Here is a 72,089-nt window from a genome sequence, read left to right as displayed (position 1 = left end):
AGTGGGCCCCGAGATACCTCTCCGTCACACGGAGTGACAAATCCCAGTCTCGATCCATACTAACTCAACGAACAACTTTGGAGATACCTGTAGAGCATCTTTATAGTCACCCAGTTACGTTGCGATGTTTGATACACACAAAGTATTCCTTCGGTGTTAGTGAGTTATATGATCTCATGGTCATAGGAACAAATACTTGACACGCAGAAAATAGTAGCAACAAAATGACACGATCAACATGCTACGTCTATTAGTTTGGGTCTAGTCCATCACGTGATTCTCCTAATGACGTGATCCAGTTATCAAGCAACAACACCTTGTTCATAATCAGTAGACACTGACTATCTTTGATCAACTGGCTAGCCAACTAGAGGCTTGCTAGGGACAGTGTTTTGCCTATGTATCCACACATGTAGATGAGTCTTCATTCAATACAATTATAGCATGGATAATAAACGATTATCTTGATACAGGAATTATAATAATAACTATATTTATTATTGCCTCTAGGGCATAATTCCAACAGTCTCCCACTTACACTAGAGTCAATAATCTAGCCCTCACATCATCATGCGAATTACATTGTAATAAATCTAACACCCATACAGTTTCGTGTTGATCATGTTTTGCCCGTGGAAGAGGTTTAGTCAGGGGGTCTGCTACATTCAGATCCGTGTGCACTTTGCATATATTTACGTCCTCCCCTTCGACGTAGTCGCGGATGAGGTTGAAGCATCGTTTGATGTGTCTGGACGTCTTGTGAAACCGTGGTTCCTTTGCTAAGGCAATGGCACCCGTGTTGTCACAGAACAAGGTTATTGGATTCAGTGCGCTTGGCACCACTCCAAGATCCGTCATGAATTGCTTCATCCAGACACCCTCCTTAGCCGCCTCCGAGGCAGCCATGTACTCCGCTTCACATGTAGAATCTGCTACGACGCTTTGCTTGGAACTGCACCAGCTTACCGCACCCCCATTAAGAATAAATATGTATCCGGTTTGCGACTTAGAGTCGTCCGGATCTGTGTCAAAGCTTGCATCGACGTAACCTTTTATGGCGAGCTCTTCGTCACCTCCATACACGAGAAACATTTCCTTAGTCCTTTTCAGGTAATTCAGGATATTCTTGACCGCCGTCCAGTGATCCACTCCTGGATTACTCTGGAACCTACCTGCCATACTTACGGCCAGGCTAATGTCCGGTCTAGTGCACAGCATTGCATAAATGATAGAACCTATGGCTGAAGCATAGGGGACGGTGCGCATATGCTCTCTATCCTCATCAGTTGCTAGGCACTGAGTCTTACTCAATCTTGTACCTTGTAAAACTGGCAAGAACCCTTTCTTGGACTGTTCCATTTTGAACCTCTTCAAAACTTTATCAAGGTATGTGCTTTGTGAAAGTCCTATCAGGCGTTTTGATCTATCCCTGTAGATCTTAATGCCTAGAATGTAAGCAGCTTCTCCTAGGTCCTTCATAGAGAAACTTTTATTCAAGTAATCATTTATGCTCTCCAAAAACTCTACGTTGTTTCCAATCAGCAATATGTCATCCACATATAATATTAGAAACGCCACAGAGCTCCCACTCACTTTCTTGTAAATACAAGATTCTCCAACCACTTGTATAAACCCAAATGCTTTGATCACCTCATCAAAGCGTTTTTTCCAACTCCGAGATGCTTGCACCAGTCCATAAATGGATCGCTGGAGCTTGCACACCGTGTTAGCATTCTTAGGATCGACAAAACCCTCGGGTTGCATCATACACAACTCTTCCTTAAGGAAACCGTTAAGGAACGCCGTTTTGACATCCATCTGCCAGATTTCATAATCGAAAAATGCAGCTATTGCTAACATGATTCTGACGGACTTAAGCATCGCTACGGGTGAGAATGTCTCATCGGAGTCAACTCCTTGAACTTGTGAAAAACCCTTTGCCACAAGTCGAGCTTTATAAACGGTCACATTGCCGTCAGCGTCCGTCTTCCTCTTAAAGATCCATTTGTTCTGAATAGCCTTGCGGCCCTCAGGCAGTACTTCCAAAGTCCACACTCTGTTCTCATACATGGATCCTATCTCGGACTTCATGGCTTCTAGCCATTTGTTGGAATCTGGGCCCACCATTGCTTCTTCATAATTTGCAGGTTCATTGTTGTCCAACAACATGATTGACAAGACGGGATTACCGTACCACTCAGGAGCAGCACGTGGTCTCGTCGACCTGCGTGGTTCGACAGAAACTTGAACCGGAGTTTCTTGATCATCATCATTAACTTCCTCCTCAACCGGCATCGCAACGATAGAGGTTTCCCCTTGCCCTGCGCCACCATCCAGAGGGATGATAGGTTCAACAACCTCGTCAAGTTCTATCTTCCTCCCACTCAATTCTCTCGAGAGAAACTCCTTCTCGAGAAAAACTCCGTTTTTAGCAACAAACACTTTGCCCTCGGATTAGAGATAGAAGGTGTACCCAACTGTCTCTTTTGGGTAACCTATGAAGATGCACTTTTCCGCTTTGGGTTCCAGCTTTTCAGGCTGAAGCTTTTTGACATAAGCATCACATCCCCAAACTTTAAGAAACGACAACTTTGGCCTTTTGCCATACCACAGTTCGTATGGTGTCGTCTCAACGGATTTTGATGGTGCCCTATTTAAAGTGAATGCAGCTGTTTCTAATGCATAGCCCTAAAACGATAACGGCAAATCGGTAAGAGACATCATAGATCGCACCATCTCTAATAAAGTACGATTACAACATTCGGACACACCATTACGCAGTGGTGTTCGAGGCGGTGTCAACTGTGAAACAATTCCACATTGTCTTAAGTGAGCACCAAACTCGAAACTCAGATATTCACCCCCACGATCAGACCGTAGGAACTTGATCTTCTTGTTACGATGATTTTCAACTTCACTCTGAAATTGCTTGAACTTTTCAAATGTTTCAGACTTGTGCTTCATTAAGTCGACATAACCATATCTACTCAAATCTTTAGTGAAGGTGAGAAAATAACGATATCCGCCGCGTGCCTCTACGCTCATCGGACCACACACATCGGTATGTATGATTTCCAACAAGTCACTTGCACGTTCCATTGTTCCGGAGAACAGAGTTTTAGTCATCTTGCCCATGAGGCATGGTTCGCACGTGTCAAGTGAATCAAAGTCAAGTGACTCCAAAAGTCCATCGGCATGGAGTTTCTTCATGCGCTTTACACCAATATGACCTAAGCGGCAGTGCCACAAAAAAATGGCGCTATCATTGTTAACTCTAACTCTTTTGGTCTCAATGTTATGTATGTGTGTATCACTATCAAGATTCAATATGAACAATCCTCTCACATTGGGTGCATGACCATAAAAGATGTTACTCATAGAAATAGAACAACCATTATTCTCTGACTTAAAAGAGTAACCGTCTCGCAATAAACAAGATCCAGATATAATGTTCATGCTCAACGCAGGCACTAAATAACAATGATTCAAGTTCATAACTAATCCTGATGGTAACTGAAGTGAAACTGTGCCGACGGCGATTGCATCAACCTTGGAACCATTTCCTACGCGCATCGTCACTTCATCTTTCGCCAGCCTTCGTCTATTCCGCAGTTCCTGTTTCGAGTTGCAAATATGAGCAACAGAACCGGTATAGAATACCCAGGCACTACTACGAGAGCCGGTTAAGTACACACCAATAACATGTATATCAAATATACCTGATTTTTCTTTGGCCGCCTTCTTATCAGCCAGATACTTGGGGCAATTGCGCTTCCAGTGACCCATACCCTTGCAATAGTAACACTCTGTTTTAGGCTTAGGTACAGCTTTGGGTTTCTTCGTCAGATTGGCAACAGGCTTGCCACTCTTCTTTGAATTACCCTTCTTGCCTTTGCCGTTTCTCTTGAAACTAGTGGTCTTATTCACCATCAACACTTGATGCTCTTTACGGAGTTCAGACTCTGCGACTTTCAGCATCGCAAACAACTGGCCGGGAGACTTGTTCATCCCTTGCATGTTGTAGTTCAACATAAAGCCTTTATAGCTTGGCGGCAGTGATTGAAGGATTCTGTCAGTGATAGCCTCTTGCGGGAGTTCAATCCCCAGCTCAGCTAGACGGTTTGAGTACCCAGACATTTTGATCACATGTTCACTGACAGACGAGTTCTCCTCCATCTTGCAAGCATAGAATTTATCGGAGGTCTCATACCTCTCGATCCGGGCGTTCTTCTGAAAGATAAACTTCAACTCCTGGAACATCTCAAATGCTCCATGACGCTCAAAGCGACGTTGAAGTCCCGGTTCTAAGCCATACAAGACTGCACATTGAACTACTGAGTAGTCCTCCTTACGTGCTAACCAAGCGTTCTTAACATCCTGATCAGCCGTAGCGGGTGGTTCATCTCCTAGCGCAGCATTAAGGACATAATCCTTCTTCCCAGCTTGTAAGATTAGCTTAAGATTACGAGCCCAGTCTACAAAGTTGCTTCCATCATCTTTCAACTTAGCTTTCTCTAGGAACGTATTAAAATTCGGGGTGACTGTCGCGTGAGCCATGATCTACAACACAAATATATTCAAAGTGGACTTAGACTATGTTAAAGATAATTAGAGTTTAACTTAATCAAATTATTCGCTAAACTCCCACTCAAAAAGTACATCTCTCTAGTCATTTGAGTGGTTCATGATCCACTTACACTAGCTCAAGTCCGATCATCACGTGAGTTGAGCATAGTTTCAGTGGTAAGCATCCCCATGCTAATCATATCATCTATATGATTCATGATCGACCTTTCGGTCTCATGTGTTCCGAGGCCATGTCTGCACATGCTAGGCTCGTCAAGCTTAACCCGAGTGTTCCGCGTGCACAACTGTTTTGCACCCGTTGTATGTGAACGTTGAGTCTATCACACCCGATCATCACGTGGTGTCTCGAAACGACGAACTGTAGCAACGGTGCACAGTCGGGGAGAACACAATTTCGTCTTGAAATTTTAGTGAGAGACCACCTCATAATGCTACCGTCGTTCTAAGCAAAATAAGGTGCATAAAAGGATTAACATTACATGCAATTCGTAAGTGACATGATATGGCCATCATCACGTGCTCCTTGATCTCCATCACCAAAGCATCGGCACGATCTTCTTGTCACCGGCGCCACACCATGATCTCCATCAATGTGTCGCCATCGGGGTTGTCGTGCTACTCATGCTATTACTACTAAAGCTACATCCTAGCAAAATAGTAAACGCATCTGCAAGCACAAACATTAGTATAAAGACAACCCTATGGCTCCTGCCGGTTGCCGTACCATCGACGTGCCTACATCCAATATATCACATCACATCGTTGGCCATATCACATCACAAGCATACCCTGCAAAACCAAGTTAGACGTCCTCTAATTTTGTTGTTGCATGTTTTACGTGGTGACCATGGGTATCTAGTAGGATCGCATCTTACTTACGCAAACACCAGAATGGAGATATATGAGTTGCTATTTAACCTCATCCAAGGACCTCCTCGGTCAAATCCGATTCAACTAAAGTTGGAGAAACTGACACCCGCCAGTCATCTTTGAGCAACGGAGTTACTCGCAGCGATGAAACCAGTCTCTCATAAGCGTACGAGTAATGTCGGTCCGAGCCGCTTCGATCCAACAATACCGCGGAATCAAGAAAAGACTAAGGAGGGCAGAAAAACGCACATCACCGCCCACAAAAGCTTTTGTGTTCTACTCGAGAAGACATCTACGCATGAACCTAGCTCATGATGCCACTGTTGGGGAACGTCGCATGGGAAACAAAAAATTTCCTACGCGCACGAAGACCTATCATGGTCATGTACATCTACGAGAGGGGATGTGTGATCTACGTACCCTTGTAGACCGTACAGCAGAAGCGTTAGTAAACGCGGTTGATGTAGTGGAACGTCCTCACGTCCCTCGATCCGCCCCGCGAACCGTCCCGCGATCAGTCCCACGATCTAGTGCCGAACGGACGGCACCTCCGCGTTCAACACACGTACAGCTCGACGATGATCTCGGCCTTCTTGATCCAGCAAGAGAGACGGAGAGGTAGAAGAGTTCTCCGGCAGCGTGACGGCGCTCCGGAGGTTGGTGATGATCTCATCTCGGCAGGGCTCCGCCCGAGCTCCGCAGAAACGCGTTCTAGAGGTAAAACCGTGGAGATATGTGGTCAGGCTGCCGTGGCAAAGTTGTCTCAAATCAGCCCTAAAACCTCCGTATATATAGGGGGAAGAGGAGGAGCCTTGCCTTGGGGTCCAAGGACCCCTAAGGGCTTCGGCCGAGCCAAGGGGGGCAGCCCTCCCCTTCCAAACCGAGTCCAACTAGGTTTGGAAGGAGGAGTCCTTCCCCTTTTTCCCACCTCCTCTTTTTTTTTCTCTTTGATTTTTCTTCCTATGGCGCATAGGGCTCTTTTGGGCTGTCCCACCAGCCCACTAAGGGCTGGTGCGCCAACCCCAATGCCTATGGGCTTCCCCGGGGTGGGTCCCCCCCCCCCCCCCCGGTGAACTCCCGGAACCCATTCGTCATTCCCGGTACATTCCCGGTAACTCCGAAAACCTTCCGGTAATCAAATGAGGTCATCCTATATATCAATCTTCGTTTCTGGACCATTCCAGAAACCCTCGCGACGTCCGTGATCTCATCCGGGACTCCGAACAACATTCGGTAACCAACCATATAACTCAAATACGCATAAAACAACGTCGAACCTTAAGTGTGCAGACCCTGCGGGCTCGAGAACTATGTAGACATGACCCGAGAGACTCCTTGGTCAATACCCAATAGCGGGACCTGGATGCCCATATTGGATCCTACATATTCTACGAAGATCTTATCGTTTGAACCTCAGTGCCAAGGATTCATATAATCCCGTATGTCATTCCCTTTGTCCTTCGGTATGTTACTTGCCCGAGATTCGATCGTCAGTATCCGTATACCTGTTTCAATCTCGTTTACCGGCAAGTCTCTTTACTCGTTCCATAATACAAGATCCCGCAACTTACACTAAGTCACATTGCTTGCAAGGCTTGTGTGTGATGTTGTATTACCGAGTGGGCCCCGAGATACCTCTCCGTCACACGGAGTGACAAATCCCAGTCTCTGATTGAGCATTTCTACGCGGCTTGTGGTAATTTGTGATGGACTAGTTGGAGCACCCCTGCAGGGTTAAATCTTTCGGAAAGCTGTGCCCGTGGTTATGTGGCAACGTGGAAACTTTGTTTAACACTGGTTCTAGATAACTTGAAGTTAACTTAATTAAAATATGTCAACTGTGTGCGTAACCGTGACTGTCTCTTTCGTGAGTTCTTTCTCCGATCGAGGACACGGTGGGGTTATGTCTGACGTAGGTAGGTGTTCAGGATCATTCATTTGATCATCAGTAGTTCACGTCCGTTATGCGTAGATATTCCCCCTCTTGTTTCTTGTACTCGTAAGTTAGCCACCAAATATATGCTTAGCCGCTGCTGCAACCTCACCACTTAACCTGATCTCACCCATTAAGCTTTGCTAGTCTTGATACCTTTGGAAATGAGATTGCTGAGTCCCCTGTGGCTCACAGATCACTACAACACCAGTTGCAGGTACAGGTAAAGGTTACTTGACGCGAGCGCGTTGATTGTTCATTTGGAGTTGCTTCTTCTTCTTCTTCTTCATCGATCTAGGATGGGTTCCAGGTCGGCAGCCTGGGATAGCAAGGATGAACGTCGTTCTTATTTTTCTCGTTTGTTTTCGTCCGTAGTCGGACCCTGCTCTTACTCTTGATGATTATGTAATGTACTGATGTGACTCTAATGTAGCTTGTGGGGAGTGTAAGCCAATTCTATTATATATCTCTTCTTTTCAGTACATGTACTTGTAACGATATCCATTCTTGCGACACGACGAGATGCGCTTCTATCCTGACGAGGCCTTCGTGCCAAATTGAGGATAGGGTCGCATCTTGGGCGTGACAAGTTGGTATCAGAGCCGTATCGACCTAGGAGCCCCCTTGATTGATCGAACTTGGCCGAGTCGAGTCTAGTAAAAATACTTTGAGTCTAGTTATATATCGGAGAGTAGGATTCTTTTTTCTCCTCTTCTATGCTCTGGTGAGGAATCTTGACGTATTAATTTATTCTACTCCTCTTCTCACTCAAAAAAAATTAGGATCACACGGATATTTTTGGAATCTATATGATGCCGATGTGATGGAGTTCTGTCTTGGTGCCTCCTGTCTGACTTGATTTTCTTCCGGGGAGTTGAGCTCCACGGGATTCTTGAGAACATTGTTATCATTCAGATTTCTTAGTATCTCAGGACGAAGGATGTTCGTAATTGCTTCAATACTAGTAGTGGCGAGATAACCCCGATGTCCCCAGTACTGGTGCTGATTGTTCGGGAGTACTGCCATACTTTGTATCGTTGTGATCACGAGGGTCTGTTGTAGATGAAGGTCCGAGATTCAGGTCGTGTGTTGACAGATGTGATACAGGTGACGGGTTAGTATAGGAGTTGTGTGATATTGCTCCTTGTATCCGTGTACCAGATTGCATGACCAGATATTTCGGGAATTCATAGGTGGGAATTCAAGTAGTTACTTATAGGACATTCTTCCAACAAATGCATCATGTTAGGTTGGGGTTCGACATCTAGTGGATTCGTTTGTTCATGGTCGACTTACAGCGGTACACGTTGTGTCTTAAAGAGTCCTTGTAGCTTGCTACGACTCGGGGACGCTTCGTATGTCGGGTGCACTGCCTTGCACTTGATGGCTACTGTAAAATCGAGCCCGTGCGATCCTGTCCACGAAAATATCGGACGAAATCTTTCTCATAAGTTTGTTCTGGCTTGTTTCATAAGCCTCACCCTTTGTTTTGTTGGATTATGGTAATTCAAGTTGCTTCGATGTCAGATGGTGATTTCATATCTTTCCAAGAGCGGTTCTCATATTTCTATGAGAGTGATAATCCTTTTGCTTAATCATATCAATTGTCATATAAATTCTCGTCAACCGGAGTCATCGTATCAATTCCATTCAACTGGTGTGTTTCTCTCCAAGTGGATTCAATCCTCTCCAATTTTTGCAAGATCATTCTCTCATTTTATTCCGGAGTTCATCTCATCTAGCCCATGTTGTCTTTGTTTTTCCCCGCCCTCCCGCCCTTTTTCTTTAGTGATTGGATTTCATCCAACTGCATTTCATTTCAGTGATGCTTCCGCTAGCTCTTCTTTCTTTCGTAACCAGTGATTCATCGTGAAGATTCTCAGGAGCTTCGTGTTCATCTTTATTCATTCTTGTCATCTTTTCCGGTGAATTTAATTCAGTTATCCGTGTTCATTGTATCCTATTCATCCTTGTAATTTTTCCCATGTCGGAAATTCTCATCAGTCTCCTTATTGTCATTTCTCTTTATTCCATCTCGAGTGTTGAAGTTATCTAAGAGGTTTTTATTTCCAATTCTTTTAATTATTTCGGGGTGCTAACCTCATCTAGTCTTCAATTGTACCGGTGCAATATCAATCTTTCTAGCAATCTTTTCTACGGTGGTTTCTTTGAGTGGGCCCATAACCCACAGGTTTTTTCCCAGGATCTTACCTGGCTCTTTTAATCTTTTCCAGAGTCCTTTAATTCTTTTCAACTATGACGTAAGTATGATTTCCATCAGTCATATCCCTTCGGCAAGATCTATTTGAATTAATTCTCATATTGGCTCAACCTTTCATTCTTCTTATTCCGGAGTGTCCTAGTTAATTCTTGGTGGTGTTCTTCTCATCATTCTCTTCTTTCAAGACCGAAGAAGTGTTTCTCTTGAATCTTGGTTCATTCTCTTGGATATTCGTCATTTCAGCTTTATGCCATCATCTTAATTGTTGTCAATCATGAGTATCCATTTCTTGCTATCCGGTGCATTTCTGAATTGTTTCATTCTCGATTCTCCGAAGGCCATGATTTTAGAAGAATCTTCGTTCTCAGCTTTCAGCTTTCATCCTCAATTCTTCTCAATTGTTGTCTCTTCGTTCGTCTCTCGGTTATTACGGTGCCTTGTTCTAGTTTTCTCTCAAGTGGCTCGTGATCTCTTCCTTATCATGTATCTCCATTATTCATGGTTGCCTCGTTCATTTCAATTCTCACCAGTGCCTCTTTCAAGATTTCTTCTAGTTTGTGCTCATATCTCTCCTCAATCATTTCAAGATGAATAAGTGGTATGCTAAATCCGTTGCTTGTCATCAATTAAATTTGATGAAGGATAAGCATAACATAACTCTTATCCTTGTTCATAGTAATCTGAATCTTTCTTCCGGAGTGGCTCATGATATCAATTCCTTTTTTCTCAAGTGTTCTTATCTTTTCTTTCTGGAACGCCAAGTTTTCTCAAGTTTCTCTTCGTGAAGCTTCATCGAAGACTTTGCAAGGTCATAATCTTAGTCTTTTCTACCTTCATATCTTTGCATCATGCATTTGTATACGGAGGTCCTTCTTGGTGGTTTGTCAAGATTTCATTCATTCTGAAGTGTTCTTCAAGATTCTTGTTGGAGAACCTCAAGTATCATTCCTCTTGCATTTCTATGTGCAAGTGTTCTTCCTTTATCCTTTGCGGTGGTATTATAGCATTCTTGTTAGTGTAGGAGCCTCGAAGAGTTTTCCTTTCAAGAATGGGATAATTAAATCCATCGATTCTTTGATCATGAGATATTTTCAACCATGATTTCTTCATTGAGCTATCTTGGTTTGGACTTCACCTAAATATTTTCCTATGGATTGTGCTATCATGGTGCTTGTCATTAATCCCAGTTCTCAATGTATCCTCTTGGTGTAAGAATTGTTCATATCTTGTTTCTCCCAATCTTCCTTGTTTCTTTTGGTGGTTGGTTGTCACCTTATAAATGTGAGATGATTTCCTTAAGCCCACTACTATCTTGTTCTTTTCGTTGTTGGTTTTCCAACTACTATGTCAATTCTCTGTCCGGAAGCTCTTCAATTCTATTGTGATGATAGTTGTCATTCTTTCCTTCATTCTCTTCTTCCGCTTGAGCTAGTTCCTATTCTATTGTTCCGGAGGCCTTGTGTCATTGCTCTTTTGGGTCAATCTTGTTGTTCTACCAAGATCATGGTGTTCCCTTGCTCTATTTAGTTGTTTGTTATGAATATTGTCTATTTCTTCCACCTTTTTGAATTTTTTGTCCCATTTTCCTACCGAAGTGCTGCCCAAATTTTTCGTGAATTCTTGCTTCTATCTCATATCATTCCTCATCTCCTTGCAACCTTCAAAGATCGTTGGTTTCACTCGTTTGTCAAGAAGCGACTAAGTTTTAGCTTTTGCTTTTCTCATCCTCTCCCCCTTTCATTCTTGGATCTCGGGGCGAGATCCTTTTGTAGTGTAGGAGAGTTGTGACAGCCCGATGTCGACGTTCGAGAAGATTCCCTTTCCTTTCCGTTTTTGTCGTGTGTCTGTTTTATTTTGTCGCATCATCATCGCATCATTCGCATCATCTGCATTGCATCAGCATCTCCGTTGCCGCCAGTTTCCAAAACTTGCATCCGTTGTTAGTTGCCGGTTCTCGTCGTTGTCCGTCTCGAGTCCAACCGCACACGCACGCGCCCGCGGCACCGTCGAAACCCTGCTTTTAAAGCGTGTATAAAACTTTCTCCGATTGAGCTCGAATTTGTCGTGTGGTATTATTTTAATATAGGTAGGCCGCTTGTCAAGTTTCGTCGCGATCGGAGTCCGTCTAGTACCCGAACGGTCGACCATAGCGGCACCGTATTCGGGCTACCGTCGGACGTCTTTCGGTGTTCTAAAATTCGTGCCGCGCCGCCCGTTCTCCCTCTCGTCTCCGGATATCCACTCTACACGGCCACGTAACCGTTCCCGCGTTCGGAATCGTCCGAGTCCGACCCCGCGGTTGGATCCGGAATGAAATTCCGGCTAACCTAGCCCCCCCCCCCGTTTGTCTATATATAGACCCCCTCTTAATTTAGACAGCCCCCTCCTCGAATTCCGTGCGACCCTACCCTAACCCTAGCCAGATCCGCAGCCTCTCTCTCCCCAGCGCCGCGGACCCGCGAAGCCCATCGCTGGCCCGCCGGGCCCGAACCGCCGCCGCCGTCTCGCCCGTTCCTCCCGCGGCTTCCGAGCAGCCCGTGCTCCAGTGCCCGTGTGCTCGCCGCCCATGGCCATCTCGGCTTCGCCGGAGCCCCTCGTCGTGCCCCGCCACCGGCCAGAATCCCACCGGAGCCTCAGCCGCGACGCCCGGGGACCTCGCCGCGCCGTCCCTGGTCGATCCCGCCGCCGCTCGCGCGCGTTGCCTCGCCCGTTGCCGTGTCGCCGCCTCTTGCCGGCCTCCCAGCTCGCGCCGCCCTCTGGCCTCCCGGATCTTGCTCCTCTGGCCGCCTCCCGCCCGGATCCGACCCCGGCGCCCAGCCTGCAGCGCTGCCCCCTCCCTCCTGCGGTTCGTGCGCCATGAACGAGGTCGAAGACCCTCGCTCGCCTGGCAGCGCCCTCGCGTGGGCCGCCCGAGCGCGTGGAGGCGAGCTGCCGCGTGGATTCGGCCCAGGCCAGGCGCCGGCCTGCCTCGCCCCGCCGGCCCAGACTCGCAGCCTCGCCAGGCCGGCCTCGCCTCCCGGCCCAAGAAGCTCCTCCAAGGCCCATGGTAAGCTTCCTCAGCACTGTTCCGCCCGTGGCGAGATTTGCTACCTTGCGCCCACTAACTTTGGCCCGTGTAGGGTATTTGTGCGATTTAATAGTTTCAGGATTATATAGTTATTTCAAACGCCCGTAGAGTCTAGATCGTATGTTGGATCGAGGAGATCTATATATGTAACTTGTGTAGAATTTCACGTAGATTACGGATTTACAACTTGCATATTTGTTTGACGCCGTTTAGCGTGCCAAATGCATCGTTTGGCGTGCTGTCCCAATAGGTTTAGTCGCGCATTTAATTTTCCGCGCGTGTTCGAATTGCTCTTATGTCTTAGATTAAATGTCCATGTTTTAGGAATCATTTTGGCATGTATTTTAGAGCGGTCATTGGTATTTTTACGTGTAGGAATTGCCGGTAGTTTATTTTCCCGTATATAGGTTATTATCTCGCATTTTTGTGCGGCTTTATTTCGTGTTGCAAACCCCACATATTTTATATGTTTCCGGAGTAGAAAATTCCCATGGATTTTTCTGTGCAATTAGTTTTAGCATTAGAGCAAGTTAGTTCGTGCGATATTTTTGCCGTGATGCCCTTTTGTTTATTTCATAGGATTTATTCCGTGCTTCGTTTGACGGAGTCGTCAACTAGAGAGTTGATCTTGGATGTTTTTTTTAGCCCCTGGTATTTTTGGTTGCAATAGAAATGCATGTTTAGGTGTGGTTTGACTGCCCTCAAGTTGCTAGAAATAGTGCTGTTTTGGACGTGCTGAAATATTTCTAAGTCTGGAATCTGTTATATTTTGTTGCTGTCTTGTCTTGCTTACATCTTGTGATCTGTAGCTCTTTTGAGGTTGGTTCAATGGAGTTAGTTGTACCCCTTGTGTTTCTCTAGCATGCTGTGAATTTTCATGCCTTTTGGAGCCCTGTAGCTTATGGTTTTGCTGCTGTCAATATGCCTTCAGGCTGAAAACTGCACTTTCATGAGGTGTTATTTTCACTAAGTCTGAAATAGCGTGTGGGAAGCCATTTTGTGACTTCTTTCCCTAGTGTTCCTTGCTGCCATGCTAGTTGTTGTTAGTTGTTTGTAGTAGTGTTTCTTGCCCTCTTCCGTGCCATGCCTTGCTTGAGCATATCGGAGTTGTGTAGCCGTAGTTGTGGGGTGTAGAAAATGCTATGTGGCTGATTTTGGCAGATTGTAGTCATTTCTTGTTTTGCTCGTATCTTTTGAACCGTAGCTCCGTTTCGATCGTGTCCTACATGAAACTTGCTTAGAATCTCGTGTAGTTTCATTTTTTTCTTGCTGGTTGTATGTTTTGAAGTGCTCGTAGCCGTCGTTGTACACATCTGGCATTCATGCCATCATATCTTGCGGTGTCTGTATCTTTTGAACCGTAGCTCCGTTGGAGATGTTCTTTATGTGTAGATTGCTTGCCTTGACGTGTAGAACCACATGAACCTATTTATTTTGCTGTTTAACAACTAATTAAAGGTGTTAAATCAGATCTGGACAGAATTGAAAATTACCATGTGAGGTCGTTTCGGAGGTGCTATATGTCATTTAGCCGATCGTGCATCATTTGTGTTGTGCATCGTGTGGTGAATTCCGTGTGTTGATTTGTGTTTCCGATTTGCTTCGTCTCGATAGAGTTCCGCAAGCGTGTCGGAATGTGAGGACCCGTTCGACTACGTCGGTTCGTCTGCTTCACGGAGGCATTCTTCTTCCAAGCGGGATCTCAGGCAAGATGATCATTTCCCCAGATACCATTACTATCATTGCCATGCTAGTTTACCGCTTCTATCGATTATGTCTTGTTACCTACCACTTGTTAAATATCAGCCTCTCAACAATGCCATGATTACCTTCAACCTGTTCGACCTAGCAAACCACTGATTGGCTATGTTACCGCTTGCTTAACCCTGTGTTAGCGTTGCTAGTTGCAGGTGCAGTTGCTTCCATGTGATTACATGGGTTCCTTGTTATATCACCCTATTAAATGCTATTTAATTTAATGCACCTATATACTTGGTAAAAGGTGGAAGGCTCGACCTTTCTAGCCTGGTGTTTTGTTCCACCTTTTCCCCCTTAGTTTTCGGCTACCGGTGTTATGTTCCATAAATGAGCGCTCCTAACACGATCGGGGTTGTTATGGGGACCCCCTTGATAATTCGTTTTAGATTAAAGCTGGTCCAGCAAGGCCCAACATTGGTTCTATATTTGCCCAACATAATAATTTTGTTAATATTGAAATGCATAGGGCGTCATGAATCTGAGGAGTAATTTTACATAAATAGGGGGTCCAGTGCTGATGATGTTGGTCTCAAACGGTCTACCTGCGGGGCCACCACGGGGAAACTCGAGGTTTGGCACCCGTAGCTAGTTCCATCCGTCGTGTCCTAAGAACGAGATACGCGGCTCCTATCGGGATCGTCGACACGTCAGGCGGCCTTGCTGGATTACTTTTACCTTTGACGAGATATCTTGTGCATCGGGATTCCGGTGATGCTTTGGGTAATCTCAGAGTTGAGGTTTTCCACTAGGGAATCCGACGAGATCGCGAGCTTCGTGATTGAGGATTTCTATGCGGCTTGTGGTAATTTGTGATGAACTAGTTGGAGCACCCCTGCAGGGTTAAATATTTCGGAAAGCCGTGCCCGCGGTTATGTGGCAACGTGAAAACTTTGTTTAACACTGGTTCTAGATAACTTGAAGTTAACTTAATTAAAATATGTCAACTGTGTGCGTAACCGTGACTGTCTCTTTCATGAGTTCTTTCTCCGATCGAGGACACGGTGGGGTTATGTCTGACGTAGGTAGGTGTTCAGGATCATTCATTTGATCATGAGTAGTTCACGTCCGTTATGCGTAGATCTTCCCCCTCTTATTTCTTGTACTCGTAAGTTAGCCACCAAATATATGCTTAGCCGCTGCTGCAACCTCACCACTTAACCTGATCTCACCCATTAAGCTTTGCTAGTCTTGATACCTTTGGAAATGAGATTGTTGAGTCCCCTGTGGCTCACAGATCACTACAACACCAGTTGCAGGTACATGTAAAGGTTACTTGACGCGAGCGCTTTGATTGTTCATTTGGAGTTGCTTCTTCTTCTTCTTCTTCATCGATCTAGGATGGGTTCCAGGCTGGCAGCCTGGGATAGCAAGGATGGACGTCGTTCTTATTTTTCTCGTTTGTTTTCGTCTGTAGTCGGACCCTGCTCTTACTCTTGATGATTATGTAATGTACTGATGTGACTCCGATGTAGCTTGTGGCGAGTGTAAGCCAATTCTATTATATATCTCTTCTTTTCAGTACATGTACTTGTAACGATATCCATTCTTGCGACACGACGAGATGTGCTTCTATCCCTGACGAGGCCTTAGTGCCAAATTGAGGATAGGGTCGCATCTTGGGCGTGACACCTAGCCCCCACCCACCTCCTTTTCTCCCAGCCGCCACCACAGTCGCCGCCGCCAGCGCCAGAGGTGCTCGCCGGCGCCGCCACCAGGGGCCCTGCTCCGGGATCTGACTGATCTCCTCCACGGGATCTGATCTCCTCCACGGGATTCGTCTTCCCTTCCTCTCCTCTCTCGATCTGCAGGTATCCCCTCGGTCTCACTCACGTTTGGTTCCCCTTTCTCCCAAGATTCATGTGTTCGTTCATGTGGTTTGACCGTGACCGTTCCCCATTGGGTTTCCAACCGTGTAGGCCTTGTTCATCATGCCCAAGACTAAGCACACCGCCCGGAAGAACACTGTTGGCTCATCCGCTCGTGCCCCTACTGGCACGGGGTCGGATGACTCCGATGGGCAACGCCGTCCCTTCAAACAGCTTGCCCGATGTCCTCCTCCTCAACAGCTCCCCTCATCGTCTGATGGCCCTGACTTCGAGGATGAGCTTGCAGCTGAGGACCGTGCTGAACAGCCCGCCGTTCGGAAGTCTATGCCGAAGCCTGGGACTTGCAGGCCCTCCTATATGCCACCACCTCCTCCTGAACAGCCCGAAGGTGAAGCTCGTCGCATCTGTCTTGAACCTCCTGCTACTTTAGGTCATGAAGTCAAGAACTTCACCATGGTTGCTAAGTCTTCCTACCTCAGTTTCCGCCGCGACGTTGACCAATTCTCTGTTGTACGTGACTCTATGGACTCACGTTTCCGCACAAACGTCCAGTTAGACATCTTTACTACGGTCATTGTTCCTAAGGGTCTCTCTGTCCATCACTTTATTGATGTTGAGCATATTCGCACACACCCGGCGAAATACCCGGGTGCCATTGAGCTCATTGAGTCATCGGGGCTTGTTGCCCCTTTGCTTTTCGGTGCGATTTTAACGCTGCTGCTATTCACCAATTTTATGTCACATGTTTCTTTGGCCCAAACAACACTGTTAGCTGGATAACCTCTGATGTTCAGTTCACAGCCTCTTATGATAAGTTTGTTGCTGCACTCGGTTTCCCCGACTCCGGCTTCAAAATCCATAAGAATGATCCTAACCATGCACATAAGCCAATTGAGGCGTGTGGGTATCTCCTCAAACCACTCCGTGAACTTGATGCATACGAACGGATGAAGGATCTTAACCAAGTATCCATCTGGCGCTCTCCCTACTTTATCATCTTTCAGTGTCTTATCCGCACCATCTATTCAAAGATGGGTGATAAGGGATCCTGCAGTGGCTACTGTATTGACATCATGTCACGTTTGCACAAGAACCCCAAGGGCAAAATTATTGTGCCTCACTTTCTATGGCATGAGATTCGGCTCGCTAGTTTTCAATACAAGCGAGCCTTCCCTCAAGCCCCCTTTATCCAGGCTTTTATTAACCATGTGGCTGAATTCACTGTTGTTGTCACTCACATGCATCACAAGTGGGTCATTCCCGCTCACATGGCGGATAACTATGCTCCCAAGAAAACCCCACCATCCACCTCCACTCGCCGCACCGCTGCCCGGACAGCAACCCCTTCATCCAGCTCAGCTCCTCTCGGTCGCTTTGCCAAATTCATTGGCAAGGCACATTCTGCTATGATGAAGGCCTTCTCTTTCCAGTGCGGTCAAACCCATGATGAGGTTTCTCGTCTCATCTCCTCCAAGAATGCCCTCAAGGCTCGTCTGAGAGACTCGGGCGCTCTTGATGTGAGTGACGATGAGGCCCTTCCTGATGCTCCTCCTTCTGACTTTGGCTTCCCATCTGGTCCTGAGTGGGCTGATTTTCTTGACGAGGCTGGTGGCAGTGGTTTGCCTGACGATGAGGATGAGGATGATGAGGATGATGCCTAATTAATGATGATATTGATGAGGGTGATATTTGAGTATGTGATAGCATTGCCGGTTTTCCCTCCTTTTTGGTCCTTGATGCCAAAGGGGGAGAACATTATCTTATCTTAGTTTCGATTTTAGTTTCTCTCACAATGTATGATATGATGTATTATGTCGAACTTAATGATGTGCCATCATGTAACGATACTTATGGATGATGTGCTATGACATCACCTATGGATGATGTATTGTTGAACTATCATGTGGTGATGAGATATCATGATATTATCGTTGTGTCATATGATGATGAGTTTTATGCTATACTATTGATTCATATGATATGCTATGTATTGTTGAACTATTATGGTGTTATATCATGCTATTATCTTCAATGCACACATTAAGGGGGAGCTCCCGCACTTACCTATTTTACTATGCATATAATAAGGGGAGCTTCATAAGCGTCGTAACAAATCTCTCCTAAGCCACACATGTCTATTACTATTTTTGAGAGCTATATGTATGTTGTCATCAACTACCAAAAAGGGGGAGATTGAAAGTGCAGTCATGCCCTTAATCGTGTTTTGGTGTTGCTGACAACACACATATAGATAATTAATCACTAATCCCCTTTTAAGCTATTGTGAATGATCATGTGTTGATAAGGACAAGCTCATGTGCTAACAAGGACAAGATCAAGATAAGCATTCCTGAGCACTACATGCTTGATCCTTGTGGATGTTCACATGGTGGACAAATGAATATGAATATATAAGCTAGGCTTTCCACATTGTGTATGGGAGAGCTACTTGAAGACTTCATCATGTCTTGCTTTCAACATTGAGCCAAGAAGGAACAACAACATCAAGCTCGAGTGAAAGGGCTAACTCAAAGGTATCAGTTCCTTTGAAGTTAGCGGTGCGGAGTGATGATCAGCGAATAAAAGTATACACTCAAGTATGGATCATCGGTACCCCTTTTACAATTCTTGAGTCTTTAGGGATCCCGCACTATTAAGAGGGGATCACAGGTTTTGTGATGAACTTGCTCAAACTAGATATCCACTTTTCGGCTCATACCACATCTCCACTGCTCTGCTGTTATCAGAAAACAGGACCAGTGCCTCGGACATCCGAGGGTCGGACGACCGACTGCTTCGGAATCCTATACCAGAGAAATTAGAACCATATAACTCGGACTTCCAGCACCCTCCAGACGTCCGAGGCCCGGACGTCCGACCAGCTTCGGAAATCCGGAACTATGCACCAGAGAAACTTGAGCCATATAACTCGGATTTCCGGCTCCCTCCGGACGTCCGAGGGCCGGACGTCCGACCAGCTTCGGAAATCCGGAGCTTCGCACCAGAGAAACTTGAGCCATATAACTCGGACTTCCGGCTCCCTCCGGACGTCCGAGGGCCGGACGTCCGTCCACTTTCGGAAATCCGGAATCGTGCACAAGAGCAGTTTGAGTCGAATAACTCGGACTTTCGGCTTTCTCCGGATGTCCGGTCCCTGTTCAACTACCTAGTGGGTCCACATATATTTACATCCCTCGGACGACCGACCCGTGTCGGACGTCCGACTCCTTGTGGACGCCGGACATCCGTGAACTGCCGGATGTCCGACCCCTGTGTGACTTAAAGTGTCCCCAACGGCTGTTTTACTCTCCCCACTATATATACCCCCCCTCCCACTTCGTGAGAGGGTGCCCAACACAGCCATATCCTCATAATAACACATTTCTACCCCCACACACATTTGCTCACACCAAATCTTAGATCCCAAGAGCATTTGTGAGCCCCTTTGAGAGTTGTTCCAATCAAAAGATAGATCGTCTCCCTCTCCTTCTCTCAACCCAAGCTATTTGAGATTTGAGCAAGTTTTGAGCATTCCCCGTGATCTTGTTACTCTTGGAGGTTGGAGACTCCTAGGCGGTAGGAGTTCTTCGGAGAGGAATCAATCCGTGTGATTACCCCCCGGAAAAGTTTGTGAGGGTTTGGAAGCCACCTCAAAGGCTTACCACTAGTGGTTGAGAAACGCCTTCGTGGTGTTATCTCAAAGGGAGAATAGGGTGAGCCTTCGTGGCGTTGGTGTGCCTTCGTGGTAACATCCACCTCTCTGACGGTGACTAGCTTCCCTCCAAGGAAGTGAACGTCGGGATACATCTTTGTCTCAGTGACCTTGGTTATCCTTAACCCTAACTCCTTACTTGTGGTTTACTTATGTTACTTGAGCATACATACATTGCATATTGTTTGTGCTCATTATATTGTGTTGACTATTTCTTTGTACAAGATTAATCGTTCAAGCATACCCTCTATATTCACACGTTCACAGTTGCAGCTTTTGATATATCGTGTGCTATAGTGTGATCTAGTATCTTGTGTCGTTCACCTACTTGTCGTGTGATATAGCTCAAGTAAGTTTGTGTAACTTGCTTGTGCTTGTTAGTAACGGTATTGTATCCATCTTGGTAGATCGTGTTGTTGATACACGTTGCGGTGCCTATTGCATTTAGGATTTGTGCTTGAAAAGTATCCTCTTAGTTTATTTCCGCATTAGGTTTAAGCCAAATCTGAAGAAGTTTTTAAATAGCCTATTCACCCCCCTCTAGGCGTCATCGAGGTCTTTTCACCTCCCCTCCCACCTATATATACGGAGGTTTTAGGGCTGATTTGAGACAACTTTTTTCCATGGCAGCCCGACCACATACCTCCACGGTTTTTCCTCTAGATCGCGTTTCTGCGGAGCTCGGGCGGAGCCCTACTGAGATTAGATCACCACCAACCTCCGGAGCACCGTCACACTGCCGGATAACTCATCTACCTCTCCGTCTCTCTTGCTGGATCAAGAAGGCCGAGATCATCGTCGAGCTGTACGTGTGCTGAACGCGGAGGTGCCGTTCGTTCGGCACTAGATCGGAGCAGATCGCGGGACGGTTCGTGGGACGGTTCGCGGGGCGGATCGAGGGACGTGAGGACGTTCCACTACATCAACCGCGTTTATTAACGCTTCTGCTGTGCGATCTACAAGGGTACGTAGATTTGAAATCCCCCTCGTAGATGGACATCTCCATGATAGGTCTTCGTGCGCGTAGGAAATTTTTTGTTTCCCATGCGACGTTCCCCAACATAAAGATGGGTCCTAATCCCACCCGAGTATGTGTAGATCGGGTCATTTTCCCATGCTCTGCTCCCGATCCAACGCAAAATTTCGGCAGCACCTCCCCGCTGTTCTCCTGATACACGTCTCGGCAACTAACCGAGAGGATGTGTACCCGGAGAACAACAAGGAGGCGCTGTCGAAACTCTGCATGGGAAACGACCCAATCTACACATACCCGGGCTGTCCATGGATAACGTTGGACAATTCGAAAGAATCACCGTTATAAATATGCAAATGCATGCATATTTATAACAGGAACCCTTTCGAACATGAGACACATATTGGTTACGTAACAACTTTGCATTTTAATACTAAAAATACCTAGCTAGATAGTGTCATCAGCACGAAGGCCGGAACATAGCAAAATAAAGGGGGTGGAGGAGAAGTTAACAAATGTGCTCACTTTCGAATGCAGGGGAGGTCGTCGAAAACCAAACCCTCGCGAAGAAGCTACTGCACATTTAAATGCACTCAATCAACACAAATACGCACTCGCGGTAATTAAGCTAACTAATAGTAACATCTAATTGATAACTACATTATTAAAAGTATAAAGCTAATTGAGGTGATTACTATAAAGCTAATAATTATTTTTCTTCACATCTCTTCTTGTTTTTCTTTATGTTTTATTAATAATTTACTATTAATAATTTACGCTTCTTCTTCTTCTTTTTCTTCATTATTAATAATTTATTATTCAAGTTTTGTTACTCTTCTCTTCTTCTATTTCTTTTCTTCTTATTATTTTCTTTTCTTCATTTTTCTCTCCTTCTCCCCCTTCTTCTTCCTCTTTTTCCTTTTCTTCTTCTTCTTCTTCTCTTAATCTCCTTCTCCTCCTTCTTTTTCCTTTTCTTCTTCTTCTCTTCATCTCCTTCTCCTCCTTCTTCTATTATTGTTAGTATTTTCATCTCCTTATCTTCTCTTTACTTCTATACCGACTAAGTATTAAAAATCCACCACTAAAAAATCCTATTGTCTAAATACTAACAACTAAGTAATTGCTAACTAAATTTAACTAAAAATCTACCACTAAAAATCCAGCACTACTAATTGCTAACTAAATATAACTACCAATTGCTAACTAAATCTATTATCTACTACTAACAGATCTAACTAATATAGAAAAAATAAACTAATAAAAAATAAAAAAAGGGAGGAGGAGCTCACCGGCGGGGCGGGGCGGGGAGGCCTCGGGGGCGGGGCGATGGCGGGTGGTCGGGGCGGGGCTGGCGCGGGGCGGCGCCGGCGAGTAGGGGAGGCCTCGGGGGCGGGGCGGTGGCGGTGTGTCGGCGGGTGGTCGGGGAGGGGCTGGCGCGGGGCGGCACCGGCGAGTAGGCGCGGGGAGGCCTCGGGTGATGCCTCGGGGGCGGGGCGATGGCGGCGGGTCGGGGTGGGCCTGGTGCGGGGCGTCGGCGGGTGGTCGGGGCGGGGCTGGCGTGGGGCGGCGCCGGCGAGTCGGGGCGGGGCTGGCGCGGGGCGATGACGGCGGCGGGTCGGGAGAGCAGATGGGATCGAGAGGTGAGAGAGGCGGCGGGTCGGGAGAGGGTCGTGTGTCCTGGGGGATAAGACACCGTTAGGCTTTGCCCTCAGCTAGCTGTCGACAAAGACAACCGTTAGTCTTTGCCCTCAGGTGGCTAACGGCATAGACGGCTCCCGTTAAGCACTAGTCGAACGTGGGACCGGGTAGCTCCCTATGCCGTTAGCCGCCCTATGCCGTCTGTCTTTTGCTCCTTTGCCGTCAGTTGGCTGACGGCTTAGATAAAGCGGACGGCATAGATTTTCTATGCCGTCAGCCGCGTCTATGCCGTCAACATTTTGTTTGGCTGAGGGCAAAGTCTCTATGCCGTCAGCCCCGTGAAATTGCTGACAGCAAAGCTAAAAGTTGTCGGAAAATTATGTTTTTCCAGTAGTGGGCATTCCTCCGGTGTTAGTGAGTTACATGATCTCATGGTCATAGGAATGTATAGTTGACATGTAGAAAACAGTAGCAATAAAATAACAAGATCACATGCTACATTTATAGTTTGCATCATTCTCCTAATAATGTGATCCCGTTATCAAATGACAACCCTTGTCTATGGCCAGGAAACCTTGACCATCTTTGATCAACGAGCTAGTCAACTAGAGGCTTACTAGGGATAGTGTGTTGTCTATGTATCCACACATGTATCTGAGTTTCCAATCAATACAATTATAGCATGGATAATAAACGATTATCATGAACAGGGAAATATAATAATAACCAATTTATTATTGCCTTTAGGACATATTTCCAACAGTATTTCCCTCAGTTATGAAACCAAGGTTTATCGAACCAATAGGAATATCAACCACAACTGTCTTCAGCGGTTGCACAGAAAAGAACAAACAACTTGCACCCAACGCGGGCAAGATGGTTGTCAATCCCCTTGGTCTTGTTATTTGCAAGCGAATGAGGTGCGTAGATAATTGTAGATAATTATAAAATGCAAAATAAAATAAAATAAATGGCAGAAGTGTATTGGAGGTTTTATCAATATGTTGTGAATAGACCCGGGGGCCATAGCTTTCCCTAATGACATCTCTCATAAAAATAACACATAGTGGGTAAACAAAATACTATTGGGCAATTGATAGAAGAGCGGATAGTTATGCGATTTTCATGGCAATGAGCATGTAAATATAGTCATCACGTCCATAAACAAACATGCCGACACCTTCGTGCACCTATTACTATTACTTCACTTCAAGAGCGCTTCTATGTTTGCCTCTCTACATATTAAGCTCATGACAAACGAAGTAATGCTCGGAGTAAGATGACATGATGTAGACAAACTAAACTCAACCAGTATGAACAAACCCCATTATTTTACCCTTAGTAGGAGCAACGCAAAGATGCAACTTGTCCCCTTCTCTCACTGGGATATAGAAACTCGCCAGGTTGAACCTACTACAACACACCACTCTCACCAAAGAAATATTAATCTAGTTGGCCAAACTATTTCAGTAGATTGAAGAGAATTATGAAGCTATCATAATCATGCACATAAGAATCATACCCCCTCTGTCCCAAAGTAAGTGACTCAAAAATGACTTAACTTTGTACTAACTTTTGTACAAAGTTGAGTCACTTATTTGGGATGGAGGGAGTATTATATATCAGAGGAGACTCAAATATTTATCATGAATAATATGAACATAAACCCACAATTCATCGTATCCCAGCAGACACACCGTACAAAAGAGTTACATCATATGGATCAAAGCGAAGATGCGATGATCATTGTATTGAAGATAAAAGAGAGAGAGAGAGATTCCATCTAGGTACTGTTATGGATCCGTAGGTCTGTGGTGAACTACTCACACATCATCATAAGGGCAGCAAGGTTGATGAAGAAGCCCTTCATGATCGCTTCCCCTCCGGCAGAGTGCCGAAACGGAGCTCTAGATGGCCTTTCATCGAAACGGAGACTTTGTGGCGGTGTAAAAAGTGTTTCGGGACCTCCTCTAAAGGTTTTAGAGTAAATAGGAACTTATAAGCCACAGAACAGGATCGAGAGAGCCACGAGGCAGCCACAAGCCATCAGGCGGCCCCCAGGGGGCGCCCTGATGGCTTGTGGGGGCCTCGTGCACCTCCCGACCTTCTTCCCATGCCCCGTGGCCTTGTTTTGGTCAGAAAAAATTCACAAAAAGTTTCAGGTCAATTGGGCTTCGTTTGGTATTGGAACGTGAAAAGTGGAAAAACATGCAGAAAACAACAACTGGCACTGGACACTGGGTCAATAGGTTAGTTCTAAAAAATAATATGATTTGGTAGATAAGTTAACAAAAAGTGTTCTAAAATTATAACATAATAGCATGGAACAATAAAAATAATATAGATACATTGGAGACGTATCAACATGTTGGATGACGGTCGATTGGTGGAGTAATAGTAGTAGATGCAAACAGGAGTCGGTCTACTTGCTTACGGACGTGATGCCTAAATGTGTGATCATTGCCATGAATAAATATTGCATAACTATGCACTTTTTAATCAATTTCCCAACACTAATTTGTTTACCCACCGTATGCTTTCCACGAGAGAGAAGCCTCTAACAACTATGCCCCGAGGGTCTATTCGCAAATGTAACTACATAAACTCAAAATACCTTGTTGCCATTATTTGCTTTTTATTTATGTTCAATCTATATTTATCAAACTATGTATTTGCCACTATTTATCACTTGCAAGTAACGAGTTTAAGAGGATTGACAACCCTCTTGTCCGAGTTGGGTGCAAGTGTGTGCTCTTTTGTGCGTAGGCGCTCAAGACGGGAAATTGCGTGGTTCTCCTATTGGCTCGGTAACCTTGGTTCTTACTGAGGAAAATACTTGCCTCTGCCGTGCTGTATCATCCACTCCTCTTCGACAAGGTTAGATTGTCTCTGATATATGAATGGCGTCAATGCGCGTCGACGACGGTGGTCGTGTGTGGTCCAAGTAACTCGATGCAATTTTTATTATGTTCATTAGGTTTGGTATTTCACGTGAATAGATCCGTTCGTCTTTTGTGTAGAAAAAAAAAATCCTCAATCGAAGTTTGAGAGTGTGTATCTTGTATTCCTCTCCTCTCATTGTTTTTGGATCCTGTAAAATGTAAGTAAAAGAAATGCTTTTCCTAATAAAAAGAGAAAAAAATAAAACTACCACGCTGTGGATCTTGTATCGACGGTGCCGCGCAGCTCGCACCCTGAGATGCTCGATCTGATCCAAGTATCCAACAACACAACCCTGCCCCCGCCTTCCCGCAGAAAAAAGGCCCCCTCTCTGCCCTCCACTCGTGCACGCCGTTCTCGCATACGCAGAGCAAAGCCGGGCTTCCCACGAGCTCTTCCGCCTCACATCCATGGCCGGTCAGTGATTCACGTCGTCCTCCTTCCACCCTGCAGTACGTACAGCACCTACTCTCGTTGATCTGCCCGATCGAATTGAACCGTATCCCGTATTCGAATCCGTAGCCGCAAGCCCCGACCGGTCTGTGAAAGGCAGACGCGTAGAGCTATGGAAGCGTGGGCGGAGTCTACGGCCGTAGAAACTAGAAAGGGTTGCCGTTCGTTGTCCCACGGCGTGTGGGGGATTCGTGGGCATATTCGGAATAGAAGGGAGCCAAGTGAAGTTTCCGATTGGTCACCGCTTCTATTCTCCAACTGTAGAAGGGGTCGTTTAGTCCGATGGAATGGGTGAAAATCCACGTCAGTCCAATGCGTTGTGTAGGAGAGAATAAATTGTTGAGATTAGGGGCATGGCGAATTTTCCTTGGGTTGATGAATGCAAGAATTGTTGGTTTTATCTGCTTGCCTCTTCGATCGGAGGAGCGACAGTCAAAGTTATATCCGACCGAACTTTTAAACTGATTCAATCACTGCTTGTCAAGCAAAGAAAATAAGAAACATGAACCACTGGTGAAATTCATTGTTTTCATGGATTACTACCATGGATGAGGACTAGCAGCAAAGTTTAGGGCCTTTCTCTTTTGCAGGCAGCTCTCTGTGGGTACCTTTGGGTCCTGAAAGATCCATACGGGCCATATTTCGTGGTGTTAAAATAGTTGTTCTTAAGCATTCTATTTCGAGATTGAGCTAGTGGCTAATACTTGCTTTTTTGCCAATATTGTTTTTATTCGAAGATGTTTCTAGTTCCCTGTGAATGAAATTTCACTTACAGTTTTGAACTGAATGTTGGCTTCAAGAAAAATATACAGTTTGATTGTTCCTTACTAAGTATTCTTCATTCTAATCTTATTCCTAGATATAAGCATTTTATCTTTCAAAAGAGATTTCTTCAATTCTTAGCCCGTGCATCTCTTCTTTAATTAGTTGCTAAATAGGTTCTGGAGTAATATATAGGGTATGGTTTAACACATGCCTATATTCTGGTACCATATATTTGAGAAATGAGAGAGTAATATTTCTGTATATTTTGTGGAACAAAGCTATGCTATAAATTGACCCAAATAAGCAATTATCTTGTGCACTGTCATAAGAATAGAAAAAGCTGATAGATTTGGACATTTGTGCAGCATTATCAGCGAAGGCCATACAAAATGCGTTCTTGGCACAAGATGGTCCACGGACTAGGCACAACACAAGATATACCTGTGATTTTTGTACCCGCAATACCCGCAGCATGCATTCCGTCCAGGGGTGTAGATTATCATTAGCTGATACTTCAGCCAAGTGGTTAAATACCACATCAACAGCATGGATTAGCTTCGGGAAACAAGCAAATATTAGCTGCAATGGTCTGTTCTAGGCTCTCAATGATCGTTATTAGTTTACGTAGGTTTTTTCTTTTTACCCGCTCAATGTGGTGTGTCTGTCAGATATTGGCTTATTTTCAATTATTTCATGTCAGATCATAGCTTGGTTACTGGTTTTAGATAGTTTCTGCTGTGCCATGGTATGCTTATGCGAAATTCTGAAAACTTTCTTACATATCTGCCATTACAGCTACTCAAGGTGCCAGTGATGTCTTGTCCATTGGTAAAGTTGATTTTCTCAAGCTCCAAAATGGCAGGTATAACAAGGTTTCTACTTTGTATGATGCTCTTCATTCTTATAGCGAGACTGTAATTGTTTTTTTTTTTTTGCTGTATGCATGGTAACAAAACATGTATTTATTTCCTTGGTGTTTTTCCAAAAGCAATGAAACTATGTTTTCAATAGACAATGGCATGCATAAGCTTTTAAGTTTTTCAATCCCTTTTTCTTATTGAGTTTAGTTGCTTTGGTAGTTCACGGAAATGGCCCATTAAGTATTGTTGATATCTACATTTGCTTGTCTAATCTGCTGTGTTTAGGCCATCTATTATGTAGACAAGATTCTGTATCCCAATCCTTGGGTGAGAATCGATGCTTGTCGGCACTGTTTCTGTTAGTTCGCCTTTTAGCAGTAAGCAACTTTCCACACACATTTTTCTTAAAAATATTCTGAACATATTGACCCAGCGAAGATCTTAGTACCCAATGGAAAACAGCTGCATCTACATATATGTTGCAATATTCAAAGATATATCAGTATAGTCATACATCACATTAAATAGCAGATATGTGAAATATAATTTTCAAAATTTCTATGGAAAAATAGTGTTTGCCAAAGCAAGAGTACTCATTGATACTTCCGTCGGCTGCCAAATGCAAGGTATAATTTATTTTACAGAGAGGTGGTATGCATGATATGTCGGAATAAACCCCCCAACGCAAAAAAGTGGGAAGAGGATGCAAGCGTCTGTGGGTGTTCAACCATGTTTTGACCCATACATATAACCATGCATCAGTGCATAGAAACTTCCTGCTTGAGCAGGTCAACTTGTCATCAGTTAGCAGAACAGTACACCGTATTGCCAACTTGTGTGGTATATGTGAGGTTTAGCATGTCATACTTAGCAGTGGTTCCTTTCTTTGCATGAATTGTGTCACAAACAATGATTGTGACATTCGACACCCAAAGTCTTTACTGCTCCTTCGAATGGGTGGATATGTCTTGCAGCTTACCATAACTTCATTTTCATCAAGCATTTCTCAGGTATAATGCCGTTACCATGCATCAAAGGTTGTGTTGGATAAACTCTTTGAAATATCATATTGCTTCCAGTGATTTTGTTGTGATTGGATGATATGATTCTTGTGAATTAATATTGTACTTGCATAATGCAAAATATGGCAGTACAAAATCGACTCCCATTTGAAATTAGCTTTTTAGAGTCGTCTAATTTGTTGAAACTAGTGGATTATTCACGTTCGTTAAGAAAGCTGAAGAGGCATTTGATGGACAGTTTCAAAATCTTCTATATATGGGTGTTCATATGTATGATATATGTTACAAAGAAATATCAACTTCTTTTATACAGACTATTTTGTTTTACAGTGATATTCGTGGTGTTGCTATTGCTGGGGTTGAAGGTGAGCCTGTCAATCTCACGGAGCTTGTCGCTGAAGCTATAGCTGCTGCATTTGCTGCATGGTTATTAAACAAGAAGAAAGCGGATGGCTTGAGACGTTTAAGAATCTCTGTTGGACATGATTCACGAATTTCTGCTCATAAATTGCAGGTGGCTGATTTCTACACATTTAAAAAAAGGACCCACAAGGTCCTGTGTGCATTTTTGTCAAATTTATCATTCTAGTTATGTTATTCTTACTTAAGCCATTATTAGACCAAAACCATGTTCCAACAAGTCATGGTTTGGACTTTCCGGTCATTTCAAGAGTTAGCCGAGAAACTAGGGTAATCTCTGTTGAATCGGATAGGATATGGTGACCGATTTTTACCTTCAGCTCATTGTGTAGCTGGCATGCTGTTATTGTGTTGGAGATGGAATTCTCACCACATGTTCGAGCTCTGGGAATTAATTGGGAATTGGGAGTACTGCCCCTCTAAAAAAATTATTCAGGTAGGAACAAAAAGGTTGTGGAAGGTTCTCCTGTAGTTGTATGCTCTGTATGTTAATAGTTTTCTTGTTTATAACGGCAGTATATAAACGGTACTTTTGAAAGACAGTATCTAAATTTTGAAATCCGAGTAGAACACTATTTGTAGATGTGCATGCTTAAATACTTGCGTCATTAGTTGTTAAGTTCGAGTAGACCGCTCACATTTCCTTAAAAGCTTAAGGTTCTGGACGAACTATGGTATCAGAACCAATACGTCCAGAGTTCGGAACATGTCTATCGCAATTTTAAGACAAATAATCATGCGCGGCACACATTTAAGTATACACTATAGATGGATAGGCCTGATGGAGCCTAGCCATTAGAAGAAGTAAGGAAAGTGTTAAAAGTGTGATTAGATTGCAGCTACATTTCCTCAACAGCTTCAGGACAGGTCTGCCTTGAATGATACAAAATTTATGATGGTCATGTTGGTTGCTTCTGTTTTGGTATCCTTTGTGCCTATAAATTTCATAAATATCACCTGCGTTCTGATGGTTAAACTGATCAACGATTTCATTTGGAATTTCGCTACCCTCCCCACCCAAATAAAGTTCATAAGTATCTTTTGGATAATTATTTGGCTATTGAATATTGAGTAGCAATTGTTTTCAGAATGCAGTTACTCATGGAATCACTGCTGTCGGACATGATGTTCTACAGTTTGGGTGAGCTCAAACTTCTTTTGTGCTTACATTCAAGTATATGAGATCTTCTGTGTTGTATAGACTCTAGCAGGGACCAAAAACATAGAGACAATCTGAATTTTCTTGACACGTGAGATCTTTTTGTACTTAGAAACTGCACACATCCTTATTCTATTTCAAGGGTAGACATCCATTATTGGGAATCTAGAAACTCACTTTCATACATCCGTTCTTGGGAAGCTATAAACGCACTTTTAACTGTTCCAAGGGGTTTGCCCGTTTGAGCCCTCCATAAATATGCGACCTCTCTGCTCTGACATGCCAACAAATATGAGTCGAATATCCAAGACAAAATTGCTTATTTACCACTATATAAAGCCCTACCCTGTCAGATATCACCAGAATAACTCATTCATTCCATGCCATCCATTTTAAAATAGTGTTCATTGTTTGCTATCGCTGTCAACTTGTTGTCCAAGGCTGTTAAATCAAGAGAATGTCCATATTGCTCTTATGTGAAGTGGTGAGCCGAGAATATGTCATCCAGTTGATCCAGCATTCCATTTATGTATGTGTGCATGTCTACTCTTCGACTCTTGACTATGCTACTATGTCTATGCATCTACTAAAGTGTCAACAAATATTAAATCTCCCCTGATGGCATGTTCTGCAAAAGAATGAACAATATGATTCATGTGTGGCATCCGGGCCTTATAAATTGCACAAGACAAATCCTTTTCCCGAGACAAGAACATAAAAGACCCATACCTGGCATGACCCAAGTTGAAGTGGCGGATGACCCTAGCAAAATGGACACCAGAGGCAAATCCTTTTCCAGAGACAAGCACATAAGAAACCCATACCGACATGACTTAAGAGCAGCCCCCGGACGACAAGCTAACTATGATGAAAAATAATCAATAATATTTGAAAATATGTTAAGTAGATGAGCAATATCCTTCTCAGTATTCAGTTCTGACAATATGTCATATATAGATTGGCTTCAACACCGGCAATGTTCAACAGCACACTTACCGAAGATGCGATACATCATTGCCCAGCAGATGGAGGCATCATGATAACAGGTACTATTCCCAGTTTGTATGCTCCATCATAATCAAGCATTTGTATATATCAGTAATCAATTCCTCGACCAACTATACGTATTGTTGCCTGCTGACACTATTTGACTGTCTTTATTTTTTTGAAATTTACCCATCTCGGTAAGTGCATATTCATGCAGTACAACTTTATGTGGCCCATTGGCACGCCACGACTTCACCCTGGGATCTCTCCTAGTGTCACTGTCCATTACCACATCAAAATCGCACACATACACTTTGTTCTTTCAGGGCATACTGTTAGGAAATATGCAACATGTATTTCCTGGGCGGCCAAAGGACAATATATATATATACAATGTACAAGTGAAAAATATGCAGAAAGCCCCTTATACTACGGGGAAACTATACATGCTGCATGGAAACATAATATAACTCTAACACCCCCCCTCACACTAAGGTGGATCCACAACATTGAGTTTGGAGAGATAAAATCCATGTTGCGTTTGAAAGGACGTGGATGTCGCCTAGAGGGGGGGGGGGGGGGTGAATAGGCGCTTTAAAATAATTAAGGTTTAGGCTTGAACAAATGCGGAATAAAACTAACGTTTAATATGTCAAACACAAAACCTCAAACAACTAGGCTCACCTATGTGCACCAACAACTTATGCTAAACAAGATAAACAACTAAGTGATAGCAAGATATATGACAAGAGACAATATGGCTATCACAAAGTAAAGCGCATAAGTAAAGGGTTCGGGTAAGAGATAACCGAGGTACGCGGAGACGATGATGTATCCCGAAGTTCACACCCTTGCGGATGCTAATCTCCGTTGGAGCGGTGTGGAGGCACAATGCTCCCCAAGATGCCACTAAGGCCACCGTAATCTCCTCACGCCCTCGCACAATGCAAGATGCCGTGATTCCACTAAGGGACCCTTGAGGGCGGTCACCGAACCCGTACAAATGGCAAACCTTGGGGGCGGTCACCGAACCCGTACACGTGGCAACCCTTGGGGGCGGTTACCGGTACCCGTACAAATTGCTCGGGGCAATCTCCACAACCTAATTGGAGACCCCGACGCTTGCCTGGAGCTTCACACCACAATGGTTGAGCTCCGAGACACCACCAAGCTTCTAGGACGCCAAAGCATCCACGAAGAACAATATCTAGGGTACTAAGTACCAAAGGTAATAAGCTTCTCAAACTTCACTTCCACGTATCACCGTGGAGAACTCAAACCGATGCAACCAATGCAATGGCAAGAACACACGAAGTGGTCGAGTCCCTCACACTCAAATCCCTCCACAACAACGAAAGCTATGGAGAAATATGAGAGGAAGAACAAGGAGCTCACAAAGAACTCCAAGATCTAGATCCAAGGGGTTCCCCTCACATAGAGGAGAAAGTGATTGGTGGAGATGTGGATCTAGATCTCCTCTCTCTTTTCCCTCAAGAACAAGCAAGAATCATTGGAGGGATTGAGAGTAAGCAAGCTCTAAGAATGTCAACAATGGAGGTAGAACAAGAGCTCAACAGATAGATAAGGCCAAGGGGGAAGAAGACCCCCTTTATATAGTGGGGGAAGGAATCAGACCATTACCCCCACTTACAGCCCGAGCCCAACGGTACTACCGCTGACCCTCCGGCGGTACTACCGCTGGCTGCAGCGGTACTACCGCTGAGCCCATGGTAGCGCAAAGATACTACCGGGCCAACCACCGCCAAGAAAGTCTTCGCAAAAATGTTCGACGCAGTACAACCGCAAAGATGACGGTACTAAAAACTTGGAGCGGTACTACCGCTGGCCAGGGGCGGTACTACCGCTGGGACAGCGGTACTACCGCCAGCTCTAGGTCCAGCGGTACTACCGCTCGCCACTGAAACAACCATAACTTTCGCATACGAGCTCCGAATCGAGCAAACCCAAGTTTGTTGGATTCAGGACGACAAGAGCTATCCAAACAGCGACTGGAAATCTTAAGACCATGCAGATATGAAAATGCCAATGATATAGAGATGTGAGTCCTCTATGAATGAAGAACCGGCAAAAACTCCAACATCGAAAACATCATAGTAGATGCATATGGACTCCGTTTTCGATGAACTCGAGCTTGTCACGAAGATGACCATAAGCTCTAAAACTCACAAAGAGAAACACCAAACAAGAACCAAGAAGTATGATGCAAGGATGCAAATGGTTTGAGCTCTCAACGAACGATACAATCAAGCTACTCACTTGAGAGCCCCCCTTGATAGTAGAGCAATCTATCCTAAACGGAAAACCTACCAAGGGCAAACCTATACCTTGCACCTCGTCCTCTTGAGCTAGATGATGATGATCTTGGCTTCCTCAAGATGGACCACCTTTCTTGATTGCGTTGGCTTGATGAAGACTAGTTGATTGCTCCCCCATACTCACTATGGGTGAGCCACTCTTCAGCATATCTTCACAAGTCCATTGCCACCACAATGGATGGCAAGCTTCAAGCATGATATCTTCATGCTGATCCACTTGAACTTGCACATCGCAATCTTGATGACGATCACAACTTGACATCATACTTCATGGGTTGTATGAGATCTTCCCTTTGACGCAAGCCCATGGAAACACACCTAACTCCCACATAGAACTCTCACGAAGACCATGGGTTAGTACACAAACACGTAATGGACAATGCTTACCATACCATGGGATCACTTGATCCCTCTCGGTACATCTTGTACGCTTTGTGTGTTGATCATCTTGATTTACTCTTTGTCTGAGATCTTGATCAACCATGTGTCTCTATGACCATTCTTTGGATAATACCTTGAATACCATCTTGGTCATCATATAAACTCCTTGAACCCAACAGATGGACTTCAAGAAGTGCCTATGGACAAATCCTATAAATGTAACTTAAGGCAACCATTAGTCCATAGGAATTGTCATCAATTACCAAAACCACATATGGAGATATATGCTCTAACAGCGTTCGAGTGTGGGCTTTCGTAAAGAAATCTGCCAACTGTAACTCAGAAGGCACATGCTACAGATCATGCACACCAGCGTGCACAAAAGAAGCATCAACGCCAATATGCTTGGTGAGTTCATGCTTCACAGGTCACGCGCAATACTAATAGCACCTGTATCTGACAAGGGCTAAGTATGTGTAGTGACAGAAACACCAAACTCCTGAAGTAACCATGGTAACCAAGTCGCCTTTGCCGTCAAAAGAGCCATAGCTCGCAACTCAGCCTCTGCACTCGAATGGGAAATTGTAGTTTGTTTCTTTGTCTTCCAGGGCAATGAGAGAACCACCAAAAAAGATACACAATAAGCAGAAAGTGAATAGCGATCCGAATGATCACTAGCCTACGTACCATCCGAATGGGCCTAAAGCTGTAACGAACTAGAGCGGGAAATAAAAGACGGCGAGAGATCATGCCTCGAGGTGACTGCATTGAACCGGAGTGGGAGCGACTCAAAAAATGAACGTGATAGGAGATACCCAGACGAGTGACAACTAGATAGACAAGACTCCCAACAAGATGGTGATAATGCGTCGAATGATTCCAAGACGCGGTTCTGAATTGTTCTTCAAGGGCGCTATGTACGCCATCATGGATGATTCCAAGATGATGGTTTTCGCATAGTTGTCCGTTGTCCTGCCACCCACCTGCCAACACTTTTAGGCGCTCAAGGGTGGTTGATGCGTTGGCAAGGAGAGTTCTTTTGGAGTTGTTGCTCTTCAGAAGTGACTAATGTTGGTTGAGATGTGGCCTTGTTAGACTTCTTAGGGTAGGCTTGCTTGTGTTGTGGTTGTTTTCTGTTCGTTCGAGTTGGAGTGGTTCTTGCTTCTCACCGGGTTATAGTGGGAGTTTCTTGTATTTTATCCTCTACCTTCTATAAAGCTAAGGCACACAATTTGTGTGCTCTCGAAAAAAAGATAATGTGTTGCATCAGACAAGGGGTTACCATTTGAAGCACAAAGGTTAACATTGAACTCCATGGGAGTCTCAATAGTGCACTCATCAATAAGAGCAGCACGAGTAAGGAAATCCTGGATTTACTTTTCTTGGGAAATAAAGAAGCCATCAGGGGTAGAAGAAAACTCAACCCCAAGAAAGTAGCGAAGAGGGCTAAGATCAGACATAAGAAACTGCTCACTAAGACGTGCCTTCACAATGGCGATATTTAGAGTCCTCGCCGGTGATGATCATGTCATCAACATATAGAAGAAGAAGAGTCTAACCACAAGCAAAAAGGTGGACAAACAACACATGATCATGAGCAACAACAACAACAACAACAACCAAGCCTTTCAGTCCCAAACAAGTTGGGGTAGGCTAGAGTTGAAACCCATAAGATCTCGAAGCCAAGTCATGGCTCTGGAACGTGGATAGCTAACTTCCACGCACCCCTGTCCATGGCTAAGTCTTTGTCGATATTCCAAACCTTCAGGTCTCTCTTAACGGCCTCCTCCCATGTCAAGTTTGGTCTACCACGACCCCTCTTAACATTCTCAGCACGCTTTATCCGTTCGCTATGCACCGGCGCTTCCGGTAGCCTCCGTTGAATATGTCCAAACCATCTGAGACGATGCTGGACCAGCTTCTCTTCAATCGGTGCTACCCTAAGTCTCTCTCGTATATCGTCATTCCGTACCCGATCCTTCCTTGTGTGGCCACATATCCATCTCAACATGCGCATCTCTGCTACACCTAACTGTTGGATATGTCGTCTCTTGGTTGGCCAACACTCCGCGCCATACAACATCGCAGGTCGGATAGCTGTCCTATAAAACCTGCCTTTTAGCTTTTGTGGCACTCTCTTGTCACAGAGTACGCCAGAAGCTTGGCGCCACTTCATCTACCCAGCCTTGATTCGGTGGCCCACGTCTTCATCGATATCGCCATCCTTCTGCAACATGGACCCCAAATATCGAAACATGTCTCTCTCCGGTACCACCTGCCCACCAAGGCTAACCTCTCCATCCTCGTGCCTAGTAGCACTAAAACTGCACCTCATGTATTCAGTTTTAGTTCTACTAAGCCTAAAACCTTTCGATTCTAGAGTCCGCCTCCATAACTCTAACTTTCTATTAACCCCCGTTTGGCTATCATCGACTAGCACCACATCATCCGCAAAGAGCATACACCATGGGATATCTCCTTGTATATCCCTTGTGACCTCATCCATCACCAAATCAAAAAGATAAGGGCTCAAAGCTGACCCTTGGTGTAGCCCTATTCTAATCGGAAAGTCATCGGTGTCGCCATCACTTGTTCGAACACTTGTCACAACATTATCATACATATCCTTGACGAGGGTAATGTACTTTAATGGGACTTTGTGTTCTCCAAGGCCCACCACATGACATTCCGAGGTATCTTATCATAGGCCTTCTCCAAATCAATGAACACCATATGAAGGTCCTTCTTTTGCTCCCTGTATCTCTCCATCAGCTGTTGTACTAAGAAGATGGCTTCCATGGTAGACCTCCCAGGCATGAAACCAAATTGGTTTTTGTTCACGCTTGTCAACCTTCTTAAGCGGTGTTCAATGACTCTCTCCCATAGCTTCATAGTATGGCTCATCAGCTTGATTCCGCGGTAATTAGTACAACTTTGAACATCCCCCTTGTTCTTAAAGATTGGTACTAAAATACTCCGCCTCCATTCTTCGGGCATCTTGTTTGACCGAAAAATGAGGTTGAAAAGCTTAGTTAGCCATACTATCACTATGTCTCCAAGGCCTCTCCACACCTCGATGGGGATACCATCAGGACCCATCGCCTTGCCTACTTTCATCCTTCTTAACGCCTCCTTAACCTCACTCCTAGATACGTCGCACAAAGCACATGCTGGTATCATCAAAGGAGTCGTCTAGCTCAATGGTAGAGCTGTCAACCTCTCCATTGTAAAGGTTGTCAAAGTACTCCCGCCATGTACGCTTGATCGCCTCATCCTTCACAAGAAGCACAGGATCATGAGCACTCGCCAAAAAACCAGCGAAGTCACCATGGAGGCGAAACTCTCAAACCAGGCACAAGGGCTTGCCTAAGGACATGTCTGTGTGTGTGAGAGAGAGAGAGAGCGGCAAAGACGGTAAACCACTAAAAAGCACGGATATGGCGACACGGACACGGCGACACGCAAACGGGGACACGAGATACGACAATTTCCAAAAACAGCCCATCGGGGACACGGCGAGTATATATAAACATAAATAAAAATATGTCATGTAATATAGAGTTGAGGACAAAAAAATGAGAAAAGAGATATTGCCCCATTTGTTGTCTCCTATTTCAAGTGCTTGATTGATCATTCAGCCAGATCCATGTCACCGCAACTTGCAAAACACATCAAATAATAGTCTAGTATCGGATCCACAACACCACATACAGGTTGTCATTCTTCACTCTCACCCACGGATGATTGGCTGCCAGCAGTGGCTCCGCTCCCAGATGCAACGTTCCCTAACATGAACCACCAATAATTCAATCACCAGTTCACATGGGCAACAAGCAAGCAGCAGCAGGCCAGCAGCAATAAGCAAGCAGCAGCACATGAACAGCATGGGGAAAGAACAAGCAAGCAGCAGCAACACATGAACAGCACGGGGAAGCAACTGGCGAGTAGAAGCAGCAGCAAGGGTAGATGATGATGGATAAGTCTATGTACTATGGTCTTTGTGGGGCTGCAGCACATAGTCCTTTGTGGGGCTGCAGCACATGGTCCTTGTGGCTGTTAGGATAGAATCCTTGACCATCAAGGACTGGCAGTTAGGATAGCATCTTGGACTAGCATCTTAGCAGCATCTTAGACTAGCATCTTAGACTAGCATCTTAGCATATGCTTGGCTGGCTAGCAGCCTATAAATATGTATCCCCAACCCCTCAGGTTGGTATGGCATTGTGTGAGAAATAAACCAACGAAAATTGTCCCAACTCTCCTAGTGTCATCCACAACTATCAATGCTCAGGCTGAAAGGTCTAACAAGTGGTATCAGAGCCTCGTTATCTTGCACCCTGAGCATTTCCTGCTCACCTCTCTCACCGGGAGCTGAGCAGCCTAAGCCGGTAGCAGCAGCTGCTCCGACTGCCCCTAGTTACCTCCCTCCCTCCGGACTGTCGAGCAGCAGCTCGTCAGCAACAGCCTCCTCTTCACGCAACAGCCCCCCTGCAGCGAGCCATGTCTGCAGGTCGCTCTCAGCACACGGCTACCTCGAGCATACGGCGCCGGCAGGAGGCCGAGCGCGCCGTGGCAGAGGAGCGTGAGCGAGCAGCTGTAGCAGCAGCTGCTGCGGCAGCAAGGGTGTCAAGGCTGGCTGCAGCGGAGCTGGCAGCAGCCAGAGCGGAGGTAGAAGCAGCCAGGGCGGAGGTAGAAGCAGCAGCAGCAGCGGAGGCAGCACGTGAGGCTACAGCGGGTGCCAAGGCACTCCGCGTCGGCTCCAGCAGCTCCAACGGCTCCGCGCCTGCGGACGACGGTGCCGACGCAGACCGTGCCAAAGTGGCGCAAGAGCGGACAGCGCAGTGGGCAGCCGAGCACGCCCGCGCTCCAGGTGCAGGTGCGCACGGCGACGGCGGCTGCAACAACCAGGACCGCGGCCTCTACGAGGTCCGGACTGTGGTCAGGGATGTTGGTCCCAGTGTTGGGTGGCCTACCCTCACTAAAACCAACTACGTCGAGTGGGCCGCGATCATGAAGATCAGGCTCCAGGTGCGGCGGCTGTGGGAGGCAGTCCAGGACAGCAACGTCGACCACCAAGAAGATCGACGGGCGCTGGACGCCCTCATCGCCGCAGTCCCGTCCGAGATGCAGTTCTCGCTTTCCAACAAGCGGACTGCCAAGGAGGCTTGGGACGCCATCGCCGCGGCACGCATCGGCAGCGACCGTGCTCGCAAGTCCACACTGTAGGCACTTCGTAAGGAGTGGGAGAGCCTGGCTTTCAAGCCAGGTGAGGACGTTGATGACTTTGCTCTCCGTCTCAACACTCTATTGCAGAAGATGGTGAAGTTCGGCGATGCCACCTACACCGAGGAGAGAGCTGTCGAGAAGCTTTTCCGGTGCATTCCCGAGAAGTACAAGCAGATGGCTCGCTCGATCGAGTCTTTGCTGGACCTCTCCACGATGACGATCGAGGAGGCGATAGGTCGCCTCAAGGTCGTCGACACCGACGAGCCACAACCTCCCTCGGGGCCCATCACCACCGGCGGGAAGCTGCTCCTAACTCGGGAGCAGTGGGATGCCAGCCTTGGTGACAAGAAGAAGGGGGAGCCTTCTTCCACGACGGGCGGCCGCAAGCGCGGCAAGCAGCGCAAGGCGCGAAGGGGCGGCAAGGCACAAGGACGTGCCGAAGGTGACGCCCGCGGAGGCGCCAAGGACGGCGTCGCTGGCAAGCCCAAGCCGGCACAGGACAACAGCTGCCACAACTGTGGCCGGCTTGGCCATTGGGCCAATGAGTGTCGCCAACCACGACAAGGCCAGGCTCACGTCGCACAGGCGGCGGAGGAGGAGACGGCTCTGTTCATGGCGCATGCAAGCATCGAGCTACCTTCAGCGACACCAGTCGCAAAGGCTCCCCTCCACCTCGACGAGCCAAAAGCACACGCTCTTCTCGGCGATGGCTCCGGGAAGGACAAGACTGCGGGGTGGTGCCTCGATACCGGCGCCACCCACCACATGACCGGTTGAAGGGAATTCTTCGCCGAGCTCGACTCCAACGCGCGAGGCTCCGTCAAGTTTGGGGATGCCTCAGCTGTGGAAATTAAGGGCGTCGGCTCCGTCATCTTCACCACCAAGACGGGAGAGCACCGGCTGCTCACCGGTGTCTACTACATCCCCGCGCTAAGGAACTCCATCATCAGCTTGGGACAGCTGGATGAGAACGGCTCACGCGTGCTGATTGAGCATGGGGTCCTACGCATCTGGGATCGCCAGCGTCGCCTTCTCGCCAAGGTACCCAGAGGTGAAAATCGACTCTACGTCCTTGATGTGCAGGTGGCACAACCGGTCTGTCTCGCTGTCCGTCGGGACGACGAGGCGTGGCAATGGCATGAGCGCTTTGGGCACCTTCATTTTGAGGCCCTGAAGCGTCTAAGTGCCAAGGAGATGGTGCGAGGCCTGCCATGCCTCGACCATGTGGAGCAGTTCTGCGACATCTGTGTGCTGACGAAGCAGAGACGACTCCCCTTTCCCCAGCAGGCGAGTTTTCGGGCCAAGGAGAGGCTGGAGCTCGTGCACGGAGATCTGTGCGGCCCGGTGACGCCAGCAACACCAGGAGGTCGACGCTACTTCCTGCTGCTCGTCGACGACCTCTCTCGCTACATGTGGGTGATGGTCCTCGGCAGTAAGGGAGAGGCGCCGGACGCCATCAGGCGTACGCAGGTTGCTGTGGAGGCGGAGAGCGGCCGCAAACTGCGCGTGTTGCGCACTGACAACGGTGGCGAATTCACGGCGGCTGAATTCGCGTCGTACTGCGCTGATGAGGGCATCCAGCGCCACTACTCCGCGCCGTACAGCCCGCAGCAAAACGGCGTCGTCGAGCGGCGCAACCAGACGGTTGTGGGGATGGCTCGGGCTCTCCTCAAGCAGAGAGGGATGCCGGCTGTTTTCTGGGGAGAGGCGGTGCTAACGGCCGTCTACATCCTCAACCGCTCGCCTACTAAGGCACTCGACGGCAGGACGCCGTACGAGGCCTGGCATGGGCGGAAGCCGGCGGTCTCTCACTTGCGGGTCTTTGGCTGCCTTGCGTTCGCCAAAGAGCTCGGCCACATCGGCAAGCTCGACGACAGGAGTACTCCGGGAGTCTTCATCGGCTATGCGGAGGGCTCAAAGGCCTACCGCATCCTCGACCCAAAGACACAGCGTGTGCGCACGGCGCGAGACGTCGTGTTCAACGAAGGGCGAGGGTGGAAATGGGACAAGGCGGTGGACGACGGCTCGACGCCGACGTATGATGACTTCATTGTCGAGTACGTCCACTTCAAGGAAGCTGGGGGAGCAAGCAGCTCCTCTTCGTCGAGCACGTCTACCCCAGCCCCCAAAACTACATCGACTCCGGTGCCTGCTACGCCGACCGCACCACAACCGGCGACGCTGCATACTCCAGCCCCGACAGTCACCACTCCGGGCTCGTCTTCATCAGCACCAGCTCACGCAGAGCACAACCCGATGAAGTTCGCTTCCCCGCTCACTCACGACGAGGAGCGCATCGACGCGTATCATAGCGGCGAACCGCTACGGTATCGTACGATGGATAATCTACTCGGCGACCAGCCGGTGCCGGGACTGGTGCCACGCGACCTGGAGGCACAGCTACAACTCGCGTGTGAGGACGGCGAACCTCGGTCTTTTGCAGAGGCCGAGAAAGACGCGGCATGGCGCGCCGCGATGCAGTTGGAGATGGATGCGGTCGAGCAGAACCGCACCTGGGAGCTCGCTGACCTCCCTCGTGGTCACCGCGCAATCACCCTTAAGTGGGTGTTCAAGCTGAAGAGGGATGGAGCCGGCGCCATCATCAAGCACAAGGCTCGCTTGGTGGCTCGAGGCTTCTTGCAGCAGGAAGGAGTCGACTTCGACGACGCCTTCGCTCCCGTGGCACGGATGGAGTCCGTGCGACTTCTCCTTGCGCTAGCTGCCCAGGAGGGCTGGCGTGTCCATCACATGGATGTCAAGTCGGCATTCCTCAACGGCGACTTGAAGGAGGAAGTCTATGTGCATCAACCACCGGGATTTGCGATCCCTGGCCAGGAGGGCAAGGTACTCCGCCTGCGTAAGGCCCTCTACGGCCTACGGCAGGCACCTAGGGCGTGGAACGCCAAGCTGGACTCCACGCTAAAGAAGATGGGCTTCGAGCAAAGCCCGCATGAGGCGGTCGTCTACCGACGGGGCAGCGAAGGAAATGCCCTGCTGGTGGGCGTCTATGTTGACGACTTGGTGATCACCGGCATCAAAGATGCAGAGGTGGCGGCGTTCAAGGAAGACATGAAGGCCACCTTCCAGATGAGTGATCTGGGGCTCCTCTCCTTCTATCTAGGGATCGAGGTGCACCAGGATCACTCCGGGATCGCGCTTCGACAGTCCGCCTACGCCAAGCGCATCGTTGAGCTAGCTGGGCTCACCGACTGCCACCCAGCTCTCACTCCGATGGAGGAGAGGCTGAAACTGAGCCGCGACAGCACGACGGAGGAAGTGGACGCTACGCAGTACCGACGCCTTGTGGGGAGCCTTCGCTACCTTGCTCACACACGGCCGGACTTGGCATTCTCCGTCGGCTATGTCAGTCGGTTCATGGAGCGACCGACGTCGGAGCACCAGCAGGCAGTGAAGAGGATCGTCCGCTACGTGGCAGGGACCCTCGACCACGGCCTCCACTACCCTAGGTGTCCGGGGGCGGCACACTTCGTCGGGTACAGCGACAGCGACCACGCCGGCGACATCGACACCAGCAAGAGCACGAGCGGGATCCTCTTCTTCCTCGGCAAGTGTCTCGTGAGCTGGCAATCGGTCAAGCAGCAGGTGGTGGCCCTGTCCAGCTGTGAGGCCGAGTATATAGCGGCCTCCACCGCCTGCACTCAGGCGCTCTGGCTCGCTCGACTGCTTGGTGATCTCCTCGTCCGAGACACCAGAACGGTGCAGCTCCTGGTGGACAGCAAGTCCGCCCTGGCTCTGGCAAAGAACCCCGTTTTCCACGAACGGAGCAAGCACATCCGATTGAGGTATCACTTCATCCGCAGCTGCTTGGAAGAAGGGAGCATCGAGGCGAGCTACATCAACACCACGGACCAGCTCGCAGACCTGCTCACCAAGCCTCTTGGGAGGATCAAGTTCCTCGAACTCTGCTCCAGGATTGGGATGATTCGACTCTCCCACAAGACGACGTACAAGACTTAGGGGGAGAATGATGGATAAGTCTATGTACTATGGTCTTTGTGGGGCTGCAGCACATAGTCCTTTGTGGGGCTGCAGCACATGGTCCTTGTGGCTGTTAGGATAGAATCCTTGACCATCAAGGACTGGCAGTTAGGATAGCATCTTGGACTAGCATCTTAGCAGCATCTTAGACTAGCATCTTAGACTAGCATCTTAGCATATGCTTGGCTGGCTAGCAGCCTATAAATATGTATCCCCAACCCCTCAGGTTGGTATGGCATTGTGTGAGAAATAAACCAACGAAAATTGTCCCAACTCTCCTAGTGTCATCCACAACTATCAATGCTCAGGCTGAAAGGTCTAACAGACGAACGGGGGATGCGCAGCAGCAGCTCAACAAAAAATCGATTCAAATTGATCAACGAGGTAGAGATACCTGCTCCAGCATGGTCGTCGTTGGGAGGAGAGGCTACTGCACTTGGGGGACGACTGTGGGCCGATAGTCGTCCAGGCAGCGGCGACTCCATATGGTGGTGGCAGCGGCGGCGACTCCATACGGCGACGAAGGTGGCGGCGACGGAGGGGGCGGCTACGACGAGTGCAGAAGGTGGGAAACCCTATTTTGTGGTGCCGCCTTCTGTGGCACCCGTGAACGCGACCTGCCTTCGATACTCGATAGGGATTCCTATCGGGCCGAGGCATAGTTGGGCCTCCCGAGCCCCGTACGTGTCCAACCCGTGTCCAGTTTTTTTTGTTCTTTTTTTTAATTCGTATTTCGGAGAATACGACGGGATACGCGTATCCGACCGTGTCGCCGTGTCCGGCCGTGTCAACACGGGGATTCGGCAACTTCTGTCGGGTCCATGCTTTTTAGGTAAACCATGCCATTAGGACCATAATACCCAAGTGATGGTTGCATGTAAACCTCCTCACGCAGCTCAAAATTCAAAAATGTATTCTTAACATCAAGCTGAGACACGGACCAATGGCGAACAGAGGCCACGTCAAGAAGTGTACAAATAATTATGACCGTGCTCATGTTGATAGCGAGAAGATGGGCTTTGCAACGGTTAAGGGAACTATCGAAGCGCCTCTTAACCTTGTAGACCCACTTACAAGTGATGTACAGACACGGGGGAAGCGAACAAGATCCCATGTGCTGCTGCGCTCAAGAGCAACAATATCTCTGTCATCGCTAGTTGTCATTCGGGATGAACAACAAAAACACGATAAGAAGTCGGCTCAAGAATAGCAGTGCTAGAAAAACCATAGCAGTCAATAGGCGGAAGCAGGCGATGGCGTAAGCCATAAGTAGGTTGAGACGAGGAAGACGACACATCGAAAGTAGACGGCTCATCAGTAGACTCATCCACAACATGCTGGCGACGAGTATAATAGTGAGGAAAAGAGGGAAGAATACGAGGAGGAATCACCTAGATAGACTCAGGTGATGGGGACGAGGAGCCACCGGGGATGAAGGTGCAGAATCCCGTGTCAAGCGAGGTGAGGAAACCATAGGAGATGTCGGCATCAGATCTACGACAATCGGAGAAGTAGGAGCAGTCGGAGAAGTAGGAGTAGTGGGATGGGTGGACAAGGGTTCAACAGTAGTGATAGGTGTGTCGGGAAAAGTGAGGAAAGGGATATCATCGCCACTGTAAAGGTCGAGGAGAATGGACACGGGTAGAAGGGACGAGACTCGTCAAAAGTAACATCCTAAGAAATATGCATCCGATGACCGACAAGATCCCAATTACGATGGCTCTTATGCTCATCACTGTATCCTAAGAAGGCACATTTGACAGATTGAGCGATCATTTGGTGCATTCAGGGGGGGGGGGGGGGCAAATGAAGCGCTGAATAGTCAGGTGAACGGTAATAAACACTCAAAGGGAATGCCACCCTGTAGAGCAGAGGATGGTTGAATGTTTTTTTTTTGAAAGTTATGCAATTGCATTAATACGGCATGGGTAAATCGCCCCTTACAAACTCGGCAACTTGTGTCGGAACATCATACTCACTCCCAGTGCAGAGCATAGTGGTCAGCATCACAAGCAACACCTAGTTTAGCTAAACTATGAGCAGCCATGTTCGCTTCCCGACAACACACTTTCACTTCACAGAAGGAGAACCACATCCACATCTGCATCTTCAGGTCGTCCAGCACCACCGCATGCTCGGAGAAATCCATGCAGGGTTTATTCACCGCATTAACAAGCAGCTCGGAGTCTGACTCCATCTCCACCCTAGAAGCCCTCAGCTCAGAAGCGAGATCAAAGGCGTGGGTCATAGCCCAGAGCTCAGCCGCATATGCATCAGAGGCATTGAAGGTTCATCCTGCTTTACATGCTACCACAGTCCCTGCATGATCCCGGGCAATGACACCCCACGCCGTAGTATTTGTCTCAGGGACAAAAGACGCATCAACGTTGAATTTCAGGTTCTCCTGCCGTGGCCTTCTCCTCCGTGTTCCTTCTCTTCTCCTTCTTCAGCCACAACTCCATGTACTCGGCTCTGCTCACCCGAGCATCATGAGCGATCACCTGCCCAGATTTCACCTGCTCTCGATTCCTCTTTTTATTCCGGTTGTTCCACCAATGCCACATAAAGTGGAACACCTCCAACCTTTTCCTCTCTGGTAGTTCCCAGATGATGTTTAAAGCCTCTCCTGCCGTGATTGTGTTCTACATCCTCATCCTGGTGCCCTCCAGTTCCAGGTCCCGCCACACCTCTTTCACCTTCTTGCACTTTATGAACAGGTGTGCACTATCTTCGCGAACGTACCCTCACATTGGGCACCGCTCATCCTCCAACACCATTCCTTTCCTTGTCAGATTGGCTCGAACTGCAAGGGAATCATGTGCTAATCGCCAGACAAACATTTTGATCTTTCCAGGACATGCCAATTTCCATATTCTCGTCCAGAACCTATCAGCGCCTGCCCTTAAGTCTCCTTGGCCTCTAGAACTGGTGCTGCCCCTCTCATCACCATTCAGCCCTGAAATCTGCGCATGCAGCTTGTATGCCATCTTCACTGAATGTAGCCCTTTCGAGTCATAGTGCCACGCGATGAAATCCTCCATACCATCCCTCAGTGGAATATTCAGAATAGCATTAGCATCAGCAAACAGAAAGGTATCACGCACCAGCTGTGTGTCCCACCTCCCATCAACAGGGCTAATAAGATCATTCACCCTCTCGAGCAGATTCCCATTTCTTGGCGTAATGACTCTCAGTGACCAGGCCCTCGGGATCCAAGGATCCCGCCAGATATTCTCATTTGATCCATTGCCAATCCTCCATATGAAGCCCTGCCCCACCAGATCAGCACCATGCATCAAGCTCCTCCAAGTGTAGGAGATACCAGGACCCGCTTTTGCCTCCATGATATTCCTGTCAGAGTAGTATCGAGCCCTCAACACCCTCGCACACAATGCGTCCGGGTTTTGGATAAGTCTCCACACCTGCTTAGGCAACATGGCCACATTGAAGCTTTGGATATCCCTGAACCCGAGCCCACCTGCCCCCTTCAGTTTGATCAAACGCCTCCACCCAATCCAGTGAATCTTGTTCTCCTTGTCTTGCTGGCTCCACCAGTACCTCCCAATCATCGAGCTTATATCCTCACAAAGCCCTTTTGTAAGGTAAAAGCATGACATCGCGAAGGTTGGGATCGCTTGTGCCACCACCTTCACCAACACCTCCTTCTGCGGCTTAGTGATTAACTTCTCGATTCATCCTTGCATCCTCTCCCAGATTTTATCCTTAATGTAGGTAAAAGTGCCCCTCACCGATCGGCCAACATGAACCGGCAGACCCAAGTAGCGGTCATTCCATGCCATATTCGTTATACCCAAGGCATCCATGACCAATTTGCTTCTCTCATTGTCCACGTTTGGGCTGAATCTGATCGCACTTTTCTCAACATTAATACACTGCCCCGAGCAGCTTTCGTAGAGCTCCAGGATTCCCTTCAGCGCTCGAGCTTCCTGATGTTTCGCCTTAATGAGCAGCAGCGAGTCATCCGCAAAGAATAGATGAGTAACATTGGGTGCAGCCGGGCACACCCTGATCCCACTGATGACTCCCCTCTCCTCCCCATCCCGCGGCAGTGCTGACAGTCCTTCTGTACAAATAACGAACAGGTAGGGGGACAGAGGGTCCCCCTGACGCAGCCCCCTCGACGGTGCAAATTGTGCAGTCAGGGCACCATTCACCTTTATTTTGTATTTAACCGTGGACACGCTCTTCATGATAAGCTCCACCCACTGTTGGCAGAACCCCATCTTGGTAAGCATGGCCTGCATAAAGCTTCATTCTTGGTAAGCATGGCCTGCAGAAAGCTCCATTCAACACGATCATACGCCTTACTCATATCCGCCTTCACAGCAGCATACCCCTCCTTCCCTCCTTTTTTGCTCCTCAAGAAGTGTATTAACTTATATGCCACAAGAACATCATCAGTGATCAGTTTCCCGCCCACAAAGGCACTTTGGCTTTCAGAAATGATCTCCGGTAGAAGCAGTTTCAGCCGATTTGCCATGACTTTCGACACCAGCTTGTACAACACGTTACACAAACTAATGGGTCTTAAGTCCTTTATGCGGGAAGGGTTCTTCACCTTGGGTATAAGAACCACCAGAGTGTCATTCCACCCTTCTGGCATCGGATCCCCATTGAGCACCTTCAGGACTTCCTTCACGACCGAGCCTCCCATGAAGTGCCAGCACTTCTTGTACACTACAGATGGCATGCCATCCGGACCCGGTTCCCCAATGCTGTCCAGGGCAGCTTTCAGCTCAGCCTTCGTGAACTCGTTGCTCAAACAGTCGTTCATTTGTCGAGTCACCCGTGGGTGTACTTTATCAATAAGCTTAGTTGTTCGGGTACCTTCTGTGGATTTAAATAATTCCTGAAAGAAAGAGCCCACATAGTTAGTGTTGAACCGGTATGGCCCAGCCCATCAAGTTATCTCTTAGGGCCCAGGCCCATGTAGTGGGACTGACCTAAAAGGAGGCTCCCAGCCATCCCGTTCCCAGACCGAGCCGCCACACACAAAACACACGAGCTGGAGGTACTCCTCTCTCCCTCCCGTACTCCTCTCTCCCTCCCGTTTCTACATGGTATCAGAGGCCAGGTCCGGCAAGGTCTGACGGCCGGCGGCGCCGGCCGGCGTGGCTGCGGGGTCCGGTGGGGATCGACGGCGGCCCTGCGCGCTGGAGAGGTGGCGGCTGTGCGCGGGCTGTGCGCGCGCGCGAGGAGGAGAAGCGGCTGCGCGGGCGACAGGGCGACGGCTGGTGCTGGTTCCTTCCTGCCCCGTCTCTCTTATCTCTCTCTGTTCTGCTGTGTTTCTGGAGGTGGAAGGGAGAAGGAGAGAGGAGGAAGCGAAAGAAGGGCAGCTGCTGGAGTCTGGGGTTGCGGCTGCTGCTGTTTCCCCGAGAAGGAGGTTGCAGCTGCTGTTGCTGCTGGTGGTGGTGTGCACTACAGGGGAGACCGGGAGTTGGGTGCTGCTGCTAGAGGAGAAGGTGCTGGTGGTGGTCTGTTCCTGGAGCTGCTGCTGTGCTGTTAGTGGAGCTATTGTTGTGCTGTTCCTGCTGCTGTGCCTCTGAGTTGCTGTTTTTGCTGCTGTGTGTTGGTTCTGCTGTGGAGAAGAAGTGAGGCTGTGGTGCTGCTGGAACACCAAAGATGGCTGGACCAAATGCTCTCGCTGCTGCTTTCGAGAAGCTCGCTAAGATCCTCGCGGAGTCCAACTCCAACTCTGGGGCCATCGTTCCTCGACAGGAAGTGGCTCAGAAGCTCGAAATGTCACCCCTGGACATGAAGCTAGAGGTGGCCACAAATTATTTGAGCTGGTCCAGAAGGGCATTGCTGGCTGTGGAACAGAAGGAACTTGATGGGCACTTATTGGGTGCGGTTGATGAACCCGGAGACAAGACTACCGCGGAGGGAAAGCGGTGGAAGGTCATAAACTCTGTGCTTGTTGGCTGGTTGTTGAACTCAGTGGTGCCCTCCATTGGTCGCTCTGTGGAGGGACTATCCACGTCCGCCGAGATATGGAAGACTCTATCCACCCAATACTCAGGCAAGGGTAATTTCATGCTAATTGCTCATATTGAGAGGAAGATCAGTCGGCTGCGCCAAGGCGATGACATGTCAGTGATGGCATATGTAGCAGAGCTGCAGGCTTTGTGGGCAGAGCAGGATAACTGTGATCCTCTGGAACTCTATGATGCGGCGTGCATCGAGTCAGGGCGCAAGTGGATTGCACGCAGGCGTGTGCTGAAACTGTTGGAAGGCCTCAGAGGTTGCTTTCATGGCAAGGGGGCTTCCCTGTTGCACCAACCTCTCCTGCCAACTATTGAGGAGACTATTGCAACAATGTCTCAAGAGGAGGTGAGGCTATCTCTTGAGCATGCAAACGTGAAGTTTGTGCCGGCTTCGACATTTGCAGTCACTGAGCGCATGGAGTGGGGAGATCCCAACAAATGTCATATTTGTGGGGAGGTAGGTCATTGGAAGAGGGAATGTCCAACTCGTGGTAGAGGCAGGGAATACAACAGAGGGGGCACTGGCAGAGGCAGGTATGCTCGAGGCAGAGGTGGATACCCATGGAACTCAGGGGGTCAACTTTCTAGGGGCAGAGGTGGCTACTCAGGAAACTCAGGGTGCAGGGCGCATATGGTAGTTGAAGAGGACACTGGGACGTCACAGGGCAAGGGAGTTGATGAGGCTGCCTATGGGGACTTTGCTCACTGGGCCTCCACTGATGAAGGTAATTCGATGAAGGCATTTCTTACTCCTAATGAGAGTGCTTCAGAGTGGGTCTTAGACTCTGGAGCATCTAAGCATGTTGCGGGTAATTCCTGTGTGTTTGAGTCTTACCATAAGCATGCTCCTACTCACAAGGGCACTATACAAACTGCCGATGGTACCAATCAGCCTGTCGTAGGGGTTGGCACAGTCAAATGCACTTCAGCCATCTCCTTATCGTCAGTTTTGCATGTGCCAGCTTTTCGTGTCAATTTGGTCTCTTTCAGTGCTCTCATTGATCAAATACACTGTCGTGTGATCCTTGACAAGTTTGGGTGCTTGATTCAGGAGCGACAGACGAGCCAGACGGTTGGGACTGGCACCAGGCGTAGGGGGCTCTGGTACATGGACCAGGAGGTGCAACCGGACTTGGTGTGTGCTGCGACCATGGAGGACAAGGAGAAGCAGGCGATGATCCATCATTGTAGAATGGGTCATGTATCTTTTGATAAGATGAGTAGAATCTTTCCGGATGTTATGTGTGGAATAGGCAAGGGCAAGTTGACATGTGATGCTTGCGAATATGCAAAACACACAAGAGCCTCATATGTGAGTAAGGGGCTTAGGAGCATATCTCCTTTTATGCTCATTCATTCGGATGTATGGACTAGCCCAGTAGTGTCAATGAATGGAAAGAAGTATTTTGTTACCTTTATTGACTGCTATTCTCGTATGACTTGGATTTACTTGATGCGTCACAAGGATGAGGTGTTTAGCTGTTTTCAGAACTTCCATGCTCTTGTAAAGAACCAGTTTCAGGTGCAGGTCAACGTGCTCAGGACTGACAATGGTACAGAGTATGTGAACAATATTTTTGGGGATTTCATGGCTAACCAAGGGATTCTTCATCAAACTTCATGTCCGGACACCCCACCTCAGAATGGAGTGGCCGAAAGGAAGAATCGTCATATTCTTGAGGTTGCTCGGTCATTAATGTTTACCATGAATGTGCCTATGTTCTTATGGGATGAAGCAGTTATGACAGCCACGTACCTGATCAACCGGACACCTTCCAGGATATTAGGTATGAAATCTTCGTCTCAGTTGCTCATTGGAGATAATAAGTTTGTTGTTTCCCCAAAGTTGTTTGGTAGTACTTGCTTTGTTCGTGATCACCGACCATCTGTTGGAAAGCTTGATCCTCGGGCAGTGAAGTGTGTCTTCCTGGGATACTCTTCTAGTCAGCAGGGGTATAAATGTTTGTCTCCCTCTGAAAAATGCAGGTTCGTGAGTATGGATGTTACCTTCAGGGAGTCCGAGCCATTCTATGGTACGCCGACTGATCTCAGTCTGCTATTTGCAGAGCTTGACCACCTACATCATGTGCACGATGGTCAAGAGGGGAGAAGGATGTGTCTCATACTCAGGGTGATTCTGTGGGCAATAACACTGCTAATGATGTGCAAGTTCAGGTCCAACCAATAGTGGGAACAATTCCGGTTAGTACTCTCACTGATGATGATGTGCAGGTTCATGTCGAGCCAACCGTCGATACACTTAAGATTGGTGCTCTTCGGGTTCCTGTTCGGGATCGATGGCAGACGAACACCCTAGTGTACTCTCGACAGCAACCACACGTGCAAGGGGAGCAGCAAGGCAGTGAGGCAAGAGTGCAGGGGGAGCAGCAAGGCAATGAGGCAAGAGTGCAAGGGGAGCAGCAAGGCAATGAGGCAAGAGTGCAGGGGGAGCAGCAAGGCAATGAGGCAAGAGTGCAGGGGGAGCAGCAAGATAGTGAGACGAGCTCATCTGACACAGTGGAGCTGCCCATTGCATTGCGAAAGGCTACACGTGAAGCGGCAAGAAAGGGTGAAGTAGCAAGGAAGGCTCTACTAAAGGATGATGCTTGTGATGATCTTGATATTGGCAATTTTGTGTCTTATAAGGCTTTGTCACCCACATATAAGGCGTTTGTTGCCTCCCTTCAAACTGTGTCAATTCCAAAGGATTGGAAGGCTGCAAAGCAAGATCCGAGGTGGCGTGAAGTGATGATAGAAGAGTTGGAAGCACTAAGGAAAAACAAGACATGGGTGCTAACCACATTGCCGGCAGAAAAGAAAGCAGTGAGTTGTAAGTGGATCTATAAAGTGAAGCAGAATCCTGAAGGGAAGGTGGAACGGTATAAGGCCAGATTGGTCGCCAGAGGATATAGTCAAACTTATGGAATTGACTATGATGAGACGTTTGCTCCCGTGGCAAAGATGAACACAGTAAGGATATTGGTCTCCTGTGCTTGGGTGGAAGTTGCACCAATTAGATGTCAAGAATGCCTTCTTGCATGGTGAGTTGCAAGAAGAAGTGTACATGGAAATACCACCAGGTTTTGGTACTTCAGAGACTACGGGGAAGGTATGCAGGCTGAAGAAATCCTTGTATGGACTGAAGCAATCACCAAGGGCCTGGTTTGATAGGTTCAGACGTGCTGTCCGTGGTATGGGGTATGGTCAGTGTAACGGTGACCACACGATGTTCTACAAGCACTCTGATCGGAAGATCACCATTCTTGCTGTTTATGTGGATGACATTATCATCACTGGAGATGATGAGGAGGAAATAGAGAGATTGAAGGGTTGTTTGAGCAAGAGTTTGAGGTAAAGGATTTGGGTAACCTAAAATACTTTCTTGGCATTGAAGTGGCTCGGACAGAGAAGGGAATCTCTTTGTGCCAACGAAAATACACCTTGGATCTCTTGAGTGACGTGGGCATGATGGGATGTCGTACTGCCCCTACCCCGATTGAACAAAATCACCAAGTGCCAGCACAATCAGGAGAGCTAGTGAATAAGGAAGAGTATCAGAAACTGGTTGGAAGGTTGTTGTACTTGTGTCATACCAGGCCTGACATTACGTATGCTACGGGGGTGGTGAGCAGATACATGCATGAACCAAGGAGTGGGCATCTTGATATTGTGCACAGAATCCTGAGATACTTGAAGGGGACTCCGGGTAAAGGGTTGTGGTTTGGGAAGAGTGGACATCTTGATGTGGATGGCTATAGTGATTTGATTGGGCCAGTTGTCAAGATGATAGAAGATCAACTTCTGGTTACTGCGTGTTTGTGGGAGGAAATTTGGTATCATGGAGAAGCAAGAAACAACCTGTTGTGTCTAGATCAACAGTAGAAGCTGAGTATAGAGCATTATCTCAAGGGTTGTGTGAGATGCTCTGGATGAAGTATCTACTGAGCGAGTTGAAACTTCTGAGGAAGGGGCCCTTGAAGGTGTGGTGTGACAATCAGTCAGCTATAGCCATCGCTAATAACCCAGTTCAACATGATAGGACAAAGCATGTGGAAATTGATCGGTTCTTCATTAAGGAGAAGCTTGATGCCGGGGTCATCAGCCTTACTCATGTCAGTTCTGGGCAGCAGTTTGCAGATTGTTTGACAAAGGGTCTGGGAACAAAGGATTGTAACTTGGCATGTGACAAGATGGGAATGATAGATATCTACCACCCATCTTGAGGGGGAGTGTTGAACCGGTATGGCCCAGCCCATCAAGTTATCTCTTAGGGCCCAGGCCCATGTAGTGGGACTGACCTAAAAGGAGGCTCCCAGCCATCCCGTACCCAGACCGAGCCGCCACACACAAAACACACGAGCTGGAGGTACTCCTCTCTCCCTCCCGTTTCTACAGTTAGTTAGGTCTGCCACCGCCTCCACGACCACTCCATCCTCCCTCCTTAAGGCCGAGATTTTGTTCTGCTTCTTTCTGTTAGAGGCATATGCATGCAGAAACTTCGTATTCGTATCTCCATCCCTCAGCCACCAAACGTGTGCACGTTGTTTCCACTTGATATGCACCATTTCTTCAAGTTTCTCCACTTCACATCGCAGCCTCGTCTCCTCTCTCACCTTCTGCTCAGAAACATCCTCCCACCTACACACCTCCAGCTTCTTCAAAGACCTTTTGAGTCTTTCCTCCAACTCCCTCATCTCCCGGTTCCACTTCTGCGTCCTCCCAGCTACCGCCCTAAGGGTGTCCGCCACGTTCCCTCCCATGTTTCCCCCATCCCTCTCCCAGGCCTCCCTGAATGTTGATCAGAGGTCGAAGTTGAAACAACCTTAGCGCTGAAGTGAGGCAAAAGAGAGGTGGCAATCATCAGCACACAAGTTGTCTCAAGAAGGCGATGATGCTTGCGCTCAGCAACACCATTGTGAGCATGAGCACCAGGACAAGAGAACTGAGCAAGTGTGCCCTGCTCAACAAAGAATCCGTGCAACTTACGAGAGATATACTTTGCAGCAGAATTTGCATGAAAGACACAAATAGGTGTGGAAAATTGTGTATCAACCATTGCCGCAAATTCTTATAGATAGATAAGATCCCACTACAAGAAAGGGGCGTCGAGAGAATCATCTATAAAGATAATATAGTAGCGATGACCTCCTTTCGAGGTAAAGGGAGCTGCACCCAAACATTAGAGTGAACAGGATCGAAGGGACGTCGAGACAGAGTGTCGCTATGAGGATAAGGTAATTTAACTTGTTTACCAAGCCGACAACCCTGACAGTCTAAAGACACCACCAAAGACGGATCCGAGAAGACCACGTCGAACTAAGGATGAGAGATGAGAGCGACATAAGTGACCAAGACAATGATGCCATTGCCCAAAGAGTTGGTAGATGAGGCAACAGAGGCAGGGAGACTGGTGGCGGCGGGAGCGGAGGTGAGGTGAAGCCAGTCAAGCTTCTAGAGGCCATGGGAGTTACAACGGCAGGGGCTAACATTCGTATGATGATCCTAAACAAAACAAGAGTCAAAGTTGAGAATACAACCAGAGTCAACAATCTAGTCGCCAGAAATGAGTTGCAGCACCACACGACAACACTGTTGGTATTGGCCCTTGCCACCATGATTTTCTTCTGCTGCGATCGCATCTAGTCCAGTATGTGCTTTCTAGTTTTCTATTATTTCTACCGCGTCCACCAAATCCGTTGATACTTTGTGTTTCTCATTCTATGTGAGTCTATCATACCTTTGTCTGTCAGCCTTTTTTTTTGCTCATTATCCTTCCTATAGGATTTTTGTGGCATCTCTTTGCATTGTTGATCTATGCCCATTATCATGCCGTCGAGCTTCTTTTGCCGCCGTTTTCTTGGGCTTTTTTTTTCCTGCCATGCTTCATTCTCTTGATGTGCCATCGTTTGACAACCCATCTTCTCTTGATACTTCTCTTGCATCTTCTATTGAAGCGGTGTCTTGCTTTGATGTGCCATCTTGTTCGCTCTCCTCTTTCGCTTGACTCGATAGGTTTTGAAGACTCTTCATGCTACGACAACACTCTCAAGACACTGACTTTGGATTATCATTTTTTTCTGGTGTTACACTTCTTCAAATGCAATGCCACTGCATGCACTTTGCATTTGAAGGGTGTGTGTGTGTGTGTGTGTGCAGGAGTATTAGTATTAGTCTAGGAGTCCTTATTAGTTAAGGAGTATTAGAATTAGTCTAGGAGTCCTTATTAGGCTATGTTTCCTTGTGCCCCAGTCATGTGTAATATATATATATATATAGTCATGTGTAATATATATTTATATATATATATATAGTGTGTGTGTGGACTTTTTAACACCCGGTGACTATGCCACCCTCTGGGTGGTAGTGCCATCCCATCTTATCTCCGTTCAATTCATGCCTCGTGATCCATGCAAACACTATGCTATCATCATTCCTCCATCAGGATTCAATTAATGAAGCATGCTAATGATCACACTAACAATTCATGCCTCGTGATCCATACAAACACTATGCTATCATCATTCCTCCATCAGGATTCAATTAATGAAGCATGCTAATGATCACACTAATACGATTCCAACAGAGTATGTGCCAAACTAGGGATACCAAAATGTCAGGTCATAAATACTTGACCAAAAAGATTCCTTAAGAGTATACAAAATTAGTATCACTTACTAACTTATTGTAATAGTATAAAAAATTGGTTGGTGATTTAGACTTATATTCCTAAAATAAATTCTTCATGAACTCCAAAAAGATTCCACCAAATATATATCCTTGCGTATACACAATATTAACATTTAACATTGTTACTACTTAGTGCTAAGAAGTCATCTAGTGCAAGTAGACAAATGAAGACTAAACAAATGGCAAGCCTAAAAGATGCTACACGGATCTCAAAGCAAGATCAAACGCAAAGACTTAATAATCATATATATATATGTAGCTTGCCACAACACTAGTTCAGGCTCGGATATATATGCTCCTTGGGCTATCTTGTAGAGATAAGCTGCATCCATAACAGGAGTACGAGAATCGGAGGTTGAATGGAGGACATAGTGGATGAATCATGAGTCATATGAATAGATGCTCCAGTATCAAGAATCCACGGAGATGTACCTGCCTATGTAAAGCGTGGTCTCACAATGCCAGAAGAGTCGTTAGCAGAAGCTGTTGATGGAGAACCAGAAGACGCTGCTGGCACCGCTAGCAGGCATCAAAGTCGCGCAATCTCCTGCTCAATGAAGGACATAGTCTTTTGGTTCTCCTTCAATAGGTTCTGCAGAAGCCGATGGAGCAGGTGAGGTCAAAGGAAGGTTCCTGTGTGAGGTGTAGTCGATGGAGCGATATGCACTGACACCGTTGGTGAAAATCGTGAGAGGAATCGGTGTAGAGCAACAATCACTTTGTGTGTGTGGGGGGGGGGGGGGAGGTGTAGTCGATGGAGCGATATGCACTGACACCGTTGGTGAAAATCGTGAGAGGAATTGGTGTAGAGCAACAATCACTTTGTGTGTGTGGGGGGGGGGGTCGCAGAAGGGCGACCACCATGACCCACAAAAGATGGTGTAGAGTGACCATCAGGAGACAACCGAGTGCAGCCTTGCACACGCTTGAGGAAGCCGGCGGAGAAGAAGCCGAACACAAGGCCAGCAGATGGTGTGGACAACACGTACTACGATGCCGCACGTCATGGAAGGACACATGCGCCTGTTTTGGGAGCAGCCGTCCGGGAGCGGTCCAGCCATGTAAAGGGAGGGTCAAGCTAGCGTAGATGGACAAGGCGGCGGGCACAGCGGCGCCTGCGTGGACAGACGGAGCGACGATGGCGGACGACGACTAGATCACATCACAGGAGGCGGGTATGGGTGGCGGAGGGCAGCAACAGAACAAGATCAGGCGTGAATTGGAGGTGGGTCCGGCAACGACGCGTGGATTGGAGGTATGGGGTGGAGCAGCAGTGCCTGGAGGTACGGCAACGGTGAGCGAAGAAGCAGCGGTGGCGTGAGATCTGATGCGGGTGTGAAAAAATAACCTAGGGCTCAAATACCATGTTAGAAAATATGCAACTTGTATATTCTGGGGCCAAAGGCCAGTATATATATATGCAATGTACAGGTAGTTGGCCCGCGGCTGGTGATGTGACTCCCCGAAGGAGACATCTATGCGTGGCTGGTTGGTTGGAGGTGACTCAGCTGTCAATGGACGAGGGTAGGAAGCGCTTGTGGAAGGCCGAAGTGAGGGTGGGATGAAATCCAGATCCAGTTGGGGTCGATTCAGTTCAAACCCAGTTCAACCGGGGCCCACACTAATCAGGGAGGAGGTGCTCGATCTCCAGGCTTCAGTCAGACGATGTGGATGCCTTGATCGTTCGGGCCGGCGGATTCATGAGAAGAGTAAGCGACAATGAACAGAGAGATGATATTGAAATCGATCTAAATAGGTGGTGGAGATCGATTAGGTGATGATTCGATCTAGAGACCAAAGAAAATTGACAAAGTGTTGATGAGAAACCGAACATAATCGATCCAGAGAGGTGGAGACGATTAAATCATCCGGAAATCAATTTTGCAAGCCGTTTTTGGCCTCCGAAATGATGCCGAAATCGACGAAGTAGGTGATTGAGGGATACGACTTTTAATTGCAGTTGTTTTCGCAGGTCGTGGAGCTCAAACGGATTTCGTATTACCAAATTATGGCCGTTTTACAGGTATCGGAAAAGTCGACCGAGGCGTTAGTTGCGACACTAGAAAACCCTAAATCTGGGCTAATGATACCATCTTAGACGAGCAACTTGGATGTATTGCATAATTCATGGGGCAAATATATGGTACAGTTGACTTGGGGTACAAAGAACGAAATCTAGACTAATAAGGACATCTAGGCCAATATCCTAATACTCCTTAACACAGATATCTCGCTGTCTGCTGAACCAACATGAAGTTACCATGTATGTACCGTTTGGTGATGAAAGCATATTGCTTCTCCTCAACCAACGCTCCCAACCTTGGCGATAACCTAGTGGCCAAAGTTCACTCAACCCTCTACTTGTCCCTCCCAGCAAATGCATTGGTGGTCACTTGTAACTCATTTCTCACATGCATGAAGCAAAGTGCCCTCACCTCTCACTGAAGGTGAGATCTAAAGCTTCTTCGAGGCGATCCACTGAGGAAATCTGGGTCGAATGAAATTTGCTCCGAGCACTGGGCTTGGACGGAAACTTCACAAGGAAAGCTTACCCTGTGTCGACGGATTTGTACTGGAGGTCACACTCCTCGACGGGATTATGCCTTGCTCGATTGGGAGTCATGGCCAAACATTGTTCTGATTGTTGCAAGTAACAGTGACCTGTTGCACGACTGCCGTATACACGTGTCTTAACTATTGTCAATGACGGCACTTGTTCACACTGCAGCAATCTTACCCGTCAACACTATCGCAGAAGGTGGCGAAAATAATGCAAATTACACTGTTGATGATATTATACTTGACTTAGATCTGGAATCCAGGAGATTAGAAGTATGATATACCGTGTGTCGGACAACAGTATGGTAGTACCACAGCATATGGTGATTCCTGTAGAACCTTTAGCCATTGGCTATCTACCAACATGTGCTGATTCCTGTAGAACCTTTAGCCATTGATTACCAGGATCTTCAGTATTTCTATTGTGGTACAAGCAGATTTACTAAACTCAAATCTAACATATTAGCTGGTGTCATATATGTGAATTTGATGCTAATGGTATTACGGGTTGAACAAGAGAGTGCAAAGAAAAGACTGATAAATATATTGGTTAGATGGTGTTCTCACTAGATGGCTGTGCAGAAAACCGTTTATGTGATTGTCTTATTCTTCACTGGAACCTATGTATTTGGAATTTCTGATTAGGCCTCCCCCGCTGCAGTAATTTTTTTTTTCCGAACACACAGGAGATCTGCGTATCATTATATTAAGAAGAAGAAACGGGACAAGAACGTATAAAGAAGTATCATGCTGTGCCATGTAATCATTAAGATGATGTGGCACTACAATTGAAGATGAGAGAGGTGGTAGTAGTATAATAGCACACAGAAGAAGGAAATTGGATGGCAAATAGATCTTGTACAGTCACAATTTCACATTTAGATTCTACAAATGAATAAACAAGGTAGCACTACGATGCTATGCAATGGGAAGGTCTGCAAGAGCCCTTATATATCTTAAGTGCATGTGTACTCGTTTTGACAGCAATGTTTTGCGACTTTGCACTAGTTTATACTCCCCCCGTTCCTAAATATAAGTCTTTTTAGAGATTTTACTAGGGGACTACATACGAAGCAAAATGAATGAATCTACACCCTAAAATGTTTCTATATACATCCGTATGTAGTCCCCTAGTGAAACCTGTAAAAAGACTTATGTTTAGGAACAGAGGGAGTAGATCATTTGTACTTCATTTCTTAATTTTTTGTTAAATACAGGCTCTCTAATTTTTTGGCTGGTTCTGTACAGCGAGCCATTTACCCTACAATCGGAATGGTTTCAAGTTTTTTACAAGCGATGGTGGTCTAAATAAGACTGATATTAAAGATATATTGGAGCGGGCTTCTAGAATATACGAGGAATCTGCACGTTGTGGCAAACAAGAACAGACCGGTGTCGTGACTCATGTGGACTACATGTCAATTTATGCTTCTGATCTAGTGCAAGCAGTTCGTAAATCTGCTGGAAACAAAGGTGATCATATGCTTATTTTATACTGCATTTTGATTCATTAGGCAATTTATACTCGATCACATTTAGGTCCCTTGCCTTTGCTTTGCATATCTGATGTTTTTATTTCCGCCATTGATTGATTTCTCATTGTCATCATGTCGTATATAAATTTCATGCATTCAATAAACAAATTATTTTTCTGATGAATTTCACATTCTATTTATATTTTGTTTGGTCCTAGTTGCTGTGATATCAACATATTAAATTATCAATATTATATGCTTTATTCTATCTTAAACTCTCTCCATTTTTATTTACTCTGCATATTAGTTTTTGTTTGAATCAAACTTTATAAACTCGGGCCAATTTTATAGGAAAAACTATAAAACATACTCCCTCCGTCCGGAAATACTTGTCCTAGAAATGTATCTAGATACATTTCTAGGACAAGTATTTCCGGACGGAGGGAGTATACAATACCAAATCAATACCATTGGATTCAGCACTGAATATATTTTCACATCATATAGATCTCTTATTGTAAATGTTCATATTATTTTCTATAAACTTGGTCAGACTTTATAAAGTTTGACTTCAGTCAAAGCTAATATGCGGAGTTAGGGATGCAAGGCGGCGCCGGAACCCGGCCCGCTTCATATGCAAAACTAGAAAAATTAGTTCCAGCTGAATTAGAGTGTGTTACACTAATTCGTACTATTTGGCTCTTTGGTGGGTCTTTGCGGGACACCGCTCTGCACCCCTATGCCGTGTAAATTAAAGTGGAGGGGGCATAAGTATTATTGTTACTTTACAATCCACATTTCTCGGATGAATTACGCATGTCAATTTCTACTATTCATATACCTTTTTATCTGCTCATTAGAAAGCTACTGGTTCATGCATCTCACATTCTATTTGTATTCAAATATGTGACTATTGGCTATGTGGAAGATTGATCTGATAGCAAACTGTGAAATGATAGAATATAAAAAAGATAAATATGAAGGAAAATGACTTTTTTTTTTATGCTTATATTTTTGTCCATTTGGTCTTAGAGAAACCATTGGAGGGACTGCACATAGTTGTTGATGCAGGGAATGGGGCAGGTGGCTTTTTTGTGGTAATGTGTTTACTCCTACTTGTTCTGTACCAGTATGTTTTTTCAGTCCAGGTTTTTGTGTTGTGCACTCTATCCTTACCTTCGGCCAACTGATCGACAAGTCTATTGAATATTTTCTCAGTTTTCTTGTGCAATATTATAGACATATTATTCTAATAGAAACATAAGTTTAGTTATTTAAATTTGATTGTTACTCCCATATAAGATAACTGTTATGACCGGCGTGCATTATAGCCGGAGGAGGGCCACGGGCGCGGGCAGTTAGGCCCAATAGCGCGGGCAGTTAGGGGCTTGGCCCAACTTATCGTTATTTTTATTAGTACACAGGAGATTATATAAACTCATGTAAAGACGAAAGTGCCTTTCTGCTCCCGAGCTCAAATGAGCTCGGGTGAACAGTAAAATAAAAAAAATTCGAAAAATGTTCAAAAAATTCTGAATTTTTTTGAGACCAACTTTGACAAAAGTTCTAAGTGCATGCAAAAATTTGGCATGAACTAACATTTCTACAAGGCGTGGCAAAATAAACAAAATAGACACTCTGAAAATGCGCATTTTCAGAGAAACCATTTTGTTTATTTTGCCACGCTTGTAGAAATGTTAGTTCATGCCAAAATTTTGCATGCACTTAGAACTTTTGTCAAAGTTGGTCTCAAAAAAATTTCAGAATTTTTTGAACATTTTTTGAATTTTTTCCGATTTTACTGTTCACCCGGAGCAGAAACTCCACGTCCATGTAAAGACTCGTTTTGAGATTAAGAAGTAGCAATCATTATTGCTCGGCTTCTGCTGAGACCCTAACCCTAGCCGCCGCCGCGGCCGTCTCCCACGCGTGATCACGGCGCCACAGCATCGTCGCCCGCGCCCCCAACCTCGCCAGCCATCCTTCCACCCTATAACCTACGACTACGCCATGGTAGGAGACCAACTCCTATCAGTCTGGTATCAGCTGTCTCGGGTGCTATCATGTCCACTCCTCAGCCCACCGCGACCCTGCCGCCGCCAGTCACCACTGTTAGGAATATGCAACTTAGTATTCCAATGAGGCCATAGGCAGAACTGAACATGAGTCAAAGTCAAGAATGACCCGACAACCAGAGTCAACAATCTGGCCACCAGAAATGAGCTGCATGGTAAGCCGAGGAACATGAACAACATCGGGAACATGAACAGATGAAGTGCTAAGAGTGCCTCGGCCAGTAACTGGGAGAGAAGTACCATCGGCAGTAAGAACATGAACAGGAGAATCAAGAGGTCGAGTAGATGACAGAATGGATGAATCATGAGTCATATGAAAAGATGCTCCAGTATCAAGAACCCACGGAGATGTACCTGCGTGTGTAGAAAGTGGTCTCACAATGCCAGAAGAGTCCGTAGCAGAACCAACAGAACCTGTTGATGAAGAACCAAAAGATGGAGCTAGCAGACATCGAAAGCGGCCAATCTCCTGCTCAGTCAGGGGCGCAACTGAAGATGTCGATGTAGACACACCCGACAATGGAGAGTCGGAGGCAATCAGCAGGGCGCGAAGTCGCGCAATCTCATCCTCGGTGAAGTACACAGCTGAAGTAGGCGGCGTATTGGCACGAGGAGAGAAGCGACCACCACCACCTGTGGAAGTCGCTAAATATGGCGGTGGAGCATGTCCAGTGTCGTCGGCAAAGACCGGTGGAGAAGACGAGACCATGTGCAGACAAGCACAAAGTGCCAAGGGAAGACGCGTGGACGAAGAGCAGTCCATGGAGTCATAGGCACCGGGACAACCGGTGAAAGTCGCGAGAGGTGTCGGGGAAGAGCGACATGCATCGATGAAAGTCGCGAGAGGAGTCGGTGTAGAGCGACAATCATCATATGTAGAGCTCGCAGGAGGAGCAGCAGAAGAACTACCAGCACAGCCGTCAGGAGTCACCGGGAAGCAAGGGACTGCAACATTGCGTGCTGGTGTAGACATTTTTTTTTGGAACTATGCGGAGCGAGGCTGGATCCCACGAGCGGCGGCTGGATCACACGAGGGGATCCCATGAGCGGCGCCTGGATCCCACAAGCGAATCACCAGAAGCAAGTGCCACCAGACAGCGGCTGGATCCCACGAGCAGGGCGCTGGATCCCATGTGGCTCGGTCTGGAGGCTGAGCCGGCGAGCAGATCAGGACGAGCAGGGACGAGTGGCTCGATCTGGAGCAGATCCACGAGTGGCAGCTGGATCCCACGAGCAGGGACGTTGGATCCCACGAGCAGCTCGATCTAGAGGCTGAGCGGGCGAGCAGATCGGGACGAGCAGGGACGCTGGATCCCGAGTGGCTCGATTTGGAGGCTGAGCGGGTCGAGCAGATCGGGAGCGGGTCGAGTAGATCGCGCGGGACACAGCAGGCCGACGAGCAGATCGGACGGATGAGCAACTTCGAGCGGAACGGGGCAGGAGGAGGAGATCGAGAACGGGCTTCGATCGGGGAGAGGAGACGGATCAATTGCACGAGTTGCAGGGCGCAAAAAATTGACCTAGCTCTAATACCATGTTAGGAATATGCAACTTAGGGCCTGTTTGGTTCATGACTAACTTTGCCACAACTAACCTTAGGCAAAGTGTGGCCAACAAAATGGACACCACAAGTGTGGCAAGATTTGGCAAAAAATTGAATGTATGACATGTGGACCATATAACTAGAAAAGTGTGGCAGTGTGGCAAGGAACCAAACACATGCCTAAGGTATTGTGGAATGACTAAGGTTAGGCGTGGCAACCTTAGGCTGGGAACCAAACAGCCCCTTAGTATTCCAATGAGGCCATAGGCCGATATATATACATGTAAAGGTGTGGAACATATGCAGGAAACCCCTTATACAACGGGATAAATACAAAGGGGTACATGACTATATTATAACTCTAACAACCACCACGCCGCCGGCCCTATCGGGGCCGATCTCCGCTGTCGCCGGGACACTGCCCGGCGCCGCCTCCTTCGTCTTCACGCCGGAGGAGATGACGACTGCGCTCCGGGAGCTCGGGCAGGCGGTTGCGGGCATCCGCACCTTCCTCTCGGGGCCATATGCCCCGCAGCCGCCAGGCTCCTTCGCCTCCACCCTGGCGCCCCAGCAGCAGCTGCCTCCGTCGCCTCCGCCAACCTTCTCGGTCGCCCCACACGCCCATGGATCCCCGGCCGCCGGCTTGGGGGCGCCCTCGGGCCTGGGGGTGCGCCCATCCACCAGGTTCGGTTTCTCCCGTCGCCATCACCGTTGCCGGCATGGCTCGCCAGGTCCCTCTGGCTGGTCTACACGATGGCCTCGAGCCAACCGCATCTCTCGCCACCAGCGACGTCGCACCCGGCCGGGCCGTACGTCGGCCCCTTTGGCGCCACCGGCCCCTCCGACGGCGTGGACGGACCCCTCTTCCACGGCGGCTCCCTGATGCCCACCTACTCCATCCAAAACATTAAGTTTTCTGAATTTGAACCTAGCGTTTCAATTTTTATTGAAGATTGTTTGGTTTTGAATTTGTAGCCATATCCACTCAATCTGGTTGCCAGCAGAAACCAGATGTTTCTCCCGGGCGAATATGAGCCCTGGTGAAATATTAGGTTGTTACTTCAAATTATTAGAATATGTGCTTATGTCTGACTCAGTGAACATAGAATTTTGATTTCGATAAATCTATCTGCCACGGGACATGAATTTGGTTTGGTGTGGTATGTAGTAATGACAGTATTTGGTCCAGGTGGGAGTCCAAACAGAGAGGAGTGCGCTAGCAGATTTGGTAGGCTAGGTGTTGAGATGGGAGTTCGTATTAGCATACATCTATAAGGAGTCCAATTGTATTAGGAAGGTCAAGGCCTAAGCATCGACGTACTATATAAGCATACCATCACCATGTATCTTGGGTTGCGGCAAGCAAGAACAATCAATCTGATTTCTCCTAGTTATTCTCTTGTTCCAACCTATGTCTACCCAATCCCTCACAGCTACGTCGTCTGCCTATCTTCAGCGCGGTAGTTATCCCGTTGTGAATCGAGGTTCACAACATATTCATACCACAATTGTCATTGAGTGTTCGGACAGCGTCCTATATAGGCAAGGCCACATGTTGGCCTGTGAGTTTATTTTCGTTTCACCCAGAGCATCTCACTCAACCCATGAGATAATGCTTTATACTCAGTTTCTGCTGTTGATCTACACACAACTGTCTGTTTCTTGCTTCTCCACAACAACAACAACAACAAGGCCTTTAGTCCCAAACAAGTTAGGTTAGGCAAGAGCTGAAAACACATAAGATCTCACAACCAACTCATGCTTCTGACACATGGATAGCTAGCTTCCAAGCACCCCTGTCCATGGTTAGTTCTTTCGTGATACTTCAGTGCTTCAGATCTCTCTGTACGGACTCCCCCCATGTCAAGTTTGGTTTACCTGACCTCTCTTGACATTATCAGCACGCTTTAGCCGTCTGCTATGCACTGGAGCTTCTGGAGGCCTGCGCTGAATATGCACAAACCATCTCAGACGATGTTGGACAAGCTTCTCTCCAATCGAATTTCCTCCCACAAACGCATAATAGCCTGAAGTGTTGATATCCTAAAAATATAAATCCAAATTCAAAATACACATGGAGATACAAAAAGGACAAATCCATATGTGAATACTTTTTGTTTCTCCATGTGTACTTTGATTTTTTTTTACAGATTATAGGCACAAGTCTTGAAAACATTCACACAAAAATCCGAGTTCTTTTTATTTAAATATATTTTTTGAAAATTGGGAGCATGTGAGCATTTAAGGGGTGGTAGCACCTGATATTTTCCCATGTTTGAAGGCCATCATCATCTGTGTATTTTGCAAGTTTTTTATTTGTTTGCATTTCCAATATAATGAAATATGGGTTGTTTTGGGCAGGGCTAGTAATATACATACAAATGAACTTTACTTGTAGATACTAGATAGGAAGTCATATAATAATGATAAATACTAGGCAGAATGCCCATTGGACAGAATTTGTTGATGCATAGAATCACTATAATCTCTTTAACTAAGGTGTTGGTACATTGATCTATTGCATATTTGAACTTACACAATTGCATTGCTGTGGTTATTGGACCAGGACAAGGTACTAAAACCATTAGGAGCTGTTACTGATGGGAGCCAATTCCTGGAGCCTGATGGTAATAGCTGGTTCTTTTCTTCATTCCATTAATATCTTTGTGGCCTTTCTCTCATTATGAACTACATATTTAGGTTTGTTTCCCAATCATATTCCGAATCCTGAGGACAAAGCTGCAATGGAAGCCATTACACAAGCAGTGCTTAATAATAAGGCAGACTTGGGCATCATATTTGATACTGATGTTGACAGGTACAAAAATAACCATTGAGATTCTGGATATGCGTAATAACATCAATGCTAAAAATCTTGATTTTTGCAGGTCAGCTGCTGTTGATTCCAGTGGACGGGAGTTGAACCGCAACCGATTGATTGCTTTGATGTCTGCCATAGTTCTTGAGGAGGTAAGATTTTATGGAGCTGCAATTTTGTTTCATATTACTCTGTTGCTTGCGTCTAACTAATTCATTGATCTGCTACTAGCATCCAGGAACCACTGTTGTGACTGATAGCGTGACATCAGATGGACTGACTGTATTTATTGAGAAGAAACTTGGTAGATACTTTTTTTGAATGGAGAACTTGGTATTGTGCTAGTTACAGCTTGGTGCTTATTTGCTTAAATGATCATTTTCTTATCTATTTTATGCTCAAGGAGGGAAACACCATCGATTCAAGCGAGGATACAAGAATGTAATAGATGAGGCTATTCGTCTGGTTAGTTTGCTCTTCCTTCATGATTCAGATCACCCTGTAATGTAATTTGTCCCATGATACCTAGTATTATGAAATGCAAATTATGAATATTTCAGAATTCTACTGGCGAGGAATCACATTTGGCGATGGAAACAAGTGGCCATGGAGCACTAAAAGAGAATCACTGGCTCGATGATGGAGCATATATGATGGTAAGGGTGCTTGTTCTGCTACATTCCTTGAAACTTTCTGAACCGTGCAATTATATGGGAGCCGGATGAAAATGTTGTCATTTTATGCTTAACATTGGTTGGTTTGAAAATATCTCTTTGAACCTTTATGGCATGATATAGCTGAATCTCTTATAGCTACTACAACTTCAGAAGCATTGCTATTTGTATCCCTTCTATTCTTAAGATAGTTCCTCCTTACTAGACTAATTCCAACAGTATATAGCATTGTAGTTCCAGATGTGCTGTATTTCATTTGACCTGGAAAGAAAACTGGAACATCATATTTCCGAGGACACTTTTAATTGCCATTTCTCCTTATTGGCACACACTTCCATACTTACCTTCTCTTTTTTTTTTTGCCTTAGGTTAAACTTCTGAATAAACTTGCTGGTGCCAGAACATTGAACCCAAACATCGGTAGTAAAGTTTTGACTGATTTGGCCGAGGGCCTTGAGGAGGCTGCTGTGACAGTGGAGATAAGGTTGAAGATTGATCAAAATCATGCAGATTTGAAAGGAGGGTATGTTAAATTCTAACTGGCAATATTCAGTTCATTTTCAGGAAAATGATGCTACCCATGGCCTTGACTACTGGCTGAAATAAAAACACTTTCATTCAGTAGCCAGTTAAGGTGGGGTATCATGGAAGGCTAGCCCAAGATTTGATAGAAATGAGCAATAATTATAGTAGGAAGCATGCATGAACCTTAGTTGAACTTGCCACGGCAAAATTGATTGAACTATTGCTTAACTTTGAGAGTTCTAGTTGTCACATGCTTCTATTGTGCATAAGCATGTCTCAATGTGTTAATATTGTGAGTTCATCTGCACGACATCCATGGAATGCTATGATTTAGATTGTTTTATGTAATAAGAAAGTTTCACATTTCAAGGAGATTAATTGGCCATTTGAAAATAGGGTCACCCCTAGTCTTTTTAACAGTAAATTATGCATGCTGTCACAACAAAGGGCTGTGAGTTCATCTGCACGACATCCATGGAATGCTATGATTTAGATTGTTTTATGTAATAAGAAAGTTTCACATTTCAAGGAGATTAATTGACCATTTGAAAATAGGGTCACCCCTAGTCTTTTTAACAGTAAATTATGCATGCTGTCACAACAAAGGGCGGCCAAGCTTGACTACAGAGATGTATTTAAGTACTTTATATCAAGTACAGATAAAGTTCATGGATTTAATTTATTCTTTTTTGTAGGTCCTTCCGTGACTATGGAGAATCAATCTTGAAACATTTGGAGAGTGTGATCAGCAAAGACCCAAATCTTCACAAAGCCCCGAAGAATCATGAAGGCGTATGTCGATCATCTTTGCTTGTTTCCGAAAGCTGATGTATACATCTTCAGTTCTTTATACTGATTAATATTTTATGCTGCACTGCTACGCTATGCAGGTCAGAGTTTCTGGATATGGTGGCTGGTTCCTGTTGAGGCTATCCCTCCATGATCCGGTTCTTCCCCTTAACATTGAGGTTATCCTCTCTTCCCTTTTCTTTCAACTGTCAAACCTTAGGAAGCACCAGTCTATTAAAACAAAATTGACCATCATGTCATATGTGCATGCAGGCACAAAGCAAGGGTGATGCCATTAAGCTCGGACTTGCAGTGCTTGCTGCTTCGAGTGAATTTTCAGCATTGGACACAACTGCATTGAACACGTTTTTGCAGCAATGAAGGGTAGGAAAATCGATCGATCCTGTAGCCTTTGCATGACGTCTTGTTCGTCTGTGTTGAGCTGTTTTTGGATACAGGGCAACAGTACATACAAAGAAATGCTTGTTTCAATATATGCTTCACTTTGACCTCTCCTTGGTAAGGAAGTACCGAAAATGAAATCTTCATGCCCTCCAGCAGATGACAAAGCAATTGACAAGAATCTTGCATACTGGCATGGCCGCATGAATGCTTTGTCCTTCAATATTTGCAACTTACTATTTGCACCAGTAACTCGTTGCGCAAAGCAGATTATAAGTTAGGCCCTGGAATCTCACAAATTTGCAAGGCAGAAACATTTATGAGCTGAACCGCTTTCAAATTGAATGAAGTATACCCTGCTTGATTTTGCTGGTTGTTTTTTCATGCAAGTGAACATTTGAATCCCGGTCTTGGATTCGCTACGTGTTTAAGAAAAGCTTCAAAGGTACTGATCGCAGATGAATTTTGTGTGGAACATGCATCCTAATCGCAAGTTTGGCAAATTGAAGATAGTTTCTGTCTAAGACGATGACTTCATGCAATAAAAAAAAAGGGTACACAAACGTCTTACATTTGGCGATAGAGGGAGTACTTAGGCCAACTCCACTGCTCGACCCCAAACGGACGTCCGTTTTGTTCGGATTCTGTCCGTTTGGGTAGGGAGATGGGGTCGTGTCCGACCCTGTCCTGAGATACGCTGGCCGTGCGTCCAGCGCTTGGCCGCATCCTATCTGTCAGGGACTAAAATGTCCATATATTCGTATCAAAACAAGTTTGCACATCAACCCAATCGAAATTGTCTCTAAATAAAATAGTTTTACAACCAAATCGAAATTGTCTTGAATGAACATAAAATGAACCAATACATCTATTGGTTGCCAATATGTTCACATATGTGCTCAACCAAGTCATTTTAAAGATTCAAATGAGTGTGCCAATCACGCATCTCATGATGGAACTGGACAAATTGTTGAAACGTTCCGGTTCTTGATGCAGGGGCTCAACATTTTCACCTTGATAATCAAATCCTTGGTCGAAGATACTGTCATCACGCTCGTTCTCGATGATCATGTTGTGCATGATCACACAAGCAGTCATCACCTTCCAAAGCTTCCTTTCATCCCATGACAGTGCAGGGTTTCGAACGATACCCTATCGGGATTGAAGCACACCAAAAGCACGTTTGGGCAAATTTCTTTCTCTTCTCATCTTGGGGGTCCGAGATTGTCTTCACAAAAGTTGACCACTGAGGATATATACCATCAGCTGGATAGTATCCCTTGTTGTACTGATGGCCGTTGATCTCAAAGTTGACAGGGGGAGTGGCCTTCTGCAAGCCTAGCGAAGACTGAAGAACGCTGCAGCACGTCGATATCATTGTGAGAACCTGTCATGCCGAAGAAAGAATGTCATATCCAAAGATCCTACGAAGCCACCGCTTCTAATATGACAGTGCACGCTTTGACATGCCCCTTGTACTAGCCCTGTCAAGCAAATGGACAGTTCTTCCACTCCCAGTGCATACAATCTATGCTGCCAAGCATGCCTGAAAAGCCTTTAGCTGCCTTGGTCACCAACAATCTCTCTGTATCAACGGCAATTGGCTGCCTCAAGTATTCAAGGCCAAACACCTCGATCACAGCCTGTCAGAACTTGTACATTGACATCAGACATGTTGTCTCACTCATATGCACATACTCATCCACCAGGTCGCCTGAAATTCCATATGCAAGCATGCGGATGGCCGCGGTGCATTTCTGATAAGAGGAGAATCCTAGCTTGCCAAGGGCATCCGTCTTGCACTGAAAGTATAGGTCATGAGCAACCACTCCCTTTCGGATACGATTGAACACATGCCTTGCCATACGAAAACGGCGACGGAATTTATCCGGTTTGAAGAGCGGTGTGTTCGCAAAGTAATTGACATAGAGTAGGGCCTGGCCTCTCTCCCTGTTGCGGTTCAGGTTCGGAGCACAGCCAGGGAGTGACCCCTGTATCGAGGAAGTTGCCGTTGGATGTGGTCATGAACCATCACTGCAGCCACCACAATATCTTCATCATCGGACGACGAATCATCCGATGAATAAATGAAGTGGTGAAAGAAAAACTCATCACCACTGTCCATACCTTTGCGGGCATAGTGTCGAACATCTTGCACTCGTGGTGGCAAAGAGGCCAGGATGGTCACCTCGATGAACGGGTGGTTGGTGGCCGGCTACTGGCCGCTCTGGGTACTCGTCAGAAGCTGCCGTGGCCGCCGTGGTACGTCGTCTGCGGCCGTATCCACTCTGCCGCCGGCTACGGCGGCGCTAGCCAAACCTCCTCCGATCGACGCCCAAACTAGGGCGAAAGCGGGGGCGTGGTGGCGGCCATGGCGAGACGGAGTTTGCTATGAACGGCCGGGGGATGAGGTGGCCGGAGAATAGCGACGGCGCCGTCGGCGGGGCGGGAGAGGGGGTGGAGGCGTTGGAATTTCTGGGAGTACTTGTGTCCCTGACACGCGGGTCACGGACGGACAAGGGCGTGCGGCGAGCGCGTCCGCGCGATGTCTGTTTCTTCCAAACTGGGCGCAAGTTTGGACCGGGGATGGATCGAAAACATACGAAATCCGGACATTTATCCGTTTGGGTCCGCGCGTTGAGCCGCGGTATTCATCTGTTCTACCCCAAACGGACGCGCGGATAAGATGATGTCGCACGGTGGAGTTGACCTTAACAGCGAGGTTTGAGTGTTTGAAACCAAAATGCATTTAAATTCTTGGTGGTTGGATCCTCATCGCATGGCTTCTAGGTCGTCTTCTACCTTCAGCCGCCCTCCTCCTGAACAACTCACGATCGCCCTTCTAAGCCACCCCGTTGATTAGATTTTTTTTCTTCCAGCGAGCCATCTGTCAACCTGCTTCCTCGCCTCTGCAGCAACGTCGGTCAGGGCCTCCTCCCTTCCCACCCATGCGAAATTAGCTTGTGGGTTCGTGTATTTGTTGGATCCGGCACATTCGAGCTCAAAGTTTGGAACGCAAAAAAGAGCAAGTCCGATGCAGCCTACGTACGTACGCGTGGAGGGATCCGTAAGAAGTGACAAGCGATCAAAGGCCAAGAGGAAGGGCACAAGAATCCGAGTCAGCCATCACGTTCGTGCATGCGCCTCAATGAAACTGCTCCATTGGCGGGAACCGCATGAGAAGTGGGAAAACCATGGGCCGGTCCGATCCAAGAAACCTCCTCACGTTGCGTCGCAGCCTTTCTCCGCCTCAGATTCTCCTTTTAAGTTCCCCTGGTCGGTCGGCGCATGCGTGTACCGGCTGACTGAGGGTGGTCGCTTTTCCTAACTCTCTGTTTGTGGACGGGATTGCACCTCCGGCTCAGCATGACGGCACCAACTTTTCTGCAGCCAAACCGATCCAG

General features: G+C 46.8%; 2 protein-coding genes across 6 annotated transcripts; both read left to right on the top strand.

The window, feature by feature from the left end:
* Positions 1-25,813: 25,813 nt before the first annotated feature.
* On the top strand, positions 25,814-69,053 carry LOC123398626 (phosphoglucomutase). 5 transcript variants are annotated; one of them, XM_045093075.1, is made up of 19 exons: positions 25,819-25,942; positions 27,109-27,330; positions 27,539-27,605; positions 28,956-29,139; positions 30,134-30,186; positions 31,162-31,250; positions 59,633-59,857; positions 60,892-60,956; positions 66,044-66,104; positions 66,178-66,295; positions 66,366-66,447; positions 66,527-66,599; positions 66,699-66,760; positions 66,856-66,951; positions 67,338-67,492; positions 68,190-68,286; positions 68,385-68,462; positions 68,557-68,667; positions 68,742-69,053. In XM_045093075.1, exons 1-18 carry the CDS (start codon positions 25,936-25,938, stop codon positions 68,662-68,664), a joined length of 1,842 nt encoding a protein of 613 aa, XP_044949010.1. In that variant the 5' UTR covers positions 25,819-25,935; the 3' UTR covers positions 68,665-68,667; positions 68,742-69,053. The 5 variants fall into 5 exon arrangements, with proteins under 5 accessions (XP_044949008.1, XP_044949011.1, XP_044949010.1 ...); XM_045093074.1 differs by having other exon boundaries at positions 25,821-25,942; positions 68,557-69,053; XM_045093073.1 differs by having other exon boundaries at positions 25,814-25,942; positions 68,385-69,053.
* On the top strand, positions 48,386-50,550 carry LOC123398627. Its single transcript, XM_045093078.1, has 2 exons — positions 48,386-49,863; positions 50,190-50,550. Exons 1-2 carry the CDS (start codon positions 48,777-48,779, stop codon positions 50,231-50,233), a joined length of 1,131 nt encoding a protein of 376 aa, XP_044949013.1. The 5' UTR covers positions 48,386-48,776; the 3' UTR covers positions 50,234-50,550.
* Positions 69,054-72,089: the final 3,036 nt, after the last annotated feature.

Source organism: Hordeum vulgare, chromosome 5H, assembly GCF_904849725.1.
Source record: "Hordeum vulgare subsp. vulgare chromosome 5H, MorexV3_pseudomolecules_assembly, whole genome shotgun sequence".
Taxonomy (NCBI): Eukaryota; Viridiplantae; Streptophyta; class Magnoliopsida; order Poales; family Poaceae; genus Hordeum; species Hordeum vulgare.
This window is presented reverse-complemented; position numbering and strand designations above follow the sequence as displayed.

What these genes read in the sequence shown, in the direction of transcription:
- LOC123398626 (XM_045093073.1), top strand. An exon ending in CTCAAGCTCCAAAATGGCAG is followed by an intron (nt 27,606 to 28,955) that starts GTATAACAAGGT and finishes TTTGTTTTACAG; the next exon opens with TGATATTCGTGGTGTTGCTA. An exon ending in CTGCCATAGTTCTTGAGGAG is followed by an intron (nt 66,448 to 66,526) that starts GTAAGATTTTAT and finishes ATCTGCTACTAG; the next exon opens with CATCCAGGAACCACTGTTGT.
- LOC123398627 (XM_045093078.1), top strand. Translation starts at nt 48,777, where the DNA reads ATGGCTGGACCAAATGCTCTCGCTGCTGCTTTCGAGAAGCTCGCTAAG. An exon ending in CTGGGCCTCCACTGATGAAG is followed by an intron (nt 49,864 to 50,189) that starts GTAATTCGATGA and finishes TGCTTGATTCAG; the next exon opens with GAGCGACAGACGAGCCAGAC.